Source organism: Tauraco erythrolophus, chromosome 13, assembly GCF_009769465.1.
Source record: "Tauraco erythrolophus isolate bTauEry1 chromosome 13, bTauEry1.pri, whole genome shotgun sequence".
In the NCBI taxonomy this organism is placed as follows: domain Eukaryota; kingdom Metazoa; phylum Chordata; class Aves; order Musophagiformes; family Musophagidae; genus Tauraco; species Tauraco erythrolophus.
In genome coordinates this window covers 11501931-11567187 of record NC_141477.1, presented here as the reverse complement: position 1 = coordinate 11567187, position 65257 = coordinate 11501931, and the positions used below count along the sequence as shown (strand labels likewise).

At 54.8% G+C, this 65257-nt stretch overlaps 8 protein-coding genes across 11 annotated transcripts; 5 read left to right on the top strand and 3 right to left on the bottom strand.

Annotated features, from left to right (window-relative positions):
• The first annotated feature begins 940 nt into the window (after nt 1-940).
• On the top strand, nt 941-7155 carry GLA (galactosidase alpha). 2 transcript variants are annotated; one of them, XR_015222503.1, is made up of 8 exons: nt 941-1107; nt 1468-1642; nt 1866-2043; nt 3695-3786; nt 4689-4850; nt 5452-5649; nt 5870-6706; nt 6806-7155. XR_015222503.1 is itself a non-coding variant. In XM_086619503.1 (7 exons), the coding sequence occupies exons 1-7, from the start codon at nt 941-943 to the stop codon at nt 6131-6133; spliced, it is 1236 nt and encodes a 411-aa protein (XP_086475629.1). In that variant the 3' UTR covers nt 6134-7155. The 2 variants fall into 2 exon arrangements, 1 of the variants encoding a protein (XP_086475629.1); XM_086619503.1 differs by having other exon boundaries at nt 5870-7155.
• Nucleotides 7156-9022: 1867 nt separating this feature from the next.
• On the bottom strand, nt 9023-11673 carry RPL36A (ribosomal protein L36a). Its single transcript, XM_086619567.1, has 5 exons — nt 11570-11673; nt 11238-11343; nt 10965-11032; nt 9174-9296; nt 9023-9089 (listed from the first exon to the last, which is right to left on the bottom strand). The coding sequence occupies exons 1-5, from the start codon at nt 11570-11572 to the stop codon at nt 9069-9071; spliced, it is 321 nt and encodes a 106-aa protein (XP_086475693.1). The 5' UTR covers nt 11573-11673; the 3' UTR covers nt 9023-9068.
• A 3577-nt stretch (nt 11674-15250) lies between these two features.
• On the top strand, nt 15251-24308 carry BTK (Bruton tyrosine kinase). Its single transcript, XM_086619891.1, has 18 exons — nt 15251-15726; nt 15890-15988; nt 16230-16298; nt 16861-16942; nt 18948-19076; nt 19183-19250; nt 19769-19950; nt 20255-20317; nt 20581-20635; nt 20962-21044; nt 21159-21286; nt 21440-21514; nt 21872-22043; nt 22315-22531; nt 23179-23243; nt 23699-23817; nt 23950-24107; nt 24237-24308. The coding sequence occupies exons 1-18, from the start codon at nt 15586-15588 to the stop codon at nt 24306-24308; spliced, it is 1977 nt and encodes a 658-aa protein (XP_086476017.1). The 5' UTR covers nt 15251-15585.
• Nucleotides 24309-24734: 426 nt separating this feature from the next.
• TIMM8A (translocase of inner mitochondrial membrane 8A) lies at nt 24735-25983 on the top strand. Its single transcript, XM_086619893.1, has 2 exons — nt 24735-24857; nt 25281-25983. The coding sequence occupies exons 1-2, from the start codon at nt 24735-24737 to the stop codon at nt 25440-25442; spliced, it is 285 nt and encodes a 94-aa protein (XP_086476019.1). The 3' UTR covers nt 25443-25983.
• Nucleotides 25984-27034: 1051 nt separating this feature from the next.
• LOC104370886 (magnesium transporter NIPA2) lies at nt 27035-31486 on the bottom strand. The gene is made up of 5 exons (XM_086619892.1): nt 31348-31486; nt 30793-30849; nt 29992-30082; nt 29689-29849; nt 27035-28376 (listed from the first exon to the last, which is right to left on the bottom strand). Exons 1-5 carry the CDS (start codon nt 31484-31486, stop codon nt 27751-27753), a joined length of 1074 nt encoding a protein of 357 aa, XP_086476018.1. The 3' UTR covers nt 27035-27750.
• Nucleotides 31487-31760: 274 nt separating this feature from the next.
• Nucleotides 31761-37345, top strand: TAF7L (TATA-box binding protein associated factor 7 like). The gene is made up of 11 exons (XM_086619658.1): nt 31761-31924; nt 32623-32701; nt 32869-33002; nt 33400-33526; nt 33730-33788; nt 34804-34876; nt 35207-35323; nt 35517-35705; nt 35810-35922; nt 36235-36294; nt 36905-37345. Exons 1-11 carry the CDS (start codon nt 31859-31861, stop codon nt 36947-36949), a joined length of 1062 nt encoding a protein of 353 aa, XP_086475784.1. The 5' UTR covers nt 31761-31858; the 3' UTR covers nt 36950-37345.
• A 559-nt stretch (nt 37346-37904) lies between these two features.
• On the top strand, nt 37905-41536 carry LOC104371776 (aryl-hydrocarbon-interacting protein-like 1). Its single transcript, XM_009977294.2, has 6 exons — nt 37905-38005; nt 38735-38914; nt 39120-39308; nt 39385-39561; nt 39692-39833; nt 40344-41536. Exons 1-6 carry the CDS (start codon nt 37910-37912, stop codon nt 41534-41536), a joined length of 1977 nt encoding a protein of 658 aa, XP_009975596.2. The 5' UTR covers nt 37905-37909.
• A 3196-nt stretch (nt 41537-44732) lies between these two features.
• On the bottom strand, nt 44733-64399 carry DRP2 (dystrophin related protein 2). Of its 3 annotated transcripts, XM_086619440.1 has the most exons (23): nt 64292-64399; nt 59618-59751; nt 58657-58813; nt 57376-57496; nt 56552-56820; nt 55926-56072; nt 55325-55403; nt 54053-54113; nt 53593-53654; nt 53247-53321; nt 51011-51212; nt 50725-50810; nt 49868-50025; nt 49563-49729; nt 49138-49249; nt 48611-48747; nt 48256-48321; nt 47390-47455; nt 46949-47092; nt 46043-46280; nt 45779-45899; nt 45537-45623; nt 44733-44752 (listed from the first exon to the last, which is right to left on the bottom strand). In XM_086619440.1, exons 1-23 carry the CDS (start codon nt 64397-64399, stop codon nt 44733-44735), a joined length of 2817 nt encoding a protein of 938 aa, XP_086475566.1. The 3 variants fall into 3 exon arrangements, with proteins under 3 accessions (XP_086475566.1, XP_086475564.1, XP_009975574.2); XM_086619438.1 differs by lacking the exon at nt 44733-44752 and having other exon boundaries at nt 45487-45623; nt 46949-47116; XM_009977272.2 differs by lacking the exon at nt 44733-44752 and having other exon boundaries at nt 45487-45623.
• Between the last annotated feature and the right edge of the window lie 858 nt (nt 64400-65257).

Genomic DNA, 65257 nt, shown 5'->3' with positions numbered 1-65257 from the left:
ACCCCATGCTCTGTGTTGGCCTCTTGCCAGCGCTGGATCCAGCCCTGGCCTTCACTCTCATCTTCAGATCCCTGCAAGAAGAGAACCAGGCTCTGCAGAGACCCCGTTCCCCTTCCTTACCTCCCAAACTACAGTACCATCAAACACCCCGAGCTCACGGCAGAGGCCCTGCCAGCCCCTCTGCACAGCTGAAGCGCCCAAGAGTCCTGTGCTCCAAACACCCCCCGCAGTCACGATAAGCAGGCCACAAGGTGCTGCCTGAGGAAACGCTGTAACTCCAGACCCGTCCTCCTCCATCGGTGTTGGACAAGCTGCCACAGCCAAGGAGCAGCGGAGCTCAAGGTAAAAGGCAGAGCAAGGGAGATGAACCTGACAGTGTGTCTGAGAGGGGTGAAGGAACCCAGGCAGGTGAAGAGCAGTGGTGGCAGAGGAGGGAGAACCGGGGTAAGCAGACAGAAGGCACTGCCAGAGGGCTCATTCGGGAGCTGTGCACAGCAGGTTTGAGGCAGGGCTGAAGACCAGACACAGAACCAAGCCTCGGGCCCAGGGGAACAAATTGCCCATCCTCAGGGCCCTGTGCCCACACAGTCCACGTTGGCACCACAGAGAACACACGACCCTACCGCTGCTGTGCTCACGGCAGCCCCGGGCCCCGCCAGCCCCCACGGGCAGCGCTGGCATTCCTCAGCCTAGGTGCGGGGCTATGCTGCCGCGGGACCAGGCCCGGCGGCAGGAGCGGCACGGCACCCGGGGAAGGGCCAGGCCAGGCCCGCACGGGCACCGAGCAGACACCAACCACACCACGCGTCGCATCCGCCGCCATGTGCCCTCCCGTTTCGCTTACGTGATCACCGCCCACGTGACTTCCCCGGGAGAGGGCGGGCTGTGGCGCGCCCCTACTCAGCATGCGCGCAAGTGCGGCGCGCGCCCGGCGGCGGCCATGGCGGCGGAGCGGCGGTGGCTGAGCTGCACCCTGGCGGCCGCGGCGCTGGCGGCGGCGCTGGCGCTGGACAACGGGCTGGCCCGGACGCCGCCGATGGGCTGGCTGCACTGGGAGCGCTTCCTCTGCGCAACCGACTGCGCCGCCGACCCGCGCCGCTGCGTCAGGTACCGGCGGCGGCAGTGGGGGTGCGCCGCAGCCCGGCCGCGGGACTGTGGTGGGGGTACCAGCGCCAGGGGAGCCCGGGTACCGGCGGTGGGGGTGTCGGGGCCGGGGACAGCCGGTCCGGGGCGATGCTCTGCGGCCCTGTGGCCTGGCACCCGGTGTGCCTTCCCCGTGCCGGGGCGGAGAGCCGGGCTCGCCCCCGTGCTGGGGCTGGGGCCTTCCCCGAGCTCTGCTGCCTTTTGCGTGCTTACGGCCGGCCCGGCCCCGTGGCGGAAGGGTGGCACCGTTCCTGTGCCGGTTCTAGAAATCGGCTGCCACACTCTCCGCTTTCTTCCCCGGCCGTGCTGCCTCCCCGTGCCCAGCGAGCAGCTCTTCATGGAGATGGCTGACGTGATGGCCGCCGAGGGCTGGAGGGACACGGGCTATGAGTTCGTCTGCATTGACGACTGCTGGATGGCCGCGACTCGAGATGAACACGGCAGGCTCCAGGCTGACCCACAGCGGTTTCCCAGCGGGATCCGCAAGCTGGCCGACTACGTGAGTGCCATCTGCTGCAGCGCAGGGCAGCGACAGCAGCCGGAGGCCTGACCTGCCGCTGTGCTGGGAGGAGAGGGAAGGTCGGGTGGAGAGCGGCAGTGTAGCTGCTGAGCGAAGGCCCTGCCTGTCACAATGGAGTTTAGCTTCCCTTGCCAGCCCAGCTCTGTTTCCTCCTGCCTCATGGCTGCCCCAACCCCGGTTCTCTTTCTGCCTGCAACTGCAGGTCCATTCAAGGGGACTGAAGCTGGGAATCTACAGTGATGTTGGGAACAAGACGTGTGCTGGCTTCCCTGGCAGTTACAACCACTACGACCTGGATGCCCAAACTTTTGCCTCCTGGGGTGTGGACCTGCTGAAGTTTGACGGCTGCAACTCTGGCACACTGGAGCTGCTGGCAGAAGGTGGGCATGGGCTCGAGGCAGCACTGCACCACGAGATGAGAGTTGTAGAACACTGGAACAGGTTGCCCAGAGAGGTGGTGGATGCTCCATCCCTGGAGACGTTCAAGGCCAGGTTGGATGAGGCCCTGAGCAACCTGATCTAGTTGGAGATATCCCTGTTCGTTGCAGGGGGGTTGGACTAGATGACCCTTGAAGGTCCCTTCCAGCCCTAACCATTCTATGATTCTATGGGAATATTCTGCAGGCAGCAGCAATTCTAGGCCCAAGGGGGGCTCCAGGGAGTTGCTTTTCCCTGAGCATACTCATTTAAGGGATTTAGTTACTAAAGCAGGTATGAGACTCTGTTCCCAAGCCCAAGGTAGTGAATGTTGCTGGTGCAGGTGTTTTTTACCTGTTCATCCTCCTGGAGCTTTCACAGCTGTGCACAGCTTAAAAAAGCAGCTTTCTCACACCAGAAACCACATCGTGCCAAGCACAGGAACATTGACTGTGTACTCTGAGGGCTCTTTGCAGACTGCTGCCTCAGCTCTTAATGCAGTTCTGCAGGGCGTTTACTGGAAAGCTCAAAGTGTTTCACACTTAATCCCTTTGGAGAGGCCATGTTGATGTGGATCAGCTTGAAGTTAGAACAGCTTGTGTCAGCTGTAAAAAGGGCAGTTATCAGGCCTATTAACAGGAAAAAAAACCAAAAGGGAATTCTTGGCATGAAAATCCTACTGGGGTTTTCATTTTAAAGCATGTCATTGTAAATCCCAGTTCTGAAGTTACTTGCACACAAGCTGGCAAGTCAGCAGCTGAAAGCTCAGTAGCTCACTGTGCCGAGGGGGTTTGGCTACAGACTCTCTGCAAGCACAAGCAAATCCCAGTGCCACAGGAGCAGATTTCTGTGAAGAATGATGCAACTCAGAAGGCGATTTTCTCTTGACTGGGCTCTCGCTGCTGGCACAGTCACACTACGGTGTTTGGCAGCAGGAATCCTGCACGCGGTCCTGGCTCTGCCTGGCAGGGAGAACCTGCCCAAGTGACAATCCCATCGAAGCCAGTTGGTTGGGCATGTGCCAGCTGCTGCAGCCAGAAGCACAGTTCAGCACTGTGACAGCTGAGCTGAAACCTCTTGTTGGATCATATGTGTAATCCAGATACAATCCAGTCGTATTAAAACAGTTCCAGGAGAGAGCGCAAACTTTTCTTTCCCTCTTTGCTGATTAAAAGAGACTTAACAGGGCTGTCTGGGGACAAGGACAGGAAAAAAATAGTGCTTTTGAATTCCTGCCCAGCCCATATGGCACAAACGCCTCATAAGAAACATATTCCTGCAACATTACCCAGCAAAGCTGTACCCAGCAGCTTGATAGGTACAAACTTGTATTTCCCAGGTAATGTTGCAGGAAGAAATGCCACACAGCAAAACCGCAGCCTCTTCCTATCGCTGTATGCACAAAGAGATCAGCAGTCTTGCAGCAGTAGGCCTGCCCATGACCTGTATCAACGCTGTGAAGAAGCTTACCTGTCCCTGTAGTGTTTCAGCTGTGATAATGTGTTCAGCTTTGACTTTGCAAAACTTGAACTGAAACTTGGACCTGGGACATTGGATTACTTCCTCTGTCTGACCAAGGAGATTGCGTAACCTCTGTCTGTCCTCTTTCTTTAGGTTACAGGCACATGTCCCTGGCCCTGAACAAGACTGGAAGGAGCATTGTGTACTCCTGTGAGTGGCCCTTCTACTTGAGGCCCGTGCAGCAGGTAAGGAGTGTTTCTCAAGACTTATCCTGGGGCTGAAAGCAGGAAGAACGAAAGAGCATTAAGACTGCAGAACAGCATCCTGAGAATGCTGCTCTCTGGGCTGACAGAGAACAAGTCTGTAAAGTGGAGGAAAACCACTTTTTCCTCTAGAGCCCTGAAGTATACTTGAGGCAAGTCATTACTCTGCTGAAAAGAATCCTGTAGGATCCAGCTGGAGCATGCCAAAGAACATTGCAGCATCCCTCTGCTTTCTGTCTCCAAGGAATCAAGCAACAAAACATTGGCAATGCAGATACACAGCTAGTGGATAGCTTGGTGTTATTCCTTGTGGATGCAGAGTGCTGCAGACTCAGCCTTACAGTCACCTCTAGGGACCAAGAGAGAGACTTTAGGACAGCCTATTTAACAGGAATTCTCCACATTGTTTACTGACAGATTTCTGCCAGCCAGGGTCCATGACTGGCAGGTTGCTCTCCACCCATAGCTGGTTTCCCCTGTGCCACCATGACAGGATGCTGCCATTCCCTCCCACCAGGAGTTAAATGCATTAGTCACCAAAGGCTGTAAACCCAGGAAATGGCAGTAATTACTGAGATGTCACCGTTTAATCTCACTGACCCCGTCACACCTTCAGTAAAATAGCGCTCAAAGGAATTTTCTAACAGAGTTAGGTTGCCACAACTGTTCTCCCAAGAGAAGCAATAGTGTTGTCTGGAGCATGGCAGCCTGGAGTTACTGGGCACAAGGCATCCTATGGAACCAACACGCACTAGATCATCCAGGTAGCTGGTGGTGGAAAGTGTTATCATAGTCTCTCCTAAATTATCCCTGATCCAGTCTAGCCGTGTGTATAGTCTTGTTCTTGTACACCCAGTCTCTTCCACAGTCTTTTGTTTTGGCAGCCCAATTACACAGAGATCAAACAGTACTGCAATCACTGGAGGAACTTTTTTGATGTCTACGATTCCTGGAGCAGCATCAAGAGTATCTTGGACTGGACAGCACTTCACCAGGACAGCATTGTGAAGATAGCTGGGCCAGGGGGCTGGAATGATCCTGACATGGCAAGTAGAGCAACACCCACCTCTTGCAGCACCAGCAAAAAAATCCTTTCCTTGGCTGTAGGCTGAGAAGGATGGTGAGGGACAGAATCAGGGCAGAAGCACTGAGGGGAAGGGCTCTGATGGGGCCCTAGGATCAGGAACTCAATGAGGGTCCCTGGCTGGAAAGGGAAAGAGAGCTACACACAACACTGAGGAAGCACTGTTTCTGAGTACTGCAGTCTCTACAAGCAGTGCCAGTTCAGAACACAGGTGTGGTAGTGGGAGGCAGTCCCAAAGTGCTGATCTCCCACCAGAGGGAAAACCCTTGCACACCAGCATCACAAGGAAGGAATAGCTGCATCCAAAAGCAGATTCTCAAAATGCTGCCTAGCCAGTGAAGGATCCTTCTTTACCTCCACCCATGGTTCATCCTAAATTGCCACACTAGTCATGCCTTGCCTTTCCCAACCAGCTGGTCCTGCTCCAAGTGCTTAGCCTGTCTAACCAGTCCAAAAACAGGGGTCCCACCCTCAGCATCCTGTCATTTACCAGTGCTCAGGTTGGTGGCCCAGTTTCTCCTTGGCTGGCAGCATTACTGAGTGTTTTTGTTTTCTTGTCACAGCTGGTGATTGGAAACTTTGGGCTGAGCTGGGACCAAGCAGTGACTCAGATGGCAATGTGGGCTATTATGGCAGCTCCCCTCTTCATGTCCAATGACCTGCGGCACATTAGTCCTGAGGCCAAGTGGCTGCTCCAGAACAAAGAGGTGATTGCCATCAACCAGGATCCACTGGGCAAGCAGGGATACCAGATCACCAAGGTACAGCAGGACTGGGCTGGGAGTGCGGTGTGGGGTACAGGCAGACAGCCTCCTCAGAAAGGGAACACTGGAGACACGTGGGGGTATAGAGGAACGCTCAGTTTGGGAACAGGAGCCAGTGAGCTCCCTTGTTCTTGAAGCCTGCTCAAACAGACAGGCATGAAGACTATCAGTTCTGCCTCCTCTAACGTAAGCCCTGGGTTTATTTTTTCCTTGGCAGAACAAGAACTTCGAGCTGTGGGAGCGGCCCCTGTCTGGCCGAGCCTATGCTGTGGCAGTGCTGAACCAGCAGGAGATTGGGGGACCCCGGAACTTCACCTTCTCCCTCACCTTCCTTGGCAATGGGCTGGCCTGCAACCCAGCATGCTCTGTCCAGCAGGTCCTGCCAGTCAGCAGGGACTGGGGGGTTTACAGCTGGGTCTCCTCCCTGAGCGTGGAGGTGAACCCAACAGGCACTGTGCTGCTGAAAGCAGTGCCACTATAGGAGGCACAAAGACAATCTTTTCATAAGCCTCAGCCTCCGCCTAAACTTGTCACAAGAAGCCCGTCTCCTTCCTCCAAGTAGGGTGCCTTTGTTCTCCCCTCAGGCATTCACTACTCAAGTGCTCCTATGTGGACTTTGAACCTTCAGCCTAATGCTGACACATACCATCATCCATCACTAAGAGATAATGGAGAAAGGGGTGCTGCTTCTCTTCTGTTTACCCTTTCTCTGGCATCTCACTTAATTTCTTCTCCAAGGAGCTATGGGGCCCCAGCAGGGCAGCAACTCCTGTTGATGCCCACTGCTGCTACCAACCAAAGAAATGCAGAGGATGCCTGCAGCATCTTTGGCTCTCCATGAGCATTTCAGGGACGACAGGGGAAACACACCCAGGCTGCCCTGCTCTTGCTTTGCCAGGCCAGGGCACGCAGCCCAAGAACAAGAAAAGCTGCTCACTGAGGAAACCCAATGCTCTCCTCAGAGCACAGACATCTACTTCTGCCTTCTGACAACTCAGGGACTGGTCTAATCACTGCACTCCTCAGCAACTGCTTTGACAGCTATCTGCTTAGTGTAAGTGTGGTTAAGTATCATGCCTTAGGACTCAGCTTTTGAGGGTTTCTCCTTACCCCAGGAGACTTTGTTTCACCAGTGGCTCTCACTTTCCTTTAGATGACAATGCCCTCTCCATCCTTCATGGGGCACTGGGATCCTCTTCCTTAGGGAGCCGCCTTCCAGAAATACCTGTGTGCTTGCATTCCACTGCTGGCAGTAGCCTTCAGGTTGAAGTCCTTCTGAGACACAAGATGGATACTTAATCACACAACCATCACGTACAAGTATGTTCTCTTCTGACTACTACACAATCAGGATGCCTTGATTTGTTCTTATTTCTGTGATTAAGCACTTTTGATTAAAGCATCCATTAAAAAGGCTAAGCTCTTTCTTAGTCCACTGCACAGCAGTACAGCATGGTATCTGAAATCAAATCCAGTTTTAGAAAACAGGCCAGCTTGTTCCGGTCACTACGTTGTGAAGTTTGTCATGATTACTACCAACAGCGCTCGGTAAGGTGACACAATGCAGCCATTCGGGCCATCTCACAGGCAGAGGCCGAAGCCACCACTGCCAACAGCTTAAGCAGCAGCAGTTTGGAAACGCCCATCACATCGGCCAGTACTGAATGAGCAAAATTATAGATTCTGTCAGTGTTTACCTGGTAAACTCACACTCCCAGTCCCTATGGAGATGTAAAGGGGCGTTTCTCCATCCACCAGGTCTATTTCTGCTACAAGAAAGTGACTTTCCAGAGAGCACTCACACATTGTGGTCCCAGCACCTGCTGGGACTTCCTACTTACAGGCAGGAAGTGCTGCCTCCAGCGGCTGATCCGTCCAAGCTCAGGGTAGGCTGTGCTGTAATGTACCGTTGTCGCTCACCAGCCTCGGCTGCGGCACCAAGGACACTGTTGCATCTTCCACAGCCAGGAGGAAATGGCCTGCCTTTTGTAGGCAGGGTCTGTACCTTGAGTTAATTAGTTATTCAGCTCAGTCCAGCTGGGTAATAATGATTGGATGCCATAATTCCCCCTTTTTGTTTTACAATTTTTTGTTTTCAAAGGTTTTTTCAAGAAGGCTTTAAGGTGAGCAGAGACCCGGTCCATTCATCCAACTCCAGCACGCTTCCCTCCCGTGAATACCACGTCAGGGCTTGCGGCTTTACCTTCTTCACCGAAGGACTCTCGCTCGGGCTCCCGGCTCCAGCTCTTGGCGAGGGAGTCGGGGCTTCTCAGGGTCTCGATGTATCACGTTGGGGTCACCAGTTGTTGCTCACCAGCCTGGGCTGCAGCACCAAGGACACTGTTGCATCTTCCACAGCCAGGAGGAAATGGCCTGCCTTTTGTAGGCAGCGTCTGTACCTTGAGTTAATTAGTTATTCAACTCAGTCCAGCTGGGTAATAATGATTGGATGCTATATACCATGTGCACCACGCTTAAGTCACTGCTCAGAAACTTCAGTGGTGTGCTTGGGCTGTTTCTTTTAAGGAAAACTCTTTAAGAGGTGCCAGCACAGTCAGACATGGGGCAGGCAGCTGAGGTGTGTCGCATTACCACTTTGTGTGACAGCATGCAGCTGAGGGAACCATGGGCATGAAGCTGCTCTCCTCTCTGAGATACCACAAGACAGCCACCATGTGTCACCACTGCCTAATGGTGCAGGTGACACCGAACCAGCTGAGGCCCCTGGTACCAAACCCACTACCTGCTCTGGGGCCTTTGCTCAGGCCTTGCCCCTTAGGGTGGTACCACTGTTTATGAAGGGGGGCTGGAACAGCAGAGGCGGTTTGGGGGAGCTCGGATTACTCCAGTCCCTACTATGTTGAAACCACTGCTGGGAGCAAAGAATCTCACCTGCCTCTCCTCTCAGGCAAGGGCTTAGAGAGAAAAAAAGGCCTTCCCCCCCTCCCCCTCCCCACTACTTCGTCGGCCAACAATTCGAAGTCACCCTAGCATTCCTGAACTTGAACTGCGGCAAAACAGACAAAGTGTTTTACATGAAACAAGCTGCAGCAGTTTAGAGAAGGCCCTTTTGAAGATGATTTTCTACCACAGAAGCTCATAAACAAGCCTGGAGAAAAGCAGCAGCACAACGCTCATGCAGAGAAGCCACTGGTGCCAAAATCCATCACAGCTCTACAGTACGTATTCTAAAACACCTCTTGGTAACACAGTAAGGACATCTCAGCTGTTGTCAGTTTTTTTTTTAAAAGCCTTCAGATTACAAACTGTTAGTTTACTAAGCAGCTTTGCAAGCAACACCTTCCTGTCGAGTTGATGTACTTGCAAGTCACACCCTATCGAGAGAAGACACACAAAAACAAGCAATGGATCACTTCCAAATACTTTAATATGGTCCGTAACAAGTAGGATGGAGCTTAGAACTGGATCACCTGACCCTGTAAGAAGGAAGGGACAGAGTGAGTTTATTCACCACTGAATGTCACCACCCTTTCTCAGCTGCTTACAGTACACAAATTTACCTTTCTCTTCTTGTCTCCTCCCAGTTCAAAGTGCTTGCACCTCTTAATTGCCAGCATCCTCTTGGACCTGCAGTTGGGCTCCACGCACTCCAGCCTCAGCACAATCTTCTTTGTGGTCTTAGCCTGGCAGGGGAGGAGCAGAGTTCGTATCAACACACAAAATGTCCACAAGCAGACACATTGCTGCTCTCAGGCAATGCTTGTTATCTGCCCTCCTAAAGATTCAGCAGCTTCTTCTCAAAGCGTAAAGAGAAAGACTACCCAGACAGTGTAGGCTCCCTCCATTAAAAACGACACTTGAAGGACCAGTACAGGAGTACAGTGGATCTGTACCTTCATGATAAAGGACACTGACAAAAGCATTCAGTGGGGCAGGGCTGGTTCCCCGCAAAGATCAGCCGCGCTGGAACAAAGTCTGTGCCAGTGAACACACCGAAGAACAGGCACTTCTGCAGTGTGAAAGAACAGACTGACACTGCTCAGGAGAAGTTTGGCAGAAAGCCAGGCAGAAGAAACACCTGAAAGCAGCATGACTAACAAGCCTTCCCCAGAAGGAACAGCAACACAGCATGCTCAGTGCAGTCTCGCAGCTACAGAGAAGTTAGGTGAAACCCAAAAGACTCCAGAGGGAAGAATTCAAAGCTGTGAGGCTCCTGCAGCAGCTGGACAGAGCTGCAACCACTAGTTATAAGCCTCAGCCAATCGTCCATGTAACACACTGGGAAAAAACAGAAATGGGGATGGCAACGTACAGCTGGAGAGCACCAAACTGGAAGAGCAGAACAGATTTGTGCAGTCTGCTTGCACAAGCATTTTCTGCAAGGTCTCCCCACTTCCTGGCAGAAAGTCAACTTGAAAAACTGCTGTCCCATTTTTTTCCTCTTGCTGGAAGACTTCCTGAATGTCTCCAGCAGAACACCAGGGCTTTCCAGCAATGAGCCAAGTAGCTCTAGAAGCTTAACTAAACAGTTCACACAAAAACTGTAACCAATCAGCCCATCAAGTTTGGCTTCCCTGCTGTAAATACCATAGATTGTGCCTCCCCCCACCAACTCCTTGGCAGGAGGCACAGAGAGAAAATATGCTGCAACATGATATTTCCAGGCACCCACAGTGATGACAACAGCAGGTTTCTGCAACTCTTCTGTAACAGAATGCACTGCTGCCCTTCACTGCTGCTTTGGAGACTCTATGGAAAGGCCTAATGCAGCAGCTCTCATTTACTGGCTTGATAATACGGATTTTCTTGGAGATAGCAGACTGCAAGAAAACCATGTTGTGTTCTGCATACCCCCAGGACTTGCAAATGCTTTGCTTCTATCATACCTTTGTCTGAAACGGCAGCCCCACCACACAGAGAGCCTCACAAACGCAACAAAAAGTTTCAGTGATAAACTACCAACACTTCAAGAACACAAGGAAAGCAAGCAGCAGGCTTTCCCTTCGCCGTACTCCTCCCCTTCGGCAAGCAGTGAGGAAAACACTCATTTCGTTAAAAGTATCACTTCCAGTAAGACTCTGCTCTGCTACAGCACCACGGCTCCCTGCAGAACCTGCTCTGCAAACATATGCAATGTCACTCCTGCAAAAAAAGGAGCACTTGCATGAGACGGGAGCAGCAGGGAAGATGAGCAGACGTGGATGGGGCACTGACGCTCCCCAAACAGCACTACCAGCACAGAGCTGCTGCAACATGGCTTGAGCACAGGACCACCACAAGGCTGCAGGAGGCTGAAGTGTTCCTCTTCAGCCAGGAATGCGGACTACCAGGTTTCCAGGAGCAGCACTCACCTTCTTACGGAAGATGGGCTTTGTCTGGCCCCCATAGCCACTTTGCTTCCTGTCATAGCGTCTTTTTCCTACGGGAGGAAACGGCTCAGTTTAGGCAACAGCTCAAAACACGCTCCAAACGCAGCAGGCACTGTTACCGAACTCCAGCAGAGCCCAACCTGCAGCTGCAGCTGATCAAAAGCAAGGCCGCCTTCTCAGCCCGCAGCCACCAGGCTGGCGCGGGGCACAACCACCCGAGCCCCGCGCCAGAGCCCAGAGAGCGCCCGTCCCTACCCTGGGCATAGAGAGAGTCCTTTCCCTTCTTGTACTGCGTGACCTTGTGCGGCTGGTGCTTCCCGCACTTCTTGCAGTAGGTCCGACGGGTTTTCGGCACGTTCACCTGAGAACGCAGGAAGAAGCCAGTCGGCGCCGCCCGACCGGCCTCCCCCCTCCTCAGACAGGCCCTGCGCTGCCATCCCGGGCCTGCGGCCACCCGCGCTGTCCCGGCCCGGCCTAGCCGCCGGCCCAGCGCAGCGGCTGGCGTCTCGAGCGGGCGGAGCGAGGCGCCGCCGGCGCGGATGGCAGCGGATGGAGTCGGGCCGAGGGCCCGCTGCGCCAGCACTCACCATCTTGCCAGCGGCGGCCCAAGAGAGAGAGCGCCCCGGAAGCGGAAGCAGAGAGGGGAACAATAAAGAGGAGGTGCGCAGGGAGGGCTGGGCGCCCGTCAGGCACTGGGCATGCAGCGCCCCCTGCTGGTGGGAGGAGAGCGGGGCGCCGGCAGCGGGCGGGGCCGAGGGGAGCGCGGGGCGCTGGGGTGGGAGGTCTGCGGGGTGCGCGGCATGAGAAGCAGTGCAGGCAGCCAGCGGAAGCCCAGTGCTGCCCCTTGTCCGCCCCACAGCCCGGCCCGGCCCTGCACCCCCGGCGCCATGTCCGAGCGCCCCGTCCCTCCGGGTAGGGCAGGCGCTGAGTCCCGGCAGCCCCACGGAGGCGGCCCGGCCATCTCCAGGAGGAAACACAGCCGCTGCTTTTGAGTCAGAAAGCACGAAAAGGGGAACCGAAAGGGGGGGTTGGCCGGCCCTGTCCTTCCTCCCTGCGCAGCCGACCCCGCCGTGCCTCTGCCTCCCCGTCAGCGCAGCCACCTTGGCCGGCCAGGCTGGGCCGCTCGGCGGGCACGGGGCAGCGGGCGCGGCAGGACCGCGGCCGGAGCAGCGGTAGGAGGGCTCGGTGAGTGCGCCGGGGCGCGGGGCCCAGGGGAGCCACGTCCCAGCACCGCATGGCATGGGCAGAGGCGCGGTGGGGAGCGCGAGGGCAGTGGTGTCCTGGGTGATAGCATAGCCCCATTAACGTTGCTGAGGGGCAGCCATGGCGGCGGGAGGCTCCATGTGGTACCTGCTCGTGGCCTCGCAGCTCTGCTCACCTCCTGGGCAGGGCCAGAGGCCATGGCACCTGCTGGGCGTGCAAAAGCCATCCCAGCACAGGCCACATACGGCCAAGCTGCAGGTGAGCCGAGCTGGGAAGGCTGAGCCTTGTCCTGCAGCCCAGCCAGCTCTGAGCAGTCGGCGTCCAGCTGGGGTGGGACAGCTGCCATGGGGCCACAGTGCCAGGGGTAGTGGGGATGCAGCAGAGTGGGGCGGTGGGATGCGGTGTGGGAGCCAGGGGCTGTGGATGTGCACTGGAGCAGGGAGTCAGAGTGGTCTGTAGGTGCCAGGGACCCTAGGGCTGCACAGGAGCTGGAGGGTGGGGTGGGGGGTGGGTGCCGTAGGCTCTGGGGCTGCAGCAGAGCACAGGATCAGGGTGGCGTGTAGGTGCTAGGGACCTCAGGGGTGCTCCAGAGCAGGGGGTTGAGGTGCTGACAGGGCCTTTGACCACTCCTTTACTCACGCCTTTTGCAGTGGGAGCTGCTGGGGTGCAGCTCTAGGTTTGTTCCCAAGTCTCTCCTATGCGGGAGATTCTCTCCTCTGTCCCTCCCACCCTGCAGGTCCTTCCAGGCCGCACCTGAAACATCAGAGTTGTGGAGTTTGTCATTCTCAGACACCTCGTCACCCTTCCCATCTGCCCCAAGCATGCCAGCTCCCCACCAGCCTCCCATCAAACAGCAGTGGCAGGCAGGCTTGGCTCCTTAGCAGGACACAGACAGAGGCCAGAGAGCCTGCCTGCAGGGGAGTGGCCCCAGGACCACCGTGGGGCACAGTGTCTGGTGGCACAGGGCCAGTGGTCTGTGCTGGGTGCCAGTGGTGATGTTAGAGCATGCTTGGCTGAGGTGTGACAGTGGCAGGAAGTCACATTAGCTGTGGGGGGGACACACAGGACATGCTTCCACCCACCCACTCACCACCTCTGCTGCCACAGCACGGCAGTGATGGCTGGCTGCGAGGTTGAGTACCACGGGGCATCCACCACCCCAAAGAACAGGCAGGGACAGAGCAAGGCCAGTGGCAGTGCTGGTGAGAGGGAGGCTGTGCCATGCTGAGGGCAAGGAGACAGTGCTGGGGACTGGGTGGCTGTGCCATGCTGGGGCAGAACAGCCCTCTGAGATACTCATCCATCTTTTTCTCTCTGGTGGCGCTGTCCCAGAGGACACAGCGAGGTCGTGTCCCATCTGCCCGACACTGCTGGTGGTGACCCAGCTGTTGCAACTCCAGGTAAAGCTTCGGGGACCCAGCACTGCAGTCGGGATGGGCTGAAGCCCAGGGCCGCTCTGCTAAGCCCCTGTGTCTGTGCCAGGGGGGAATGGGAGTCCACCTGCTCTTGGGACACAGGACCAGCAGCCACATTTTGTAGCCAGGGACACTGAGGCATGGGGCTACAGGGGGATGCTGGGGTTGCTCTGGGCTCACCCACCTCCTTGCCAGCAGTCTGGGGTCAGTGGCCACCCCAGCCACCTGCCGTATCCCCAGTAGCAAGGACTCCAGTTCCTTCCTTCCCAGACCTGGATTAGCCAGCGGAGGCTGCTGCTTTTTCTAAAAGACTCCAATGACTTATTTTTTAAGGTGTTTTTTGTTTGTCTGTTTGTTCGTTTAAACTAGCCAAACAAGCTGCAAAGGCCTGGTCCATGAGGGCCACAAGGGGAGGGAAGGGGGGACCCTAGGAGGGGGAAACCCTGCTTGTCCCCAGTCCCTGGCTATAGTTCCTGCAGTGGGGCAGGGTCAGGATTGCAGCAGCAGAATCTGTGCTGGGAGGGTCTGGGCGTCTGGATGGGGCATGCCCCTGCTCCTGTCCCCAGGAGCACAGCCGGTGGGACCAGCTCCTGGCATCTTTGGTCCCCACCTGGCCCCTGTCATGAGTGAGCCAATGCCTGTCTCCTGTGCGGGGGGAGTGGATGGTCTGCCCAGCCAGGTAGCAGGGGGCTCAACCCCTCACTCTAGCCCATCTCCGAGCCTCCCCTGGAGGAGATGGGCTGCACACAGCAGGGGAGAGGAACAGCTTCTCCCAGGTTGCCCTCCAAAGCTGTGTTCATAAGAGAAAAAGGGAACAAGGTGGAGGTGAATGGGGAGCAGGGCTTGTAGGCGGTTGGCGCAGGAGACATGGAGGAGGGCTCCAGGGGATTACAGTTCAGCAGCGGCTCCACATAGCTCATCAGCTCCCTGATAGGTCCAGGCTGGAGTCAGGTGTTGGTTACAGCCCTGAGAGGAGAAGCCTACAACTCCGGTCGCATGGCTCAATGGGGAAGTTGCATCCCCATGGAACCATCTGGATGTTGCAGTGCCTGGGTGCAGCATGGAGGGGCACAGGGCGAGATGGATGGGCTGCTCTAACAGATGGGCTAGGGCAGGTTTCCAGCCCCCCCAAGGCAGGGCAGCAGTGAGACATGGTGCTCTCATCTGAGCCCTTTCCTGCCTGGACCTTCCCTGGAGAGGCTCAGGAAGAGAGCTTTGCTGAAAAGTGCTGGGGAGGATTTAACCTCTCTGGTTGCTGGCTGGAGGCAGCCCTTTGAGCCTGGCCACAGGAGAGGAAAGGGGGTTGAGCATCGTCCCTGCACTCCTACAGGCTCCATGGACGCAGAGAGAGTGGCCTTAGGGCTACTCCATGCTCTCAGCACCATGGCTCTATGGCTATTCCGAGCTAAGACCTACCCACAACTTTTTAGGGACTGGCCTCCCACAGCCGTCCCTTGCACACTGCCAAGTCAGCACGTCCCTGGCATGAAGTCCTTGCTGTGCAGCAGGAAGAAACGGCCCCACAAACATATGTAGGACGTTGGAGGGGAGGAGGAAGCCGACTGGGTGTCGCTGCTTAGGCTCTGCGCTCCTCCCCGGAGCTACGCTTCTTGCAGCCTCCCCAGCTCCCTCCCTCTCCAGCTGTTTGGGTCTGTCCATCGGCACACCCAGGAGGCCCCTCCAGCATCCGGCAGGAGCTGAAGCCAGCTGGTTGGTGGCTTGGTCTGCAGCCTGGCATCAGAGAGGGGATGAGAGAGGGAGACATGACATCGCAAATTCCCTGCACAGACCTGCTTGCACACCTTGGCAGCTGATTCCTTCCGTGGGGGACCCAGCACCCCTGGCTGCCCCTCGGGCAGGGGAGAGACTGCACCTGACCGAGGTCCAGCAGAGGACAGGTTTTTGACTGAGCAAGTGCCGTGTTGGTGTTGTCCTGCCCACAGCAACCCATCGAGCGCAGCGCAGAGGAGGCTGGTGGGGGTGACATGGCCAGCATCATCCTGGAGAGCATCTTCTTGAAGCGCTCGCAGCAGAAGAAGAAAACGTCTCCCCTCAACTTCAAGAAGCGCCTGTTCCTGTTGACAGAGAGCAAGCTGTCCTACTATGAGTACGACTTTGAGCGCGGGGTGAGTCGGCAGCCCCAGGGTCACAGGAGCTGTGCCATGGCAGTGCCCATGGATCACCAGTTGTCTCTCACCAGCACCCAGCCCAAGGGGTCGTTGGCCAGGGATGGTGGTTGGCTTGAGGCTCCCCCTTGCAGATTGTTTGAACCAACCCTGTCTCTTGCAGCGTCGGGGCAGTAAGAAGGGCTCAGTGGACATTGAGAAGATCACCTGTGTGGAGACAGTGGTGCCTGAAAACAACCCTCCCCCTGAGCGGCAGGTCCCGGTGAGGAAGGTTCTAGGGTCCCCGCTTGTGTTCCCATCCCCTTGCTGGGGAAGTAGGGAGAGTTACCCTGCCCTGCTGTGTGGCAACAGGGAACAGCCCTGCTTGGCACAGGAGGCTCTGCACTCACAGCCCATACCATACCAGGGGTCTGGCTTGATGCAGGGCAGGGGGAGCAGGGGGATGCTAAAGGCTGTGGGTCCCAGGGGTGATGCCAGCGTCCATCTCTGCCTCTCTCTTCCAGAGGAAAGGAGAGGATTACAACAACATGGAGCAGATCTCAATCATCGAACGGTTCCCCTACCCCTTCCAGGTGAGTCCTCACTGCACTCCCTTTGCCAGTCTGCTCTACCTGGCTGCAAGGTGCTCAGGGGAGGACCCCAGAGGGACCTGGGGCCAAACATGGCATTGCTGCCCCAGTGCCAGGTGTCACTCAGCTGTTTGGGGATGCCCTGCTGCTATCCACGCTGTGTAGGGCCGGCAGGTGAGCCTCTGCAAGCCCTGAGGAATTGGGCAGCTCTGTTTAAAGGGGCTGCTTAGATGGAAGCCTGCTTCTGAGCTCTGTCCTGCTCCTTTTGGTCACTTGGCTGATGCTGGAGGGATGATGTCTGCTGGCTGCCCACTCAGCCTCCAACCCAGCTGCCTGCCCCTGCTGGCACCCAACACCAAAAGTCAGAGAAGGAAGTGGAAAGTCTCAGGGGGAGGGGGCTTATTTATAACCTCTCTGTCACGGTCCTACAAGCACTGTGTGAGGCCAGCAGACACTGGCACGGCTCATGCTCTGCAGTGACTGCTTAGGGTGGCCACAAGCCTCAACTCCCCCTGTGTACCCTGAGAGACCCCTGGCCAGGGCGCTGAGGTATGTGGTCCTGCAGGTGGTATACGACGAAGGGCCCCTCTACGTCTTCTCTCCGACCGAGGAGCTGCGCAAACGCTGGATCCATCAGCTGAAGAGTGGTGAGTCTGGGGGCTCTGTGGCTCCTTCAGAAAGCAAACACAAGCATTTGGCAGTGTGCGTGGCATGACCCAGAGTGCTGGGTTTCTGGGGGCTTGCTATCTTGTGGTTATGTTATCCCACGTCTACGGAAGAGCGAGCGCTGATAAGAAACTCATCCCATGACAAGCACAGTCATGTGTGGCTGTGCCCCCACATGCACGCTCCCCAACATCCCTGAGCTGACACCAGCCGCTCCTGACCAGGGAAATTGAACACTAACCTCTGTCACTCTCTGACTTCTGCAGCACTGCAGCCACCTCGGTTGAAGCTTTTTGCCCTTTCACAAGCCTACTCCAAATTAGCTCAAGCAGGCTTAGAAGTTATTGAGGGCAAGAGGAAATAGCAGATGAGGCTATGCAGCTGTACTGACATGCAAGGCAAGGGTAGAGCCTCCAGTGCTTTGGGAAACAAACAAAAAGCCTGCTGGAAGCCAGGTGCTCTGGCTCTTTCAACCCACCCTGAGCCTTGCCTGGTGCTGCTGAGCTCATGCTCAGCTGTGTGGGTGCTACCTCCTTGAGCTGAGAGCGTCTTGCAGCAGCACTGCGCAGAGGAGCTTGCGTGCTTGCAGTCAGCTGACATCTGCTGGAGCTGCCCATGTGTGTCTCTTGCTATGTGTGTATCTTTCTGTGGCTTTGTGCTGGTGGGGCGAGATTAGCTGCTTGAATTGACACAGGGAAGTTTGCCTGACCGAGGCGGAAGCAGAGCAGGCTGATAACAGGGAAGTCAGTTATTTCATGAGACCCCTGATGTTCTGCCCTGGCAGGTGGCCAGCTCTCTCCCCACTTCCCTGCTTTGGGAGCAGGGTTGCTGTGGCAGCTGAACTGAGCGTGAAATCCACAGGGAAAAGGGGAGAGAAAATGCTGGCCTTTTGCTGCTGGAACACCCTTGTCCTGTTCCACCAGAGCAGGGGCTCTCTGCACCTTGCGGAGCTGCTGTGGGCCAACACAGTGCTGCAGTGGTGTTCAGGCACATCCAGTTGTCCCTCTAGCCTGGGGAGAAGTATGAAGAAGCCAGCTGGCATCTGCCTGGCAAGGGACTGGTCTCCCAGCATCCCCCAGGGGATGGTGGAAGTGCCCTGCTCTCCCCATGGACAAGCCAGGCACAGCATTGGCCACCCTCCTTACTTCTGAAAAAAAGGGTTCAAAAGAGCTGTGAACTGTGGGCCTCAGCACTCTGGGGGATGCTAGATGTTTTGGCTAGCAGGAGGGCCGGTCACAGCGGGACCTGGCCCTCCAAGCATGCTCAAGTCCCTTTGCAGAGCTGCTGAAGAGCTTTGGTCAAATCTGAGAGGAAAGGCCTGGCCCTCCCTGAGCTAGGAGTTCCATGGCACAGGGTTTGCATAGCCACAGCACTGAAGCATGAACTGAGGGAAATCTGAGCAACAGGGGCATGTGTGACTGTGGATCAGTAGCGCAGCAGAGGGTCAAATGATTTAATGGAGCTGATCATCTGCATTCAGGGAGCAGAGAGCTTTCTGCAGTGGGCTGGGAGACAGCCCCCAGTCGCACACATAGAATCATGGAATGGTTTGAGTTGGAAGGGACCTTAAAGATCATCTAGGTCCAACCTCTCTGTCATGGGCAGGGACATCTTCCACTAGATCAGGTTGCTCAAAGCCTCATGCAACCTGGCCTTGAACATTTCTAGGGATGGGGCAGCCACAACTTCCCTGGGCAACCTCTTCCAGTGCTTCACCTCAGAGTGAAGAATTTCTTTCTTATATCTAATCTAAATCTGCCCTCTTTCAATTCAAAGCCATTGCTCCTTGTCCTATCGCTACATGCCCTTGCAAAAAGTCCCCCATGAGGACCAGGTCTTGTGAACATGAGGCTGCTCTTGTCTGTTTATAGAGGGCCTCACCCGCTGAGTCTTCCTGGTCAGGTGGCCTGTAGCAGACCCCCACTATAATGTCACCTGTCCCTGCCCTCCCTTTAATCCTGACCTCTCTCTCCTCCTCTGCCACAGTGATCCGGTACAACAGCGACCTGGTACAGAAGTATCACCCCTGCTTCTGGATTGACGGCCAGTACCTGTGCTGCTCCCAGACAGCCAAGAACGCCATGGGCTGCCAGATCCTGGAGAATAGGAATGGCAGTAAGACACTAGGCGCCCTCCTCTTGCCCCGTCCCCAGCCCCTGGCGATCACTGCAGCACACCACCAGGGATCTCTTCTCACCGTAGTCCCTTTTATGTTCTGAAGGTTTAAAAGTTGGGCGGTCGCATCGCAAGACAAAGAAGCCTCTTCCCCCAACTCCTGAAGAGGACCAGGTAGGGGCCACCATCAGCATGCGGGTTTGCTCCAAGGTCCACCTGGGAAAAGCTAACACGTTCAATGGCTGACAGGATATTGATCAGAGATGTACAGGCCAGGGCTCTGCTCTGGAGAGGGACGTCAAGATGGTGCCCTAAGGGAGAAAGAGTTTGAACCAGGGGATGAAGCCCGAAGGCCTGGAGGAAAGTCAAATGATCTCACCCCTGAGGTCCCCCAGGGGAAACTGGGAGGATAGAGAAGCCCTGATATAGGATGGAAGAGTCACAGGTTAAGCCAAAAGGTAGAGAGAAAAGAGTTATCTTTTGTGAAGACAGGTCTCCAAGGAGGAAATGTTGCAATAAAAAGTGCTGGGGGGGATTGGTCTCCTGGTGGACATATATGTGGGAGCTGAGACGAATGCTGTGCTGACCTGGCCTGAGCCCACTTCCCTGCCAGGCTTGGGGAGGGTCTTGCCTGTGAAACAGTGTGCCTGCCAACCTCACCGTGTTCCATACTCTCCCTCACTTTGGGGAAGATGGTGATGAAGCCACTGCCCCCTGAGCCAGCCCCTAGCACAGCAGGCGAGATGAAGAAGGTGGTGGCCCTCTACAACTACCTGCCGATGAACGCACAGGACCTGCAACTGCAGAAGGGCGAGGAGTACTTCATCCTGGAGGAAAGCCACCTGCCCTGGTGGAAAGCCTGCGACAAGAATGGGTAAGAGCTTCCACTGCCTGCAGCACTCACCCCGCAATGGTGCCCTCTCCCAATGCCAAGGCACTGGTGGGCAAACACCAGCATCATGGGGTTAAGGACACGCTGCCTGCCTGCCTGTGAGCTCCTGCATGGGATGGCACATGATGAGGCTGAGGGAGACTGAAGCAAGCTGTGGTATCAGCCCTCCCCAAGCATGAACCCAAAATGGGGTTTTGAGCCCGTTTGTACTCAGCCTTCTGGGTCAGGAACCTGCTTTCCCCTTGGCCTCCCCATCAGTGTGTAACCAGCCCCTTTTCTCCTTCAGGAGGGAAGGATACATCCCCAGCAACTATGTCACTGAAACCAGCAATTCCCTGGAAATCTTTGAGTGAGTAAGAGAAGGCACAGGGACACGGCAAGTTGCACTTGGTCGGAGACTTTTTACGTTCAGTTCTGTTAACCTATGCAGCCTGCGAGCCCAGCCTGTCTGGGTCACTCTCCCTCCTGCACACCATTCGAGAGCCTCTGGCCCTGTGACAGCCATCCCTGCCCTGCTCCCTGCATCACCTGTCCTGGCTGGGCCAGGGTCAGACTAAGCTGGGGACAGCGGTGGCTGCGGTGATCTCTCTGACAGCTGTGTCCCTGTTCCAGGTGGTACTCAAAGAATATCACTCGGAGCCAAGCGGAGCAGCTGCTGAAACAGGAGGTAAGTGTTGACTCTTGAGGCTGAGTGCTTTCTACACACCAACCCTCTGTGGGCTGCTGTCACGTTATGTCCAGCATGGGACCAACCGTGGCTTGTGCTGGGAGGGGAGTGTCACACCAACAACCCCAGGAACCATCTCTACCCCAACGTGACCTCCTCCTGGTAGGCACTTCAGGAGGTGGCCCCCAGGCAGGGACTGGAAGTAGGACTCATCTGACTTAGCACACTCTCTTCAGCCATATTGTAAACTTCACTCACTTTAAGTCTGGCCTGTTACAGTCATGCCTCCCCACAAGTACTCCATCCCTCTCCCCTTTCTGTTTTAGGGTAAGGAAGGGGGCTTCATTGTCCGAGACTCCACCAGCAAGACAGGGAAATACACTGTCTCCGTCTATGCCAAGTCCTCTGTGTAAGTGGATCTAAGAACAGGTTGTTCCTACCTCAGAGGGTCCCTCCAGGCATCCCTCTCCCTCTGCCTGTCCTCTCCATGCCCGTGTACTGACCCCATGTACTGTCTCTCCAGAGACCCCCAAGGCATGATCCGCCATTACGTTGTATGCTGCACCCCCCAGAATCAGTATTACCTGGCAGAAAAGCACTTGTTCGATACCATCCCAGAGCTCATCACGTACCATCAGCACAATTCTGCCGGTCAGTGTTCGGGGGACAGAGTGAGGCCAGCAGTGTTTTTACTGACAAGGCAGTATCCTCACCCTCCTGAGGTGCTGAAGGCAGGAGGCTTGTGTTCCCTGCTGCAACGTGACAGGTAAGCATGGTGCAGCAATCTACCTTGTTGTGTTTCAGGACTCATATCCAGACTGAAGTACCCCGTGTCTCAACACCAGAAAAGTGCTCCTTCCACAGCTGGCCTTGGCTATGGTAAGCTGGCCTGGGCTTCTTCACGATTCCCTGATTGCAGGGCCCGTCTCTACCAGCAGTAACTTTCCAAGGCTGGGACCCTGGCTGTCCCAATGCAGCTGGGCTCATAGCCTTCCCAGGAATCACCTCCCAGCACTCACTGGCTCTCTGCTGACAGTACTGACCAAGAGATGCCACAAGATACTTTGCTCCCCATCTCCTGGAATAACAGGTCTCAGATTTCATGGTTTTTTTGGAATGTTTTTTTCAGGCAGCACATGCTCATGAGCTCTTCTTGGGCTTGCTACATCAAATGACTGGGAGCACCCTGCACAGAGGTCACCTGCACCCACATAACACTCACACTCTCTGTCCTAGGGTCGTGGGAGATTGACCCAAAGGATCTGACCTTCCTGAAGGAACTGGGGACAGGGCAGTTTGGCGTGGTGAAGTACGGGAAATGGAGAGGCCAGTACAACGTTGCTATCAAGATGATCAGGGAGGGCTCCATGTCAGAGGATGAGTTTATTGATGAAGCCAAAGTCATGATGTAAGTGACGAGCAGCCTGCAGGTAGTGCTGGATATGCCTTGCCAGAATGGCTGCACTCCTGGGTGGTGTGGAGGGACAGACTCAGGCAGCCTCACACTCTGCAAAATGCATCCAAGAACCTACTGGCTTTGTGCTGGTTCCCCAGTGAGCTTTTCCGCTGTCAGCTGGGCCAGAAACACCTTTTCTTCCCAAACTTTCTTTATTCACAGGTGTTTCTTTTGCTGCTTCGCCTTCCAGATGCTCAGAATTGCCCTTTTGTGCCCAACACAGGAACCTGTCTCATGAGAAGCTGGTGCAGCTCTATGGGGTCTGCACCAAGCAGCGTCCCATCTTCATCATCACCGAGTACATGGCCAATGGCTGCCTTCTGAACTTCCTGAGGGAAACTCGGCGGCGGTTCCAGCCTGCCGAGCTGCTGGAGATGTGCAAGGATGTCTGTGAAGCTATGGAGTACCTGGAATCCAAGCAGTTCCTGCACCGAGACCTGGTAGGGCTGTGGCTGAAGGACACATCTCCAGCTCAGCGACAGCCACAGCATGTCCTAGACAGGGTCCAGCTAGTTCATCAACATGAGGAGAGGCAGCTCTGCAGCCCTCTCTGCAGAACATCCCTCTAAGCTTCCCTGCACACCTGAGCACAGGCAGGATACTCTGAAGTCACTGCTCTGCAATGAGTTGGCAGAGATTACAGAAAGGGCAGGACTAGGTAGTTTTCCAGGGGACAGGAAACGCATTTATGGCTAGGGCAGGATTTGCATTAGGCAGCACAGGCAGCATCGCTGGCTCAGGCATGAAAAGGGACCTCTCGACCTCCATAAAAAGCTGAGCCTGTAGTTTGTCAGGTCTTGGGCTGGCATTGCCAGCTTGCAGTCCTGCTAGGTGCCGCACCTGATCTCCTGGTGCTGCTTTGTTCAGGCAAAATCCCACCAGGGAAGTCGTTCCTCTGTACATGAACAGGATGCCTGGAGGCCTCTCTTGCTATCTTTGCTGAGGACTTAGTAGCTTGCCCCAGTCCAGGTGAACCTGCAGGACAAAGTGAGGCAAAGTGTTAACTGGGTGGGGGTTCCAGATAGTACAGGGGGATGAGAGAGGCAGGAGCAGGAAGGAGTGACTGCCTCCATCTTTCCATCCACAGGCTGCTCGCAACTGTTTGGTGAACGACCAAGGAATTGTGAAAGTATCAGATTTTGGCCTTTCCAGGTCTGGTAGATACGTCTGTGTCACCCTTCCTGTCTCAGTCCCCCATCTGAAGGGATCCTTCAGTCTCTTCTGCACTTTAATCTTTCTCACCATAATCCTCCAGCTCTGCTTTTCTTCTGCTTTCTCCTGTGTTTCCGCTTCATCTATCTGGCTTAACCTTCTGCCTCTCCACTTTCCACCATCCCTTTCTTACTTCCCCTGTCCCTTTTCCCCCTCTTTGCTTCTTCTTTCCCCCACCTCTAGTCCCATGGATGCAGCTTTCTCTCCACATCCCCTTTTTGCTATGCTTGTGTGTCACTCAATCCCTTCCCCAATCTTGATTAACATACGCTTGTTTCTGCCGGGTGAAACCCATGCAGAGTGCAGCTCCTGCTCACTCTGAGAGCTGTCGATTCCTTTCGGGCTTGGTCAGTTGCATGGAGCAGTGGAATGTGAAATCCGTTTATCTGCGGCAGGTACGTTCTAGATGACGAGTATACAAGCTCCATGGGGTCAAAGTTTCCAGTGCGGTGGTCTCCCCCTGAGGTGCTTCTGTACAACAAGTTCAGCAGCAAGTCTGATGTCTGGGCTTTTGGTAAGAGCACGGCATGAGTGACTTGGAGGTCAGGAAGAGAGGGTGTCCCAACAACAGTGAGCTCCTCTGCAAACCAGCTTCAGGCAGAGACGCTCCTGTGCCACGAACTGTCGCTGCCATTTCTTGTAACAGGTGTTCTGATGTGGGAAGTTTACTCTCTGGGAAAAATGCCTTACGAGCGGTTTAACAACAGTGAGACAACAGAGCATGTCATCCAAGGCCTGCGCCTCTACCGGCCACAGCAGGCCTCGGAGCAGGTCTACGCCATTATGTACAGCTGCTGGCACGAGGTAAGTTGCTCTCACCCTAGGTGATCAGCCCGCTGCCCAGGAGGGCTGGCACAGCTCTGCAGCTTCCCCGGCGTGCAGGGAGCAGCAGCAGCTGGCCAGCTCCAGCGGGTTGCCCTTCTCCCCCGGCAGAAGGCCGAGGAGCGCCCCACCTTCGCTGCGCTGCTGGGCAGCATCCTGGACATGACGGACGAAGAGCCCTGACCCGGCCCGGGCCCGGCCCGCTGAGCCCTGCCCGCTGCCGGTGGATGGTGTTTCTGGGCCGGGACGGACCTGCGCAGCGCACCGCGCGGCACCTCGGCACTGCTGTCACGGACACGGCGCCGCTCGCCTCCCGCGCGCGCCGGGGCCCTCACGGCCGCCCCGCAGCCGCTGTCACCGGCCGCGCACTGCGCAGCCCAGGACGGCAGCGGCGCGGGCCGCCCCGCGCGGGCCGCGCACAATAAACGGTTGCCAACGCGGAGGCGTCCCTGCTGCCGGCCCGCGCGTTCCGCCCCGCCGGCAGAGGGCGGGAGCATGCGCCGCGCGCGCGGAAGAGGCGGGTGCGGCGCATGCGCGGCGGCCGCGCGGCGCGGCACGTGAAGGTCGCGGCGCGGCGGTCCCGGTAGCGGTGGTGGTACCGGCGGTGGGATGGACGCGCCGTCCGCCGGCGGGCTGGGCGGCGCCGACCCCCAGCTTCAGCGCTTCATCGAGGTGGAGACGCAGAAGCAGCGCTTCCAGCAGCTGGTGCACCAGATGACCGAGCTGTGCTGGGTACGGGCGGCCCGCGAGCGGCGGGCGCGGTCGCCGGCTTCGGGGACCGGGGCGGCAGGAGGGAGGGCGGGCGGGCGCGCGGGTCGCGGCGGTGAAACAGGCGGCAAGGCGGGCTGGGCCGCCGCGCTGACCCTTGCCCCCGGCGGGAGGAGGGGGAGGAGGACAAAATGGAGCCTTCGTCGGAGCAGTCCGTGAGCCTGGGGAAGTGCGGTCGGGGAACGGGGAGCCCGAGGGGACGGGAGGGGGAGAACCCTGGGCGGGGAGTGTGGGGGGGGGCCTCGCTGTGCCCGAGAGGATGAGGTTCCCGGGGAGGGGGGATGATGCCGCTGTGCCCGGGGGCTGAAGAAGCGCAGGAGGCTCGGCCCCGGGCAGGGCGGTCGGACCGCGGTGCCCCGGGACCAACGGGTCCGTCGCTGTGCGCAGGAGAAGTGCATGGACAAGCCAGGCCCGAAGCTGGACAGCCGGGCGGAGACGTGCTTTGTGAACTGCGTGGAGCGCTTCATCGACACCAGCCAGTTCATCCTGAACCGACTGGAGCAGACGCAGAAGTCGAAGTCGGCCTTCTCGGAGAGCCTGTCTGATTGAGTGGGACCCGCGCCCTGGGGGACGCTGGCCAGACCAGACCCTCCCCCCGAGGCCAGGCCCTCCGCCACGCCAGCTCCTGGTCGCTCTGTCACCTCAGTAAGCCAGGATCAGCTCTGGGGTTTAGGATTTAATTAAATGCCAGTCTCGGGGAAGTTGCAGCCAGATGAGAGCCCACGACAGAGGCACGGTCACTCCTTGGGGTGACATGCTGCTCCCAGCGCCGCAGGCCAGCAGCTGTCTGTGTGCTGGGACTCCAGGGCTACTGATGCTGTGCAGGGAGTGTTCGAAACGCCCCCACTCAGCTGAATGGAGGGATGGTGATGCTCATGTCAGAGGGTGCTCCCAGCACCGATGCGAACCTCAGCTCTGGGCAAGGCCGGCCTGCAACCACTGCCTTAAATGGTGCTGCACAAAACGAACCCTCCTGGGTAGATGCTAACAAGCCCTGCAGGCGCTGTCACTGGGCAGTCCAGTACAGGTACCCTTAGCGAGGAGAGCTTGTTGGGCACTCTCATCACCCCAGGCAGTGTCACTACTGGAAAATACTCCCATAGGTAAATCAGTCATGTGGCCAAGTGACAAATTTTCAAATTGCAGCGCAACTCTGTCAGTACTGACTTGCTCCATTAACTGCTTTCCCCTGGTCAATATAATAAATATCAACTGGGTCAAATTTTAACCTGAGATTCTCCTTTGTTCAGGTAAATGACCACTGAGAATTGAAAATCTGGCCTTCTTGCCACTCCTCCTCCTTCCCAGTGATCCTGTTTATTGCAAAATTAGTAGGGAGGGGGTGTAATTGTCTTCTGGCTAGAAGGTCTGTTCTGAATGCTGATTTGTTGCTCAATTAACTTGGTCCCTTGAATCAAACTTAGTTCTGGGAGAGGCTGTGGCCTTTCCTCCCCTTCCCCAAAGGGTTAAGAGCTCCTGCTGATGTGCAAAGTAGTTTCTTCAGAGAAACTGAATGCAGGAAATAAGTAACCAGCTACTTTATAACCTTAGGCACCTTTACCTGTGGAGATACTGGAGGGAAGAAGGCCTATGGCTGTGTCTTCTGTACCTCTGCCCCCAGGACACAGAGAAGAGCTTCTAACTGGAAAAATAACAAACTACTGGTCTGCCTTCTGGAAAGGCAGCATAGCATTTCAATAGTGTTTATGTACAGCATGGCTCTGGGAAGTGTGGAGTGACCCACTGACAGGGGCTTGAAGCTCTACACAGGAACCTCATAAAACAGTTCTGTGCACATCCATTTGCTGTAGATGCTGGACAGGGTATGTGAGAGTTCCAAATGTGGGTGGCTTGTAGCCAGCAGCCTTCCTGGGAACAAATTCAGGATGCGTTAAACAAAGCTGTGCAGATACAAACCGACGTAAGCAAGGAAACAGCTGTCTAGTTATCTTTCAGAAAGTTACCTGCATATTTAAGGACTCTTAGATCACTCTTGTTCCCACATTAAGTGATTCCCTCTCCTATCCCTATCTTGAGCTTCTCTCAAATATCCATATGGTTCTTCCTGCCCCTGTAATCTTTCACACTTTTCAGCACTGGCCCAGCTCTTGTTACAAATGTATCACTAGGCACTCAGAAACTGAACAAATAGGTTTTTAATAGAATACAGTAAGCAGGTGCTTCATCAGCCTGCACAGCAGATGTTGCGTGAAGAGGCTGATCCCTCCATAAGAGCGACAGCAGCACGTGGCAGCACCACTGAAGTTTTCCAGTTTTGGCTGTATTCTGTTTTGGATGTGAATCTGTAAATAAATTCTAGCAGAGCAAGCAAAACAAGTACTTGATGGGAATTTCTGAATTAATGTTCCAAGTATGTCCTCTTTAAAGCCAGACATCGATCTTCTCTCCATGTAATCTTAGCACCATGTTAGATTATTTTGTAACTGTTAATCTTCTAAGTATATTTTAAAAAAAAAACCTCGTGAGACCTCCCCAGATGCATGGTCTTCGCATTCAGTAAGGGTTAGCACTCTGTTAGTGCTGCAGGTCTCTGCACAGCTGAAGCCTGTGCCCTGATGAGGGCAGATCAATTTTTCACATAAAAGAACAGTGAAGAGGCATCAGATCCCAGGAACTGGGTGGTTGCCAGGACTCCTACCTGTAGCCACAGGAGACTGCTGTCCCCGTCAGCCTCCTGGCAGTGGCAGGTCACCCGTATTGTGCCTGGGGCACGTAGATGGTAACTGCCAACTCCTGCTAGTGCAGCAGTACCTAGCAGCAGCTGAGGCAGCATGTTCAACCTTGCAGTGGAGCTGCTCAGCAGTGGGAGCAGAAAGCTAGCAGTTCAGAGGCTTCCTCACACGCTTTCACCTTCTTCCTCCTCTGTGCTCTGGGAGCCTTTGTCCTCTGAGGGCAGAAGAGGCTGGTGCTGACATGACTGGTGTCTGTCTGCACTCCTCCATGAGGTATGCAGGTCTGCCCTGCCTTGCTGTAGGAAGAGGGGCAGGAGGTCAGGGGTGAAGGGCATGTCCTTGAAGACGTGCAGGAGGAAGATGCCGGACACGATGGTGAGGAAGCCACTGATGGTGCCGATGATGTTGTCTAGCACCATGTGTTGCCACTCCTTGAAGAGGATGGCAGAGCACATCATGACTGCTGTGGTGAACAGCACATAGTAAATGGGTGTGACCACAGATGTGTTGAAGATGTCCAAGGCTTTGTTCAGATAGTTGATCTGGATGCTGATGCAGATCACCAGGCACACCAGGAGCACCCAGCCCAGTGGTTCTTTCAGGACGGGCTTCCCAGAAAACAGTTCTTTCAGGGCAATCCCCAGGCCTTTGACACAGGACACAGAAAGTGAGCCGATGGCAGAGCAGACCAAAACATAAACTAGGACGTTGCTCTGCCCATAACGAGGTCCAGCCACGAAGATAAGCAGAAGGGAGCTCACCAGGACACACGCAGCAAATACAATGAATCCTTGGGGAAAGAAGAATTAAAAGACCTCTATCAGAGCACAGTAGCACCACTGACAGATGTAACTGAACAGCAAGTAGAAATGGAGGACAGGTGGAAAACTGCCCCATCAGTCTGTCTTTTTAGCCTCCACCTGTAGGAACCAGGGTTGGGAAACAGTTGGTCTCCAGCCTAAGCAAAGTTGCAGAGAAAACAGCAGCTCTTTGCAGATCACAGCACCACCCCACAGGTCAGCCTGTCAGGGGATACAGCCACCTGTGCTGGAAGGAGTAGGAGCACAGCCACGGTCTATGGCACTAGTGGAGGTGGGGGGTTTGTAGTCCACAAGGACGAGGGGGCATAGCTCTGCAGGAGGCCCAGGAGGGTGGCAGAAGGCTTGGGAAGGCCTAGCTGAACTCTGCAGGCTGTGGTGGGATAAAGAGGAAAGCGCCACATCACAGGAGCGTGAGGCCCTGCCAGAGCACTCCTCCTAATGAGCTGCAGCATCTACCTGTTACTCTGCTTTGCTCTTCTACGTGTGTGCTTCCTTCCTCCATCTCCTGTGGCTTATTTTGCCATTCATGCTATTGCCCAAATCATATCCTTGCAACCTGATTCATCCTCTAACATCAGTACTACTTGATCTTGGGTGTGACTTGTTAAATCACTTGTTCATCTTTGCCTGAGGTTCCTCCTCTGTCTTCCCTCAGCTGCACTACTGCCACCCTTGTGTACAAGAATTCCCTCTCCTATCCCAGCACTGCCACAGTCCAACCCTTCTGCTGACAGCTGCAGCTAATTCCCATGCTCTTCATTTTTTGCATCTATACCTCATAGACAGTACAAAAAAAAGCACGATTGGTAACTGTTAATGATCCAAGTTCTCATCCTTGCTTTGGCACAGACCCAGTGACTTGGGAGCATGACCCAGACTTCCTCTCTGTGATGTGGGTTTCCCGTCTGCTTCTTTCACCCAGGGTCAAGAGGATTCAATGATCCTAAAAAGCCATTCTGAAGCTGACAGGTCCTCCTATGTTTTCCCCTGTGTTTTGAGCTAGTTAAAAAGGTGTAAATCCTCTGAGCACACTCAATAAATGTTGTTTCACTGTCAGCAATCTCTCATATTTAGACCATGGAGACCCCAGCCTTTCCCCACCATAGAAGGCAACCCACAAGCCATCCTGGACACAGGGGAATCTCTCCTCCACTGGTGCGCAGAACAAGAAACAGCTCAATTACCCTTTAGTTCAGTCCTTCCCAATCTAGCCAAGTTGTATCCTACCTTCTACTGTCATTTCCAAGCCTGAAGCTGACAGGACCTCTTTTATTCAAGTACCTGGATCTTTCAGTTTCTCTGCCATTGACTCCAGGCTGGAAACCTCTTCTTCCTGCGGAGCATGGATCACCATCACCGTGGAGCCCAATATACTCAGGATGCAGCCAATCTTCCCATGAACATTCAGCTGCTCATTCAGGAAGGTGGAAGACAGAACTGCACTGAAAGACAATAAAAAACCCCAAAATAATTAATTAGGTCAAGGGATGGAGTACCAGAGGGAAGACAGAGAGGAAAGCAGAGCAACTGCTTTTACCACTAAGGGGTGGTAGGTGAGGTAAGGGTGTTTCTGAGGCTGCTTACCTAACAAGGACACTTAGAGCACCCAGTGGAGTTACCAGCGTTGCAGGGGCAAAGGCATAGGCAGCAAAATTTGCTGCTTCTCCAACTCCCACTGCAATAGAAACTTTGCCAGGTGAGCGTCAAAGTGGGAGCAATTCTGTGTAATACAAGTTTGAGTGCAGTCAGAAGAGAGCCTCAGTTTCCACCTGAGGATCCTGCATTTCTCTGAGATATGTTGTGCAACCAGGAAGGAACAGCATCAGCAAGAACAAGCAGAAACACAATATAAGTTCTCTTAGGAAGAGAAGGCTCATGGTTACACAAGGTGATCCTTAGTCACACGTGGCTATGCAGTTGAGCAGTAACCACAGAAAAATATTTCCATAAAGCTGAAAGGAGTTTTGACCTGTTTCACATTTCTAAGTCATGTTCTTCTCCTGGAACAGCTTTTTAAAGGGTAAATCAACTCCAATTGGTTATTAACATTGAAAAGTGTAAACCAGAACTGCTGAAATTGCTGTAGCACTAAACCCACAGTGCTGGATGTGTCGTTATAACTACATTGTCTGGGCAGGCCATTTCAGAAGCACTTAACACAACCCAGTTAGACCAGCTCCTCAATTCCCATTTAGCAGAGAAACCTGGTAATGCATGAGACTTTAGAACACTTTAGATTTCTAATTAGATCAACATCATCCTCAGACACTCAGATAAAAATCAACTAGCGAAACAACAATCGTAATAATAAAACATGAAAGCAACCAGAAACAAAGACAAGCACACTTTTAAGTATGTCTTGCTACAGTTTCAGTGGGTACTTACTGCACAGCAGCCCTGCCCACCAAAGCCATTCTCGCAGGTACGCGTGACCGCCTTGCCCTAAGGAGAGAAGGAAGGAAAAGAAACAGAAACCTCAGATGGAACCGCACAGAAGACTCGTCATCCTGCCAGAACCGCCTCGGAGAAGCGGCGTGATCTCCCCGCAGTGCCCGGCCGCCTTGGGTCTGCCGGCCTTGTCACACACCGGCCGGTCCCAGACATGGGCCACACTCATTCTTTCAGCCTGAAGCCAAAGATAAAAATCCCCTGGTTCTCCCGGATTTGAAAAGAAGCAGTTTCGACAACACGTGAGCGGTTCTAGAACCGTGTCTGTGTTGGTCACGGGCGATGGCCGGCCGTCCCAGCGGAAAAAGCCCACTTTTCCACCAAAAAAACCCACAGCATGGAGAGGTGCGGCCGAGGGCAGGCCGAGGCGGCCGCAGTGTCCGGGGAACGAGCGGCCGCAGCGGCAGCCCGGGGGCTGCCCGCCCGCGAGCCTCGGCGGAGGTGCCGCGGCGCTCGGCGCTCCCCGCCCCACCGCCCCTCGGCCCGCGGTACCTGCCCGGGCGCGGCCGCGGCGGCACAGCCGCAGCAGCCCCTTCTTCTTGAGGATGAAGCTGCCGCCGATGAAGGCGCTGGAGGCCAGGGCCAGGCCGAGCCCCACGGAGAAGCCGGCCCGCCCGCCCACGCCCCCCATGGCAGTCCCACCTCTGGCGGCCGCCGCGTCCGGTACGCCGCCAACATCCTTCCCCCGGCGCCGGAACGGAACGGGCACTGCAGGACCGGGGGAGCCTATGACGGCGCACCGGGCCTGGCTTCCGCCCGGGGCAGCGGCCGGGCGCGGCTGAGCGCGGCTGGGGCGGGGTCTCGGGGTGCCCGTGAGCGCCGGCCAGGCCTTGCCGGGAGCGGCATCCCGACAGCGCGGTCCCGGGCCGCAGCTCCCCCCGCTCGGGTGCGGCACGCCCGTGGGCGAGAGCCGGGCCCCGGGGGTGCTGGGCTGGGATTATCCGGTAGGACCCTTCTTGGTGCCCAAGGGGTCGTGTCTTGTTTTCCGATCTGAAGGAGAAGGATGAGTAAGAGCAAGGATGATGCTCCGCATGAGCTGGAGAGTCAGTTCGTGCTGCGGCTGCCGCCGGTAAGGGACCGTTCAGTCCGGCACGGTGCGGCGGCGGCCTTCGGGTCTTACACGCGGCTCAGGCCGCTTTGCTCGGCGAGCACCGAGCGTGGGAGGGGGGTTAGCGGGGTGGAGGAAGCCACGGAGAAATCTGCAGACCGGGCAAGGGACGTGAAAGCAATCCAGATGCTTTTGGCCTTGGGTAGCCCATTCCCACTCATTTGAGCAGGTTTTCCACGACCTCGTCTTGAGAGGTGCTCCTGTGACGTAGAGCAGGAGGCTCGGAAGACAATTTAGGGGATGAGGGAGGAAATTTCTGTAACGTAGAGCTTCAGCAAGCGCTGAGTCTTCTGTTGCTATGGCTGTCAGTTCACTTGTGGCTCTTAGATGCTTAAAGCTGAGACTGTCCTGCTGAGATCACAAGAGCTTGGTGAGGGGAGCTGTAGCTTCCCCCGGAGCTGTGGTCCTCTGGCAGGGGCCTCACACCACGGTCACAGCCATATCACATCAGGGTGTGTGAAGGGTGCTGGGAGCAGCAGAGTCACAGAGGTAACCTGTGATATTGGGGGGAGGGTGCAATTTTTACTGTGGCTCTTGCAGTTGGTTTTCTGTGTTGGGATGGCAGGGGTGTTTAAAGCTGAGTAGGCTGTACAGAAACCTTCAATGATTCTTGAAGGAAGCACACCCAGCCCTGACGTAAATCTGTCCAAACTTCCCAGGAATATGCCTCCACTGTGCGGCGAGCGGTACAGTCCGGGAATGTCAACTTGAAGGACAGGCTCACTATTGAGCTACATGGTGAGTGCACAGGATCAGGGCATCTTAAAACTCCTCTGACTGTCCACAAGTGAAGCTGTGCAACTTGCATGTGTTTTCCCATGAAATTTCTGCTGCCCAGGAATGTATTGTATTGCTCAGTTTAGTTGTTTAGCGAGAGCACTGACCTGTCCCATGGCTTTCTGCAGCAGATGGACGCCATGGGATTGTCCGTGTAGACCGAGTGCCGCTGGCAGCCAAGCTGGTGGATCTGCCCTGCATCATCGAGAGCTTAAAAACCATTGACAAGAAGACCTTCTATAAGACAGCAGATATTTGCCAGGTATGGGCTGTCCTTCTTGCCTGCCGAACAGCTTAATTCCTTGCTCCTCTCTCCAGGAAAACCCTTATACACTTTAGCAGCTGAACACCCAGTATAACATAGCCAATTTCTGTATTCTCACAATATTAGCAGTTTAAAATTCCCTACTCCGCTTGGTGTTTAGAAATCCCATTTCTGAAGCATGAAATGTGTTTTTCCTTGTAACAGCTTAACTGCTGCTGTGTTTAGATGTGAACTGAGCCGGGTGTGAATCTGTGTTTCTCATAGCCCATGTCCATGAATCCCTTTGGCTCACAACATGCAGTGGGCAGTCACTGTTAATTTTCCAGAAAAGTTTTCACATCCTTTGGTCTTTGTGTTACAATAAGCACCCTTTGTGTTTATGTGGGGATTCCAGATGCTTGTTTGCACTGTGGATGGTGATCTCTATCCACCTTTGGAAGAGCAAACTGTGAGCACTGACCCCAAGGCAAACAAGAAGAAGGACAAGGACAGAGAGAAGAAATTCATCTGGAACCATGGCAGTGAGTAGAGGCCATGCCAAACCCCTCCATCCCACCACCCAGTGTCCCCACAGCTGTGCAGGACACTCACCACTGCCATGTCCCAGCCATGCTGCTGCTCCATTTTCAGTACTCTCTGTTCCTGAAGGGATCTTCTCCCTTTGGCATGCAGCTCACCCATTAGCCCATCTGCCTGACACATGCGTATGTTTCCTCTGTCACAGTCACTCTTCCCCTGAAAAATGTACGGAAGAGACGATTCCGGAAGACAGCTAAGAAGAAGGTGAGTTGCTTCTTACACAGGTGCAGGTGCAATAGCCAAGGGATAGGAAGGCAGAGACTTTAGAGCTGTAACTGTCTATTAATCCAGAAAACATGTAATTTCTTACCATTGCTTCACGTTTCCTTGCCTGAAGTGAGGGTGGAGGGAGGGTAGTAGATTTAAACACTTCTTTGGCTGGTTCTTCCATGGTTTCCAAGATGCTCCTGAGGGGAAAATCCTCTTTGCAGAGAACAGCTGGACTGCATTCCTGCAGCTGCCTTGCCATAGCACGTTTCTTCCTGCTCACAGAGAAAAAAGGAAGACTTGCGTGGAAATGAGGCTTCACTCATTCCTGCTTTCTCGGCTGAAATCTTCTCTCTATGCATGGCCCGTTCACTTTCCCAACAAGCAGCCCTACAAATAGAATAACTGTCATTTCAGCTGGGGGAGTGACAACAGATGGAGCTCAGGCTGCCTCTGTGCATATGCACAAGCCAGGCAAGGTGTTAGGGCGAGGCACCACTGTGAGGCTGGGAAGATTTGTTCTCTGCTTTGCAGTTTCCGAGAACAGCATGGATTGCTATTCTACATGACATTTGGGAAACAAATTACTTGAGACATTCTTACAGCCTACGGGAGAGATTTGATGTCACTGCATTAAGATTCCTGTCTAATTTAAAAGTGAAAAATGAAATCTTTTTGATGAGATGGGAAGGAGTTGAGGTGACCATCCATCAGGAAACAGCACCTCAAGGACTTCCTGCATACACACAGAAAGTGTTATTTCATAAGTAGTATAAATAGGAAAATGAGAGCATACAACCCACCAAGGAGCTCTGTACAAAAAAGAGGGATTGCTTCTGGAGGTGCATAAATTACTTTTAGGATGAGCATAAGCAAAGGGTGAGCAGAAGGCATAAAAGAGAGGTGTGAAATAAGGCTCTGTCCAGAGGTGGAGAGTTGCAGCTGACCAGCACCAGCAGCGTGCAGGAGGCATTTAACAGTGTCTCTGTTCTTTTTCTCTTCTCTGACCCAGTATATTGAGTCTCCTGATGTGGAAAAAGAGGTGAAGCGTCTCCTGAGCACAGATGCAGAAGCTGTCAGTGTCCGTATCCTTTTAGGAGAAAAAAGGCTCAAGTTGGGGACAGGACACTACGTGTGAGCTGGGGATTGCGGAGAGACAAGCTCAGCTTCATCTGAAGCTTCATCTTTGCCTTGTTCAAAGCTCATTATTTCTTTGTGGTGACCTTCATTGTGGACTGTACTATTGTGCTGAGACGAAACTTGAGGGGACTGGGGTGGTTCGTCCTGGATATCCATAGCTGCAGGGCCAGACTTGTCGGAGGGGCAGTGATCTCCTGCAGCTTTTAGCATTATTTCATGGTATTGCATCTTTCATGTTCTACTTTTTCCTTTGACTCATCTGTTCATGCTGTCAGGCTGGGAAGTCATTGCTGAAGATGAAACAAAAGAAGTAGACAACCATGGTTCACTCACAAGCCTGGACCTCTCTTCCCCAGGGATGTCGGGACATAAGCAAGGACATGGCTCCTCAGGTGCGGTGGAGAAGGCTGTTGTTTTCTTTCTAGCCACTAAGTAATCAGCTGAGCCCATTCTCTCTAGGGTAAGCCCTAACCAGGGCGAAGGAGAGAGGACGTTGAGACAGGCACTCTGTACTGACATGGTCCCTGGCAGGCAAGGCATGCTGGGAGGTCATCAGCTGTGTTTTTCTCTGTTGCATCCCTCTAGAACATGATGAACTGCGGGAGATATTTAATGACATCAGCAGCAGCAGTGAAGATGAAGATGAGAGGGATCATCATGATGATGAAGACCTTAACATTATGGACACTGAGGAGGACTTGGAGAGGCAGCTGCAGGACAAGCTGAATGAGTCCGATGGGCAGCAACAGGAGAATGAGGGTTCCAACCAGATAGGTGAGTGGGTGGCAAAGCGCAGCAGAATCACTGGGGTGCTAGGCAGGCTGTGCTGCCCAGGTGTGCTGCTGCTACTCTGGATCCGAGCTCACTCTCTCTTCCAGTCATGGGGATTCAGAAACAGATTGACAACCTGAAAAGTAAACTCCAGGAGACCCAGGACAGGAGGAAGCGCCAGGAAGATCTCATCATGAAAGTGGAGAACCTAGCCCTCAAGGTGAGAGCTCTCCTAGGGTCTCTTCAGGTCTTCTGCTCAGCACTGGCTTGCCATTATATCCAGCAGACTGATTGAGCTGCTGCCATGGAAAAGCCAGGGGCCTTTGCCTGCTAGGTTAAAAATAATCATGGTGTGACCTTACATACTCCAGCATTTCCCTGTGGAGGCAAAGCAGTTCATGAAACTGCAGGCAATAAGGGGGCTGGTTGTCAGTGCAGCCTGGGGCTTGCTGCAGCATTTAGCATGTTGTGCCAGCACCCTTTCAGTTGAGAATGCATTGGTAACTGTGGTCTGATGTGTTTATCTCTGCAGACCCGTCTCCAGGCTGTGCTGGATGAGTTCAAGCAGCAGGAAGAGAGAGAGAAGCAGCAGGTGAGGAAACTTGCACAGTGGAGTGGGAAGGACTGGGGCATGACACAGTTCTAGGCTTGGCTTCTGACAAAGTTTCCTGAATCTTGTACCACACCAGCTGCTTTGAACTCCAGTGTTACGGGTCAGATGTGGTTGTACCTCATCTGTAGTTGCATGGAGCTTCCTAAGGCACAAGGAGGTATAGGAAGTGGGATTGATTGCAGCCTTCCTTCTAGATGAGCAGTGAGCTAAACCATGTCTAGTCAGCAGTCCAAGGCTGCTGGGATTGCTGCCTGGGGTAAAGCATGACACAGAAACCCACTAGCGCCCATGTAGAAGAAAGGCAGTAGCTGTAGATTCTTGGCAGATTTCCTGCCCGTGCGGCTCTGCTGAGTTTCAACCAGGTACCAAAGCAGGAGGTTCTCACTCTGGGGTTCCTGTTGTGCAGCTTCACCTTGTGGGCAGTGCTGAGTTCTGCCCCAGAGGTGCCCAGGCACGGCTCTCTGCAGTACAGAGGCAAAGCAGCCACTGGTGTAGGTGGAAGATCCGCAGACACACAGAAGTGCTTGGGCTGGAGCTGCCTGGAGTCCCAGCCATGCCTTAACTGTAATGCCTCACTCTCTCTTCCCAGATGACGTCCCTGCAGGAGCAGCTGGAGTCCCTCATGGAGAAGTGAGGAGCAGGCCTGGGTCTTTGTACCCGTGAGCAGAGATGGAAGTGGCGTTCACCTGCCGTGCTGAAGTTTTTGCTTTAGTTGTGCACCTCTGCTCCCAGGTGTGCTGCTGGGTAGTGCTAGAGGCTCCGTGTCTAGAGCTGCTCTCGCACACATTGTGCTGGGCTTGACTGGTAGAGCTAAAGAATTGGACTATGCCTGTGAGAGAAAGCAAAACACTGAAATTAATGTAAATATTCAGCACCATTCTCTCAGAAGGGTTTAGTTCTCCCTGGGGCAGTGCGATGCAGCTTTCTGCATTTTATTGAGTCTTGGACTTGATGGACTGTAGCCTGGTAGGAGCTTGTTCTTGTGTTTAAGGAATGCTTGTGTCTGCAAACCAGACTCAGTAAAGTACCATGTCCAACCCTGGTCTGTTCTTCCGTGGTCTCCAGAGCACAGACTAGCACTACCTCTTGCCATCTCGTACCTGACCACATGCAGCCCCTGGCTGCTGCTCACATCAGCACTGCTGGCTCCTTCGCCGAAATGCTCCTTTCACGGCTCAAAGTGAGACTGTGTGCGAAGGGGACCCCAGAGCTGTCACTGCAGGAGGAACGAGATCAGGGAGTTTCTTTTATTCCTCGCAGACTAGGCAGGCAAATCCCAGATTAACCTGGCAGGGTGGGAAGAGGATTAGAAAGGCAGTTCCAGAACACAACAGAGGGCACTGCCAGCTTCAGCAAGGGTGTGCTGCGGCAGGACGCCACTCTCACAACCCAAAGGGCAGGGGAAGGGGAGGTTTCCAAGCTCTGCCCGCAGCACAGAAAGCAAAAGGCCAGTGGCAGCCTGGGTGATGATATATGTGTCCAGATAGTCAAGAAATGGAGATACTCTGAAGAAGACATAGGGCTCGGGGAAGGGCTGGAGCACGCCTGTGAACATGTGCCTGTGACCAGCTCTTGGGGACCAGCAGGAGTAGCCATGGAGGAAACCTACCTGCTGAATGTGGAAGGGGTCAAAAAGAAGATTCTGCATGGAGGCCAAGGGGAGCTGCCAAAGTTGCAGGATGGGAGCAAGGTAAGTTGTTTTGCTTGTTAGCCCAGAGCCCTAGGAGAGGGGAGAGGGTCCAGCACTGCCATCCCTGCCCATGGCAGATTCCCTGCTCACAAGCCACGCTCCAGGTCTGTGGGATGGGGAAGTGCTGTCTCCAGGAGATCCCTTGCAAGTGGGATGCAGGCAGGGCTGTTTTGGGCACAGGCAGCCACATTGCTCTCACAGTGATGGCTGACATTGGCTACTGCCTTCACCTTGCACTGGTGCTGTTACCTACCTCCTTCTGTCCTGGGGCCATTGGAGCTCAGCGGCCACAAGGGGTTGCTGGAAATTTGCCTTTCCTGGTGTGTGTCAAGCAGAAGTGAGGGGTGCCAACAGGGAGGTCTTGGGGGTTTCCGAGACTTCTCAGCCCGTGGATGTGGGCAGACCAGTGTGCATTCTGCCAGGTCCTGGTGAATGCTGTGGGAGCACTCTCTGCACTGTGTTATAAAGGGGGATCCAAAGAGAACAGCAAGATACGGCACCGGTGGGCGTTAAGACACTCCACCATCTGCTTGTTGTCTAAGACAAGTGGGTAGGAGGCATAATCTCCTACTGCAGTTGGAGAGCAGCCAATCAAACCAGCACCTTACTGGGACCAGGCTTGGGCCCACATCCTGGCCCTGTGGCAGAGGGATTCGGGGCTGACAAGGGGATGGAGGGTCCTCATTGCAGTGTCTAGCCTGGCTCAACACGAAGTTTTCTCTGGGGCAGATCACGTTCCACTTCCAGACACTGAAGGATGACTTTGAGCGGACAGTGATCGACGACAGCCGGAAAGCTGGCATCCCCATGGAGATCATCGTGGGCAAGATGTTCAAGCTGGAGATCTGGGAGACGCTGCTCAGCTCCATGAGAGCTGGGGAGGTGGCAGAGTTCTGGTGTGATGCCATCGTGAGTGAGGGGCCCGCAGGAGCCCACTCTCCTTTCTACAGAGCCAGGGCCCAGCATCATGCACCCCAAAGATGCTCTGGGCCTGCCTGGTGCAAGCACAGGGGACACAGGTGTCACTTAGTCATGGCACTGGGGGACTTCCCCAGAGGAAGGGGGTTCAGGCTGGCCCCACGCAGCTGAGTGGGAGCATTCCCTCTCCTTGCAGCACACGGGCATGTACGCCCTGGTCTCTAGGGGCATGCGGAGGATTGCGGAGGGCCGGGACCCCCTGGAAGGGCAGAAGCACCGCTGTGGCATGGGCAACATGTTTGACTACCACAGCACGGGCTATGACGACCTGGATGAGTTGCAGCGGACACCACAGCCCCTCATCTTCATCATGGAGTTGTTCCGGGTAAGGGGGATGGTGGGGATGGCTGCCAGCATGGGAACGGTCAGGGCAGGCAACTCAGTTCACGCCACCCATGCAGGTGGAGGAGCCCTCGGCATACAAGCGTGACACCTGGGCCATGAGCAAGGAGGAGAAGCTGGCAGCAGTGCCTGTGCTGCACAGCGAGGGCAACCGCCTCGTCCTCCGCAAGGAGTTTGGCCAGGCGGCAGAAAAGTACCAGGAGGCTGTCATCTGCCTGAGGAACCTCCAGGCCAAGGTGAGCAGGACCCAGCCACCTCCTGTCATCCCTGCCTGGGTTTCCTCGGCAAAGCACTGCCCTGTGGGCCCTGGGTGCTGGGGAGGGGATAGCGACAGCTGTGAACCACCCGCTGTGGCTCCTTGGGCAGGAGAAACCGTGGGAGGATGGCTGGCTGAAGCTGGAGAGCCTGGTCACACCACTGGTGCTCAACTACTGCCAGTGCCAGCTGGAGCTGGGCGAGTACTACGAGGTGCTGGAGCACACGACAGAGCTCCTCCAGAAACACAACGGTACCTGTGCCCTGCATCCCACCCTTGCTGCTGCTGTTCCCGCGGCTCCCGGGGCCTCTGTCCTCTGGATCCCCCGTCCATGACAATGTTTATGTCACATCCCTCTGCCCGTGATGGTACCTATGTCATCTGGATCCCCATGTCCACTGCAGAACCTGTGCCCCAGGTCCCCCTGCCCTTGACAGTGCCCATGTCCCTGGTTTCCCTTGCCCACGATGGTACCTGCACCCTGCATCCTCTAGGTCCCTCTGCCCACGATGTTGTCCCACGTCATCCAGACTCCCTGCCCACCATGGTTCTCCTTGCCCATGATGGTCCCTGCACCCCATGTCCCATGGTGGTACGTGCATGGCCCAGGTGCCCCTGCCCATGATGGTACCCCTACCTACAAGTGTGTCCACCTATGATGGTACCTGTACTTCATGTCCCCTGCGTTCCCAGGGTCTCCAGCTCCTGTGGCTGGTGCCCTGAGCTGCAGGACCCCAGCTGGGGGCTCTCCTGTCCCAGCAGACAACGCCAAGGCCTATTTCAAACGGGCAAAGGCTCATGCTGCTGTCTGGAATGAGCGGGAGGCACGAGAGGACTTCCTGCGGGTGGCTCACCTTGACCCCTCCATGGCAGCTGCCGTCAAGAAGGAGCTGAAGCAGCTTGGGGAGAGGATGAGGAAGAAGCACATGGAGGATCGGAAGCGATACCAGGGGCTATTCCAGCCTCCTCAGGGGCTGCCGGCCAGCAAGGGGCAGGGGAGCGGGGAGGTGGGGGACGGGGTGATGCTGCAGGAAGAGGCACCTCAGGGTGAGATTGCGGTCCTGGAGACCCCTGGGCAGGGGGAGTGGAGTGCAGAGACTGAAGAAGCAGAACAACCAGGGGCTGACCAAGCAGAACAAGGGACTCCCAGGACTGGGTGTAAAGGGGCAGCACCAGGAGGAGCAGCAGCCCAGGGTCAGCCTGCGGGGGCAAAGGTGGAAGCGAGGAATGGGACAGGACTGGGGGAAGAAGCAGACCTGGGCACCTGTGGGGCAGAGCCAGAGAGCTGGGGAGCAGGGAGGGGGGCAGAGGAGGAAGATCAGAAGGAGGAGGAGGAGGAAGAAAAAGAAGAGGGGAAGAGTGAGGAGGGAGAGAAGGTAGAGGAGGAGAAAGTGGAGGAGGATGACGAGGAAGAGAGCCCAGCAGCAGAGATGAAAAAGCTGGCTGTAGGGCAATGTGGGGCAGCAGCAGGAACAGAGGCAGCAGAGCTCCGGCAGGGGCTGGAGCAGGGAGCCAGCGGGACAAAGGGAAGTGGAACAAGGAGTGTGGCCAGTGCTGAGCCAGGCAGAGCCCCAGAGCCAGGGTCCCTCACCAAAGGGCTGGGGCCAGCTGGGGGGCACTCAGAGCTCGGGGATGAACCATCTGGAGAGGTGCTGAGAGAGGGGAGCTGCAGGGAGCAGCAAGTAGGCAGCAGCCAAGGAAATTCTGGGGAAGGCACCGTCCTCCCAGACAGCACCCCTGGGACAGTGCTCCAGGCTGGGCACTCGGGGGCAGACGAGGAGCTGGGCAGAGGGGCAGAAGTACCCGCCTCCCCCGTACCAGCCAGGGAAGGAGGGGGGTGCAGCCACAGGGCAGTGCAGCGAGAGCAGAGAGCTCGAGGTGACAGCTCTGGGGCACAGCCAGCCCTGAGCAGGGCCGGCTCCCCCTGGCTGGGGGAAAGGCTGCTGGACCACTGATGAGGGGGCACAGCAGAGGCAGCAGGGCTGCTGTACCCCAAGAGGGAGGCCCAAGGGCTGGGGACGGGCCCTGCAGTGACACAAGAACAATGCTGTCCTCACCCTGCCCACTATGCAGTAGTGTCTGCTGCCTCCTTGCCCTGACTCATCGGCTCCAGTGCCTTTAGCTGGGCCCCACTGAACTTTGCTGGCTGAGAAATAAAAGCTCTTCCCTGGCACCATGTGCTGGATGTGTTTCTGGTCGTGATTGGTTTCCCTGATCGCAGCCCATGCCTCCTGCCTTGCCCTGGAGCCTGAGGCAGAGGGATGGGGCTGGGGCATTCTGCTCTACCGTTGAGAGGGGGAGTTAAAGAGGCTGCATTTCACCCCCATTTAAGCTCCTTAATCTCTCGTGTGAGAGCTGTCCCCGTGTTTCCCTGCAGCAGCACCGTGTTAAGCCTTTGCCCAACACTGCCAGCGCTTCCAGGCAGGGTCCTACAAGTCTCAGTCCTGGGCAGGCTTCACCATCAGCCAAGGCTGGGCTGCACCCTATGTAATGGGGAGGGCCTGAGAGCCCCCAGGCTTGCCCTGGGCTAGTCTTCAGCTGAACCCCTCGCTGTGCCATAGAGACATGAGGCACATGGGCAGCACTTGGGGCAGAGGAACCTAGACACCTCTGGGCAATTGAGACCTAATGGGGCTCCAGGGAGAAGGCACAGAGGGAGAGGATTGCTTGCTCAGCATCCCTCTGCTGCCTACATCCTTCCTGGAGCTGAAGGGTTTCCTACAGCAGAAGTTCCTGGGTGAGGAAGAGGGACTGTTCTCATACAGCCTCTATCTCAGCCCGCTGCGTGGCCCTGAGCAGACCTTGCTGGAAGAGGGTGAAGAAGATGGTCATGGGGAGTTGCACTCGTGTCTTGACTGCCCGAGGCCCCTGCTCACACCTTCTGCTCTGCCTCGAATGGTGTGGACAGTCAGGGTGACACGGGAGATGGGGACATCCATGTCCCAGAAGCCTTACAGGAGCAGTGCCAGGATGGCACGGTGCCAGAAGCTGCCCTAGCTCAGCTGAGATGCACAGATAGAAGAGCCAGAGCACTGATCAGGGTCTCAGTATAAATACAAATTTATTCTCTTTCCAGAGCAGAGATGGTGTGAAGCGTCAAGGACAGCAGCACCACAGTACATGGTTACCAAAGCATTAGCCAGCCTGCTCCCCTCCCTGCCACATCCTGGCTCCCCAATGCAGCCTGAGCACACAGCCTGGCTGCCACTGCTCCCTGCACCTGGCACCAGGGCCTACAGCTGTGCCCTTTTCCTGTCTTTTCCTTCCTCCAGCTACCCCCAGGCTGGATAACTCCCAGCCTCATCCACAGGCCTAAACCTCGCTCCTCCCCATGCTCCCCCCATCCTGTCACTGGGATAACAGAGGGGGCAAATGGGTCTTGGAGGATGGCATGTGGTCCCTCACCACAGTCAAACAAGTAGCCTGCCACACAGCATGCTTACAGCCAGCCTAACACCAATGCCACTGCTACTGCACTCCTGCCACTTGCCTGGGTGCTAGAGGGGCTGGCAAGGACAGCACCCTGCATCGCTGCCAGCGGACGCTGCAGCACCAGACCCCGAACACCAGGCTGTAAGGCTCATGCCACCAAATCCCTGATGTGGGCACGGCTTCACACCTCTGCCCACACACCAAAGCTGAGCACACAGCCCTGTGCTGCTTTGGTCCGAATCTCCCTGAACAGCTCACCACCGCGTCCTATCCCAGCCAGCAACAACAGCTCCATCCCTGTCCTTGCAGTAAGCCCTGTTTCGGGCAGGATGCTTCACACCAGCCTACAACCCTGCTCGTGCCCTTGCCCTGCTCCAAGGGCTCAGGCATCTCGTCCCTCTGCAGCCTGTGGCCCCAGAGCACCAGGGCCATCGCAGCCTCCACAGCGTCTGACTCTACCTCTTTCTCGACATAACACAGCATGAGCCAGCCTGAGGGAGCCTTCAGGACCATGAGCCACCATCACCAAGCCACCCTGCCAGCTTGCAGAACAGCCTCCTCCACTGCCCACCTGGACTCGTCTGCTTCCAACAAGTGTCTCCAGCCCCTCAGCCCACCTCAAATCGAGGGGACAGCAGTAGGGCAGCTGCTCCTTGTGGGGGCACCAATACGCTCCTGCATCATAGTTCAACATCCTGGTGGCCTCAGGGCTGGAACTATGGCTGGAGAAACCCTTCCCTGCAGCACTGTGGGGATGGGCGGCTGCAGGAGCTGAGGCTTCCCTGGGATGGAGCTGGGTGCTGGCAGGGCAGGCTCTCTGTGCCACAGCAAAGGCAGAGCTCCCCACAAAACCAGGCAGGACAGATTATCGGCTGCTGGTCTGGCCCTCTGCTGAGCTCTCCTCACAGCAGCCCTGCTCCAAGGCAGCACCAGCAACAGGGAAGGTGCTGGTCCCCATGGGAGCAGATGTTGGGCTGGACTGAAAGTGAAGGACAGCTGCACTTACAGTATTAGAATTTAATGGAGTCCATGAGAGTATTTAAGTACAGAATATATATATATAATATAAATAGAAATATAAGCAAATTAAAAGATAAGGCTCTGTTATAAAGACCCTCTCAAGATAAGGCTATGAGCTGGGCTGATGCTCTAACATGGACTCATCCCTATTCCATAAACCTTGCAGACTCTCCTGACTAGATGGTATGTGCCTGGCTGGCTGCGGAGCCCTGGGTGGCAGAGAGAGTTCAATTCATAAGGCTGGTAGCTGGATGCTGTTAGAAAGAGTTCTTTTAAAAACCGGGTGGCTCCAGGAGTGTTTTGGTGCCCGTAAACCTGGAGGCCCTGGGCACAGCTGAAGAGGAGCAGGATGCTGTGCTCTGCATCCCCCGAGGGCTGCCGTCAAAGGCAGCAGCAGCCTGCAAGCACTGGGGGAGCCAGGCAGCTTTCACAGCTTCAGTTATTTCTTCTGCACCTTTCCAACCAAGCTTGGACAAGGTGGTCGAGTGACCAAGCCAGCCTCCTGGGGAGCCCACAGTCCTGCTCCTGCACGATCTATGTTCCCCTGAGATCTTCTGGAGTTGGCAAGCATCCTGCACAACTGGCTTGGAAGGAGTCTGTGCGAGGTCTGCCACAGCAAAGGGAGCATGGCAGGGAGAGAAGAGGGGAAAAAAGCAGCCAGGTAGCTGGTTAGGAAAAGCCTCTGGCTGACAGGAGGTGTTACATAAGGGAGGTCATACCTGAAAGAGAAATAGAGACGTCAGGAAAATAGGACCTGGAGCCACCTGGTTAGAACGGGGCAGCTGCAGAGCCAGGAGGATCCAGCTCAGGGATGGCAGAAAGTGGGCAAGGGTCTGTGTGGGCAGAGAAGTAAGCTCTCCTCCACCTCGTGTTAGTGCTGGCACCAAGCAATATCTCCCCCAGCATGCACGTGGGCAGCATGGGCAAGGGACTGAGTGCTGCTGCTGGGCTGGAGCACAGAGGGGCCGCAGAAAGACCAACACCAAAACCCACTGGGCGAGTGGAGCACCATCCACACACACACCCCCAAGTTCCGATCCCTGCCGGAAAAAGCCGTCCACAAGCAGTGAGGAGAGCTCGCACCATTCCTTCCATCTCTCCTGGAGAGAGGTCTGGACAGGGATGAAGCAAAAAGGTGGCTCAAGGTGATCGCTGCAAACTCGATGTTGGCAGGTCTGTCCATCTTCGCAGTGAGGAGCCCCGGAGTGTGGGGTCCCGAGCCGGGCAGGAGGCTGCCTTGCAGCTCGTCTTGGGAAATCTAGTTGGTCCGTACTCTTGGCAGCTCTGATCTCCTCTCCTTGCAGGTGTGAAACCTCTGCCCCATCCTCTCTGTGCCCAGGCCACGCACCAGTCCCAGCAGCACTGTGGCAGCATAGCTCTTGGCTGTAGGCACTGGGGGGGATTGGCCGTTGCAGGGAAGCTGGGATCAGGGCAGGGCTCTGTGGGGAAAACCTCATCTCAGGGAGCAGTAAGAGGCCAAAGAGGGGGATTTCACTCGAGTACCTCGAGAGTTGGGGAAGGCGCTCCGCAGCTTCCCCATGATGTCTTCCAGGCACATGCTGACTTCCTGGGTTTTGGCGTCCACCTCATCTGCAGTGGGAAAGAGGGCAGGGAGAGGTGAGCAGTCTCTCTGGACATCTCCCTCACTGGCCAGCATCTCTGCAGGACGACAGGGCACAGGCAGCTTCCTGCAGCAATGAACCAAGGGAGCAGAGCCGAGACCTCAGCTCAACTCCAATCCTCACCTGCAGCTTCAGTGTCAGGGGTGTTGTGCTCTTTCTCCTTTGCCTGGCTGCCTTCAGACTGATGTGGAGATGAAGCCAAGGAAGAGGCTGCTGAACCATTGCCATCTGACTCTGTCGGAGGCTGGAGAGAGAAGAGGGGTTGTCACAGCCCTCTGTCCTTGTCCTCCCCCCATTCTGACTGTCCCTTTCTGCTACTGCCCCATCTCTGTTATGGCAAAGCCCACCCCAAGGATGAGCTTCCCCAGATCCTTACTCTGCAAGTACCTGTAGTAGTAGCTCCCTCAGCCGGTGCAACTGAGACTCCAGCTGCTTGTTATGATCCTCCAGGATCTGCATGCGGGTCTCCAGGCGACTCTTGTGCTGCCGGAGGATTCGTGCTTCTGCCAGGAGCTCATCGTTACGTGGGTCTTGCACTGATTCAGGGGAGCCTGTAGCCAAGGTTGGAGACTCCACTGCCTCATCATGCTGCCATTTCAAACGTTTCAGCTCTCCCTGGAGGATCCTGCAAGATAGCCTAGGTCAGCATCACTGCTCTCCTTTCTAGAGACTGCTGGAAACACTCAATAGCTGTGCACTGGGGATGGCCCATGACTCAGAGGCAAAGCACCCTTGGAGGCTTTGCCACATGTGAAGCTTGAGGACCAGCATGCTCCTGGACTTCGTCCCTGCAGGGGTGGCCTGCCTGCAGCTCTACCCTACTGGGGCAGTTTACAAAAAGACATGTAACTGCTTCCCAAGAGGCTGAGAACAAGGGGAGGGAAAGCATCACCTCTTCCTGAGCTGATCTGCCCTGCCTAGAGCCTCACCTCATGTGGTCCAGAGCAACACCACCACTGTTTGCAAGGGGCTCAGGGCCAAGAGAGACAGCAGTGCCCTGGGCTCACTTCAATCAGTTTGGCGTTCAGGAGGGGAACACGTTCTGGAGATGAGGGCAGGAACACTTTGAGTAACAGAGTTTTCTCCCTTCCATGGAGAACACATCCTCACTGAGTGCTTCCATGAAGGTTTTAGGGCTCAGCCTAGACACCCTCCAAACCAGCCTACTCAGTTCCTCTGAACCCCACCTCCAGCCCCAACAGCTATACCCTATCACTCTGACCTTTGCCAGGTTTCTCCAGCCCCTTCCCCTGAGGCTATAAGCCCCACTTTCAGAATTGCCCATTCTCCTACCTGTTTTCATCTTCTAAGTGGGCCAGGATTTGCTCCAGCTCTCCCCTGTCATCCATGTTGAGGATTCCCGGAACCTGCTGGCTGCCCCCAGGCTCTCTGTCAGTGATGGGGCTGGAATGGCGCAGCAGATACTGGTCCTCATCCCTGTTGCAGCAGGTGGAGAAACACCTTAGCGAGGAACATCAGTCTGGTGGGATTTGTGTGCCCTTGGGGAAGGACAGCCTGGAGGGAGGTGGTTTTGTATGGGAGCTTGTTTTGGCTGCTCCGGGTCTAGAGCTCAGAAGTGGCTCAGCAGCTCTGGGTAGCTGGGGGTGCCCAAGAGTCTCAGACTCAAAGGAGCTGGGAAGGAGAGTGTTTCTATGCCCTGGCTAGGCAGGGATGGAGACACAGGAGCCCTGACTTAGCAGGAGGTGAGGAGGAGGGAAAGGAGGCAGAACTCACAGGCTATCATCAGGGGACAGGCTGTCATTGAAGAAGGAACAGTTCTGGCTTTCCATCTGTGCAAGCCTGGAGGAAGGAGAAACAGGTTGAGATATGGTCAGAGACACCCTGAATGTCTGCTCAATGCACCCTACTTACGGCAGTCCCTGCAAGTTCCCTCTCTGGCAGGGTCTCCCTGCACCAGTCTGCCTCTCTTTACAGGCTCTAGAGAGTTTTGCCTTTTTAGAAAGCAGAAGACACTGCTGCTCTGGGGTGACAGTCCCTAGAATGGAGGGCTGCTGCCATGCAGCTGGCTCAGCCCTCCTCTCACATAAGCAAAAGAGGTGAAAGCGTACCAGCTCCACCTTAGGGCCTGAGCTACTGACTCCCTGTGCTCCTCCAGTTCCCACTCTGCCTGGACCCATGGTGAGGGTAGAGACATTACAAACCACAAGGCAGCAGCAATGGGAAGCATGCAAGCAGCACTGGTGAGTGCACTGGCAGAGAGCAAGACATTGAGGGATCTGCCTGCTGAGAATCCAACCAGCAGCTCATATTGGGATGAGCAGGAGGGTACATGGAGGCTGCTTCTTCACTAAGACATCTGCTGTCAAATGTATGGTGTTTGCTGCCAATTTGTGTGGCATCAGTCACCTCCCAGGCAGGAGCAAAGTGATGCAGGCAGGTTTGCCTGGCCCCACAGCTGCCTCTTTCAAATTGCACTGCACCCTGAGCCACTGCAGCCAGCCTCTGCCTGCCAGGCAGCATCCTGGATGGCATGGAGGGGGCTGCAGGCAGCAGGAGCTCACCATGAGTCTGCCCCGAAACCCCTTCACACCCACTGGAGTCATGCTCCGTGCCCTGGTGTGACAGCAGTGCTCAGATACCTGCTGGCAAAGTGCTCGATCCGGGAGTGGGTGTCGGCGTGTGGTAACATCGGGGAGGAGGCTGGTCTGGAAGAGATGCACACTGGTCAGCAAGGCTTGGCAGTCCTCACTCAAAGCTAGGGCTTAGAGAGGCTGCCCTGGTCTCAACTGGGCTGGGAAGAGCCAGGGACAGGTGGGAGAGGGAGACTGAAATCTCTGCTCCTCCCAGAACTAGGTACCATATCACCCCCAGAGCAAGTGCCCATTCCAGCCCTCCCACAGGATCCCTGTCTTGAAGCTGAGATGCTGCTGCCATCTGTGGAGCCCACATATCAGGCAGGGTTGAAAGGCACAGCCCAGGGCCCAGCCAACTCACGTCTCGGAGAAGTCAGCCTCGAGTACGGACTGGACAGGCAGGTAACCTCTCTGCGGGTGCTTGCTGAAGTACTGCTTGGTCCGAAACTTGTTCTTCAGCGTTGTGGCAAAGTCTCTCATGTTCTCACTGGATGTGGTCTGCAGAGACACAAACATTACCAAGGTGCTGCTTAATGAAAAATGCGGGGCCACAGGTCAGCAGCCACAGCAGAGAAGACCCTTCAAGGCTGGGCACAAGCTCCATGTGGGAAGAGGCAGACACAACTGAGAAAGTGAGGAGGGCACACAGCAGATCTGCCAGCCTGTCATGGGGCCTAACATGGCTGGGCATCAGTGCATGCCATGCACCCTGCTCACCACGAGCCCCAGAATAGCAGTGACACAGGCAACCTCCAGCGTGTGGAGAGGAACAAAAACACACAAGACATTAACTTCTGGGGCTGTATCAGCCTAAGAATCACAAGGCTGCTGCCATCAATGAGGATGTGTTCTCAGCCAAGACCCTCCCAGCCCAGCCCAGTTCTGTACCGGAGTATAGTACTCCATGATGGGGTAGTGCAGCTTGCTGCCCTTGCTGGCTCGTCCGGTGAGGAAGCAAGTCTGGCAGATATCCACATTGAACTGCTTCAGGCTCCGATACCTGGGAAGATCACGAGGCCATATGGAGGCAGTGAGAGTCAGCAAAAGTGCATCATTTTGAAGCCCAAGGAGAGCTCAGCAGGAGATAGAAGTGGTCTGTGTTTCTCTTGCACCCCACTGAACCCACAGTGCTGATGGCTGAACGCCTCAGAAAAGCATCCTGCTCCTTCCCCTCTGCTGGCACCTTGTCTGATCTGCCTGAAACACTGCTGCTGCAGAGCTCTAGGTTTCCCCAACAGCATAGAGCAAATTCAGCTCCCTCCTGCAGGACACCCCCACCCTTGGGGGCCAAGGTCCCGTATCATAACCCCTACCTGAAGCCTTTGATGGGGCACTGCCGGCAAACGGAGCACTTGGTTTGGTGCTTCACCTGCTCAGCCATGGTCACCCGGTGCAGCACTGCCAGCCACACCATGGACTGTGGCTCCAGGTTGGCCCACTCCAGGAACTGGGACGCCTCAATGGCAGGCTTCCCATTGCTCTGGGGAGGGGAGAAGAAAGGGCTGCTCAGAGCTGGGACCTGGCTGTGATGGGGTGAAACGTCCTTGCCACCTCCAGAAGCCTCTCCCTGGCACAGCTGCTGCCAAGGGCACAGCACAGGCCACAGCCCCCGACTCACAAAGCGGAAGCAGCTGCGGATGCTGGGCTCCACATTGCTGCCCCCGAACGCCGCCACCTCCCCCAGCTGGCGCGGAACCTGGATGGCCTCATGGAGCAGAATGCCAAGGTGCCGCGGGTCACAGAGTCCCCCAGCGTTTGCCACTTGGCTGAACAGATCTGCCAGAAGGAAGGACACACAGCCCAGTTAGAGACACAGCTGACACACTAGGAAGAATGCAGGCACAGGGGAGCACTGTGCAGATCAGACCAGAGGCCCCATTGCCTGTCTTCATCAGGGAGCTCAAATAAGAGGGAAAAACTGAGCTGTGATTAAACAACCTTTACCAGTATCCTTACAGCTCCCAATAACCAGGAGTTGAGTCTTCTTGAGACAGAGGTTACATATATCACTTTAAGAGCCACAGCTGGCCTGTCCACTATGCATCTGCCCAATCAATCCCTTTATTTAACCCTTTGGTGCTCCCTATGCTAACCCCTCCACAGTATCCCATGGCAGAAAGTACCATGGTTAAATCACAGCGAGAAAAGGGGCTTCCTTTAATTTGTCTGAAACCTACTTCCCAGCCATGCACCCCAAGTTTTTTTCCTTCTAGGAAGCACTGAATAACTGCTGCCTGTTTGCCTTCTCGGCGCTGTTTCTTAAAGCGCCATACAAGCAAGATCACCACAGCACCAGTCTGAAAAAACGCCTCCTAGTTTAGGCAACGTAGGCTTGGGGAGGGAGAGGTGACAATGCAAGCAGATTAGCCTCTGCTCTTTCTGGGCAAAGAAATGCTACGCCAGGAAATAAAAGCACTCCCACTTTCCCCAGGTTACTCCACACCAGGCAGGGAGGGAGGTAGATGTGAGACTCACACTGGAACTTCTCCTTGACCTCTGTCCCACACAGACATGCAATGCCAGTCTTGAAGGAGAGAGCCCTCATCTTCCCGCTGCGGCCACTGCAAGGCGATATATTGCACAAGTTTGCAAATGTTTGGAAGATTTTTTATGCGGGGGGTCAGCAAGGCAAGCCCGTGCCAGGCAGCCCCCTCGCTAGCAGCCAGGGCCTTTTTGCAGCACTGCCGACTGGAAGAGCAGCATGGTTTACTTCCAAGCATGGCAGCCTCTCAGCTCAGAGGGACACTGAAGGGGCCGGTACCTGTCAAAGACATTCAGCAGCCAGTTGAGGCTCATGTCCACACAGAGTGGCACATTCACCAGGATGCCCCGCTCCTCCTCCAGCCTCTCGTAGAGGGCAGTCAGGCAGTGTATGACCTCCACCACATCCATTGCCCGGTCGCTGGGCTGCAGATCATGCTCATTGAAGATTTCCAAGGCCGTGGTCAGGGTCACCATGTCCACTGAGCAGAAAGCACAGGTGGAAGGATCAGAGGCAAAGAGGAAAATGGGAGAGGTGAGAACCAAGAGGAAGGAGACGCAGCCCTGCCCTGGGGCAGTCTCAGCTGCACTGTGGTGGGGAAGATGCTGGCAGGATGGGCAACAACTCCTAGAATTGCTCTCTCGCCCGTAAGCCCATTCCAAAATACCCACGTCTCTACCTATAGTTAACTTGAGCCATCATTCTGTGTGACCTTCCTTCCCTGTTGCTGTGGCCAGCCATGGCCACAAAAACACTAGCCATGAAAGGCTCTGCGTGGAGCTGCAGGTGCCCAGAGCCAGTCTCTGCACATGCTGGGTCCCTGTGGGGCTGGTGTGGGGAGGTAAGGGGGCACAGAGCCACACAGACCCTACAAACAGCTGCCGAGAGGTGGAGCAGTCCCGTCTCCAGCTCTGACCAGCAGTGAGTGTCGAGGCACAGACCCAAACCAGGGCTAAGACAGTGTGAGCTACCCTGGCTACCCTGCTTTCAGATTTCTATGGCTGCAGGTTTTATGTGTTACTGTGTTTATCAGCCAGTAATCTTCCTTTCCTGAAAGTCTTTTCATTTCTGAGACCATTTATGTTCTCAGTGCCTGGAGGCTCGTATGCCATTTCCACACTGTACCTTCACTCTGTGGAAAAGTCCCCCCTTCTCCTGTCAAAGCTGCTGACAGCTGCACCAACTCACATGCCCTGTCGTCGTGAGGACTGTCACTTGCCCTCACGTCCACACCACCCATAACTGCATATGACTCTGACATGTCCCACACTGCCTCTTTTCTACATGGCCACTCACTCCACCAAACCTCTCATCGTAGGGAAGCTGCCTTGGCAGCCCCCTTGCCCTCCTCAAGGAGGTCTTGAATAAGAAGTACTTATTCATGTTCTTCCATGTCATTTTTGGGCTGGGAAGAAGGAGCCAGTGCAGCACATGAGATGCAAGAGCCGGGCAACCAAAGATGCACAAGCAGCACACGGAAGGGTTCTGCTTTGCTCTCTGCCCTTTTCCTCATCATGCCTGGTGTTTCTGTGGCTGCTGCTGCATGGACATCTTTGCAGGGCGGTGAAAGCTAGCTGCTGCTCTGCCTCATTTGCACTACATCAGCCCTGAATGTCCCTGGGTATGGGACAGCCTGGTCACTGCAGTGTCACGAAACTACTCTGCAGCCAGGGTTCAACCCCGCTGAGTACCAAATCTCCTCTCAACCTCACTCATTGCCTTCTTCCAGGCCTTTCACAAGACTGCAAGGAGCACAGGTCTGCCATGGATCCCACTGCCACCTGGCTGTATCTCCTCCCCATCATCAATGATTAATTCAGGAGGAGGTTTTCCCTCATCGTGCCGCTGTTTAATTTTGACAGGGCCTTAGGCAAGAGGACTTGCCAAAAGCTCTCCAGCAGCCAAGAATGCTGCATATATCAGATTCTCATCTGCCTGCTCACTGACTCCCCCAACTCCTCGGCAGTTTCCAAGAAGCAGCTGCCTTATGGAGAGCCATGCATCATGTTGAACTCCTATCTCATCATATTCGCCTGGCTGTTAATCCTTGGTTTAACTGGAGTTAGTTTTACCAACAGTGTAGAAGTCAGGCTTATTTGCTCCCTTCCTTCTTTTTATGTAGTGGAGACCCCTCTTCCCCTGCCAGCGAGGCTGGTTTCTGCTCTCAGTTACATCCACGGCTTCTCCAGGCTCTCTTGGAGCTCCTGGATGAGTCCCTGCCTGATCCCACAGCTTTGTAACTCTGAGCTGGACCACTTTGTTCTCAAATACCTTTGACTAACACCTGCCCTTGAGGCATTTCCACTCTTAAGCCTGCAAAGAAAGGTGCTGACACAGACATTTGACTGGTGGGTTTCCTCAGCTTTCCAGCCACAGGCTCATTTTCCTAGTGCTTCTCGCCTCAGCTACCAGTTTCTGGTGGGCTCCTGCCTTTGATGTGCTGATAAAAGCTTGTGCTAGTTTAATGCCTTTATCGATGGAAAACCAGCAGGAGGGAAATACTTCCCATACTCACATCTCAAGGCTTTTTGCACCCGTCGTAGTTTCATAGCTGTCCGATATGCTGAGAACTTGATGTTGTTCAAATCCGCTGCAATAACACAGGAAAAGAATAGAACCACAGCTCAACATCCTTATCTCCAGGGCAGGAAGCAGCAGTGGCAGTTCTGACACCAGCCCGACCAGCAGAATAAGAGTGTGTGCAGGAGGAGGAGGGGCAGAACCTGGCAGGGGGTCGCACCCCATTGCTTTGGGGGGCCCTGTGCCACACAGGAGAGCAGGTGGGGTGGGGGATCTGACATAGTACCTCACGCTGCGAAAAGGCGGATGCTACTCAAATGATTTTGTGGCAGCCTCCTTACCCAGCGTCTGGTACAACTCTGTCATCTTCGGGTGGTCCCAGCATGTCGTCTGGGCCTGGTGGCTGGAAGGAAAATAGAAGGAAACCAAGAGTCAAGACGGGAATTAAGCAGCTGCCATCAGAGACTAAAAAAAGGACCTGGTCAGCCCTGGGAGTGAGTCCCCCAGTCAGTGCCTGCAAATGCTGGGGGTGCTGCACTCCAGCAAGCACATTCCCCAGCCACAGCAGCATGGAGATGCCCCCACACACCTTCCAGCCAGCCATGAGGCTTTTCCCTGCCCTCATTTTGGGCATCTCAGCGGGCAGGGAAAGCCTGACTTTGCCAGGTTGGGCATAACACACTTCGCTGGAGGTCAGTGCTCAGACCAGTCCTCTCACTGCCCCCCACTCCTAATTGGCCCCCAATTCCTGTTCCCCCTGGTCCAAAGAAGATAACAGGCTGCAGTTGGGAGCACACTCACTTGATGTAGTATGGCACTTTGTTGGGGGAAATGGCTCTCTCCCAGGGGACCTGGACAGAGGCTGAAAGGAGAAAGACACAGATGTCAGATCAAGACCAAATGCTCCTTTAGGTTGATGCTGTTTCTGGTGGGACTGTGCCAGCAGGTCGGTGCCTCTGAAGAGGCTGTGCCTTCCCAAATCCGCAGCTGGGCCTGTTGGAGCAGGCAAGTGGATGCTGCCTGTAAGAGAGGAACAAGACTACTGGTCTTGTCAGAGGCATCTTGCCTCTCTTGAGACAGGGGCTCTGAACCCAGCTGAGCTCAGAACTCAGGAAGAGACACTTTCTGATGCTTTTGATGATGCCCAAGGCAACACTATGGTCACCAGTGGGCAGAGCTCATAGCAGCTGGGATTTGGGCACACACACAGCACTGCGTATTATAGCCAGGCTCGGACACCTACAGCATCTGCTGTTCCCATGACTCATGTTCTCTGTGCCAGCTGCAGTATCTGGGGAAGATGAGAACGAGAACGCATCCCATACCAGTTACCTGCCACCCTGTTTGTTATCTAGAGGAAAAAAGCCCTTTTACAACCCTCAGCTATTTTCCCCTGTCACAGAGAGCTTATCAATTCCAGCAACTGGAAAAGTCACTCTTCCTTTCAGATAGGAGGACATGGTGTGCAGAGGAACACAGGCCAACAAACCCCACTGACATCTGGAGACCCTGCAGGGCTCAGCACTTCTAAGAAGGGACTCCAGACTCTGGAGGACAACATGCTGCCCATCCTTTGCAAGTCTGAGAGCCGTCAGCCAGCAGCAGCTCAGCTCTGTAGGAACAGCATCCTTCTGCCTCACCACGTGAATGAAAACCTCCTTAATGCACGCATTTTTGGCCTCTGAATGACTAACATGGGATATACAGGACTGCCTTTTTCTGCCATCTGTCATCCTGCCCACTCAGTCTCTGAGGCTGGCACAGTCCCAGTATCATCTGGGAGGTGCTGCTGTGAGTGTCACAGCTCTGCGCTCTGAAGAGGAACCACACTCATATCCCAGTCTTGGTCCCATGAGGTGAGGTGGCACAACGCTAACTTTGGGAGATGCCTCCTGCTCTGATTCCCGTGCACCAGGCACTGACCTGGGCCCTCTTCTAGCTGCGTTCATGGCTCTAGGGGCTCTGGGCTCAGCAACAGGATTGTGCACCCCTTTCTCCTGTGCCACAGCCCATGCTAAGCCACTCTGCAGAGGCAGCCTCATGGTAGGAAGCCAGAATGATCCGCTCACGTACAGGAGAGGAAGTGCTGGGATCCTGGTCCGAAGTCCCGGTGGGCATCTTGGAGCTGCTTCAGGCGTTCATTTATGGAGGCCTGGAGAATGGGACAGAAAAATTAAATGGCAGCGCATCAGGCATTTCAGATTGAAGCCCCATTCAGAAAGGCTTGTGGATGGACACAGACATGCCTCAGCACACAGGTCCTCTTCCTTCCTCACTGGCCTTGCTATTTTCATTCCCCGGTCTGCTCAACCCTCTACACCTCCTCCCACAGACTGAGGCAGCACAGGCCATATCTCCAGCTCACCTGTATCCATATTTTCACAGACATCAACAAAGCCACAACTGGTACGGATCCTGCCATCAGGTCCCGATTCTCCTCAGACAGCATCCTTTGTTCCCTTCCATTGTCTTTTCCTGCCTAAGACCTCTACAGATTTACCAGCCACTTTCCTCACACTGAACTGATGCTCCCCTCCTCCAGGAATACCAGCTATACTATCCCTGCTATGCCAAGCCTTACTTTATTGTCCCTGAAGCTCAGCAGTGACAGCCCTTCCCCAGTGTCCTCCCACCTGTAGTTTATTTGCAGTGCTTAGTCCTGACTTCTTCCCACCTGCAGCTGCTTCCAGCGCATGTTGATCTGCTCCAGGGTACGGGAGTTCTCCATGGACAGGTGGACATCAGAGATGGCAAGCTGGTGTGCAAGATCATTGACTACTTTCACCCCATCCTTCATGGGGGAGAGCTCCTCTTTGAACAGCTGGAGTCCCGTGCCGGGGGAACAGGCACAGGCAGGAGAAGAAGGAAAAGAAGTACATGAGTGGTCAGGATTTGGATCTGATTCCTTCCCTAGAAGCTAGGGTGGGCTAACGGCTGGCAAGACACTGCTGACTAACCTTCCCACAGGGTACCTTAGAGGTGAAAAAAAAGAACAAAACAAACCAGCCAGGCTGGAGATTACTCAAATCTCCTGAGAAGTGGGACATGGACAACGGCTCATCTATGCTGAGCCATGACAAGGTGTAAAGTCTGCGCCATGACAAGGTGCTCAGGACACCGTGGGCCAAATCCACTTTTACAAAACTAGGAGACTGTTGGAGAGAGGACTTGGCCCCTGAGACCTCAAGTAACAAGGCTGCATTGGACTGAGCAGTCAAGAGAAGTAGCACTGCCCTCCTGGGAAGCAGCATCTGATCACCTCTGGGGTCAAGGCTGGAGCCTTCTCAGACCCAGAAGTACCTTGGTTGACTGGATGTGCTCTGGCAAGGAGTCAATGAAGAGGTCCCCAATGGGTTCCCAGGTTTCGCGCACACTTTCAGCCTGGTCCAGTGTCATGCTGAGCTCTTCCATGGCCCCTTTAATCTCTAGCAGCTGTTCCAGTGTCCGTTCAATGTGACGGTGCTGGTCCACACACCGGGCTGTGAGCTTCTCCCACAGCTCACTGGCCACGTTTGCCTGCTTCCAGACAAATCGGCTGATGTTTTGGATCCGGTGCCGTGGAGAGACATCTGTGAAGGCAAAGCAGAAGGGGAACAGAAAGTAAAAATGAGAGTTCAGCCCAGAAGAGAGTGGGCGAGAGATGGAGGGAGGGCAGAGAAAAAGGAAATAAAATAAATCTAGGGAAAATTGGAAAAAAGGAGGGAAACCAAGTGATAATGGTGCAGATGATCTCTGCACCAGCTCTGCTAGGTATCCAGCCTGCCCACAGACCTCTGTCTGCTCTCTGTCTGTTTCTTCTCACAGGCAGAAGCCCTGCTGTCCTTTAAAAACCTACCCCAGAGGACATCTGATGCTATCTCATGAGGAGCAACTTGTCATGGGCTGCACCAGCAGCCTCTGCCTTTACCCAGGACAGAAGCATCGCCCTACTCCAGTCTGACCTTTGTCCAAAGGACTGGAAACAGCCTGGTGCATGATGGCACAAGGCAGAGCACTGACGTGTTGCTTTGTGCCACACCGACCACCTCCAACCATCCCCTCCGGTCAACTCCATCCTCTCCGGTCCAGCCCTGGAAGAGCTGTGCTGTGCTATGTGGGAAAAAGGAAAGGGGAGCTCCACAGACCTTTGCTTTCTGAAGTTGGTTCTTCTAATTCCTCAAATGGATGCTGGGAAAGGAAAGCCTGTGCTGACTCCAGTACAGAGTAAATGTATGGTCCCCGAGACTTCACCTCTTCCATGAAAGCCTGGAGAGGAGAGCACAGAGATGAAACTGCAGGCTGAGCTGAAGAATCATGCACCTGCTGCCCCCTCGCCAAGGGCTGCAGTGATTTACTCATTCCAGGGCCCAAATCTCACTGGAGACATAGAGAGAAGTTAACAGAGAAATATTTTTGCAGTTCGGGGAAGGAATGACCACCTGCAAGAAGATGGCTCCTGCAAAGGTCTGGACTGCAGCTTTGCTGGTGGGGGGAGGTGGAACGGCAAGCCCAGAAGAGTGTGTTGAGCCACGGCTGTGCAAAAGAAACTGGTTTGTTGATGATGCTTTCACAGGCACTGCTTGGTGACACTCCTCACTCATGCAGTGAGAGCATGGTCATGCAAACAGTCTTTCCAGCAGCTGTTAGGCAACAGGTCCAGCTGCTGAAGGAGCAACGAAGGGAACAGCAGGATGCCCCAAAGCAGCACATCTGCCAGGTCAGACTTCAGAGGCAGGATGGTTTAGGATGACCTCTCCTCCCCTCCAACTGCAGCCCCCCACTGGTGCTATCTGCTGAATCGGCTATTTCTGCACCAGGGAAGTGGCTAGCTTCAGCAAGGATGAGCAACAGTGACAGTAAGCAACAGTTTTGCTTTCAAAGTGAAAACAACTAAAGCCCAACAGCCACTGGCAATGAGAAGGAAAAGCTTTGATCAGGGAAGCGAGAAACTCTGATCTGTCTGGGTTTAACTCAGCTTCAGATATGGGGATAATGTGCTACTGCAGGAATCATGTCCCTACCACTGAGTTGCCTTTAGACCAACCCACCTCCTCAGGCCCTGGGTTCCCAAAAGCAGAGGCCAGCGAGAGACAATTCCCTCTGTTGCAGAGGCAGGACGTAAGGAGGAAACTAGGAGAGAAGTGATGGGGCCCACTACCAGCTGCAGTACCTGCAGGTGACTTGAGACTATAATGCAGATTTATTGTCTAAAACCAGATGGGCTTCACCTGTCATGTGCCATGGGTAGTTGCTACAGGATTGGGGCTCTGCCCTTCCACGAGAAGCAGAGATGGAGACGGGCAAGGACTGGTGCATTCAGGCTGTGGGCATGGGCAGTGACACAAGGCAGGGGTTCCAGGCAGGGCTGCCCACCTGCAGCTCATCTTAGCAGTGAACGGCAGCCGGGGAGGTGTGAGGGAACGTACCGCATGCGTCTCCTTTTCCTGCTGCACCAGGAGGACATCACCCCGTAGAGGCAACTGTGCTGAGAGCTCCTCATCCTTCTGTCCAAGCCAGTCTATGATTTCCTGGAGAGGCACCTGCAGCTTCCCACTGTGGTCAGAAAAAGCCTCTAGCCGAGCCCTGGCAGGAGAGCAAGGACAGCAGGATGGTGGTCAGACAGAAGAGGAGCAGGTTGCCCAGGGAGGGGAGGCACAGCACTGAGGCTGGGGTGGTGAGCGCTGGGCACCCACAGGACCCACCAGTGACTGGCAGCACACCTCAGCATGCACTGTGCATGATGTTCCATCAGCACAGACACCGTGGAGGTGTGGGGAAGCACAGAGGCATTGGGGAAAGGAAACTCTGAGGCTATTCATCACCCTGGAGCCCAGAGCAGAGACACTCCGCATTTGCCTGTGGGTTGGGGCTGTGCTTTGGCTAGCACAGGGGCTTGGCTTAAGATTTACATGACTGGGCAGCTTTCAGGAGCCTTGCAGTAGGGCAGGAAACAATTAACATGCCCCAGTTATCATCATGTCATGCTGGCTGTGGAGCTGCAGCCTCTGACAGTCTGGAAGGTGTGTTCCTCCCGCGCAGTGGAGAAGGCTCCCAGTGAAGGGACAAGTGCAGACGCAGTGGTGGAAAGGCCATGGGGCAGAAAGATACAAGCTGCAGAGACAGCAGCAACAGAGGATGGACAAAGCAGCAGAAAGCAAGCAGGAGTGAAGAAGGGCAGGGAGAGGAGGATGGGATGGGTGGAAATGGAGGGAATGCTTTTCAGCACAGGGAGAAAGAGTCAGAGGTCTGTGGACAATAGGGGAAAATGAGCCAGTGTCACCATGAATTCATGTGGCTCATGAAGCAAACAAGTTAAAAAACCTCCTGACAAGGCACGGCTAGAAATCCAGGCCAGCCCCAGAGCTTGCTCCAGGCAGGGACTCTTACCGAAGGCTGTGGGATTTCTTTTTGATCTCGTTCCAGCAAAGATTCATCTCCAGAGGGGCCTGGGTCCTGGCGGCACTGCTCGGAGCCTGGGGGGTTACACACGAAGGTCCTGCACCATCCTGCAAGACTTCAACCTGGGCAGAAACAGAACCATGCTGCATCCAGAGATCGCTGCCCAGTGCTTATGGCACTTGCTTGGAGATACCTACATCCCTCTGTCCTGACCCTGCCTAGCTTTTCAACTTTCAAGGGACTGCCTTTCTCCCGGAGAGGTCTGTTAGCAGCTCCAGGGAAGCTCGTGGTCATGCCTGGAGGAAGGATGCAGTGCCAGCTCCAGTGAGCAAATGTTGAAGGAAAGGCTTACTGCACACCTCCTCTTCTGCAGGTTCTCTGTGCTCCTCAGTTATCCAGCAACGAACTTATTTCACTGCTAGGTATTAAAATCAGAGCTGGCCCTTGTGTGTTACAGTCCCTGCAGGGCTAATGGTCATTTCTTTCCATGCCATACAGGGCTGCTGTGCTTCAAGAAGAGGTGAGCACCATGGGTCCTGTTGTTCCTAGGGGCCATGGGGACCTGCAAACCTCCTTTATGCCATCCCCAGTACTGGGAGTTGCCACCTGCTCCTCTACAGAAGCACAAGGATATTCCCTGACTGCACAGCAAATCTGAGATGCTCCTTCTTCTCCACAGATACTGCTTCTCCTCTGCACCTCTCCACAATGAGCTGTGGTAGGAAGGATGCTCTGAGAAGCCATGGAGCAGATGACAGCAAATCCTAACCCAGCCACGTGAAGGAAGCACACTTTACACTGCGCTACTCAGTCTGGAAAATAGGATACTGATCCCCCGGACAACAAATCCTCCATGAATGAGGGAAGGCATCCTCTCATAAGCCTTTAAGCACTCTATCCTGCTCCTGCTCATGATGGCAGCAAAGACATCATCGCACTTGCTGGTGACAGTAACACACACCAGTAGGACTGGTAGCTCTCACATAGGACTCAGTGAGTGAGATTTCCTCTCTGAAAAACAGTTTGTTGTGCAAAACACAAGGATACATTGCATTTCCACACGTGAGACATTGATGCACTTTGTTGGGGAAATGGCAGTATTTTGATCTAATGCTACTCTAGTATCAAACTTCATTTGTGATAATTATCACCAGGTGATTAATCATCCATAATTAACTGCATTAGCACTTTCTAAACAGCACATAACAACAGCCACTCCTTTGCCAGAGAAGGGCAGCTGCCTCTGGGGTAAAGCAGCAGCTCTTCCAAGGGAAACGTGCAGATACTTGTCACTTGTCCTATCCAAGGGCTCCCAGAGGTATCCAGCGGACAGATCCAGCCAAGCCAAGGAGAACAGGCAGAAGGAAGCCACCAGACAAGGAATTTCACCACACAGCTAAAACAACACTCCACCCCCACCAGCTCTCACAAAGAAATCAAATGATCGCTGAGACTGGTGCTAAGTTTGCTTCCTATATAAACAAGTAACACCAGGTTGTTCTCTGCCTCCCCACCCCCCCACTCCAGGAGCATCAAGAAAACAGAGAAAACCATCACAGGGTTCACAGGAATCTTGAGGCCAAGAATAATAAAATACTTAAGATAAAACTGCTGCTTACCTGTAGAAAAATCAATACTCTGCATATGCACATCCTCATGACACTGAAGTAGGTTAGCCCCGCAGTACTGCCAGGGAAAAATCCAGCCCTCCCCTCTATCCCAGGGGATACCAAAGGAGGGGATCAGCTCTACCTGGGTGAAAGTGTAACTGCAGCACAGCTCTGCAGACAACACAGTCCTCCCAGCTCTGCAGACAACACAGCCCTCCCAGCTCTGCAGACAACACAGCCCACCAAGCCTGCAACACACAGACCGTGTCCAGTAGATGAGCCTGTAGCAGTGGCCACGCAGGGGCCAGGTGTTGAACATCTGCTCCCCTAGGACAAAACCCCTGCAAGCCAGCAGAGGGAAAAAGCAGTGCTTTCCCTCTGAGCATTCCCTAAACATCCCTTCCTCAGAGGCCCAGCAGCAGCAGCCTGGATCCGAATTCCCCCTCCACCCTTGAACAGCTTTATTTTCACGCGCAGAACACTCACACAGGCTCTGGCGAGCGCATCTACCTATGCTTAGCCACAGATCTGCCGCGGGGCCGCTCAGCTTCGCTGGAGGAGCAGGCATTGCCTCCCATCTCTCCGGGTGCTGCCAGGCAGCACCCGTCAAGGAAGCAGGCAAGTGCTGTGTGCTTAGCAGAGCAGGGCTGCTCTGAGACCTGACCCCGAAGGAATCTGGAGGGGGGCGGCAGTGCCTCCCAGCCAGCCTCAATCCCAGCTTTGTCCGCTGGCATTCCAGTGGCCTCCAACCTGCCTTAACCCCAGTGGTGCCATTGTGACTGCCCGCAAAGCACAAAGAGGGGCAGAGATTTGCACACTGCAGGGCACCCCAGTGTGGGAAGTCACCTTGTGAGAAGTTGACCATGTGCAGAGGGATTGCTCCAGGCACTGGGGAAGATCTATCTCTGCAAGGGCATGGCAAAGGTGATGGTGGGCTGGGATGGGGTGACCAGCAGAGATCATGCCCTCAGATGCTGGAGCACATGCAAGGCAGACAGGGGTGTTTGAGAGGGAAGAGATTTACCCAGGGAATGGTCCCAGCAAGTTTTGGTTACTTGGAAGGTAAATAGTCAGGTCCTTGAGACCTAACCCCCAAGAAGTCAAAGGTGCCCTCCTTGCCCTCAGCGTGGCCCAGCCCAGCACTGGGTGCCAGCACAGATGTTCCTGTCTGCTTGGCCTGGGTGCAAATAATTTGTTTTTGCCAAAAAGCTCTGAGCTGGCTCCTTGTGTCCCCTCCCGCCTCCTGCCACCCAGCATTGTTTCCATGCTCTCCTCCACCTACAGGGAAGGAATGAAAAGCTCCCTGTGTCTCTCTCTCTTCCCCTCCTTCCCTGTCTGAACATTTGACTGCTGCTCTCTCTCTCTCTGGGACCAGCACAGCCAGTCTCCTCTCCCCACCACCTCCCACACCCGACAGACGCAGGACCAGCTCCCAGACTGCAGACGGGGCTTCAGCAAGGCCAGGGCACAACTAAGGATAGGTTGTCTGCAGTCTGCCAGGAGCTTTCAGGACAAGAGAGGAAGGCTGTTTCCTTGGAGGCAACACCTACACCTGTGAGAAGGAGGGCACAGCAGACCCTTTGAACAAGGTGGTCTGTCATTAGCATTGCAGGAGCCAGGAGCCAGCTGGTTCATGGCACCCAACACACTGATGTCCACACAGCAGAAAGCCAGGCTCAGACAGGGACTGGGGAAAACCTGTGGTGGATATGACTTGAGCTGAGGATGTATGCATCCTCCCCGTGAGTCTTGCAGATACAATGTTGGTGCATCCCACAGGGCGTCCTGCTCCAACTCCCTTTCCTTCTCCCAGCAAATCCCACAGGGCTCTGACACCTCGAAGAGGCTTGGACTGCTCAGGCAGCTCAGAAGGGCATTTGCCTGCTCATCCTTTTCTATCCCTCTCCCTCCTTGCTTCATCTGCTGGGCCATTCTTTAACCACCCATGCACTGGCCTGGTAGTAGCTACCTAACAGCCACTGCAGGGCCAATAAGCCCTGACTCAGCTATCAAGAGCCTGCCCCAGCTGCAAGCCTCATCCTTGCATGCTGGAGCCATTCCAGAAAGAGCTCTGCCATCCTCCTGCAGACTACAGCTCTCTGGGACAGGATGGGTCCAGGCTGATGGCTTGCCATGGCATGCAGGAGCCCAAGGCTCAGCCTTTGCTCTTCATGTTTGAAGCAGGATGAAAAAGAAAAAAGGCAGATGCAGGGACCTCATTCGTCCTGGGAATAACACTGCCAGTGCCCAAGGAATACTTTGGCACCGTCCATCAGTCTTCGCCAGGTGAAAAGTACTCTGGGGCCAACAGCTACAGGCAGCAAAGGGGAAGTCATGCTCTAGCAGAGCCGAGGCACCATTTCCCCAGCTTTGCTGTCGTGGGAGACTCAGGACCAGGTGCTAAACTAGCTTGTGACAGCTCAGTGCAGAGCACAGGCAGCTTTGCAGTTGCCAGCACACCTTTCTGTTCTTCTCCACTCTGCCCTGCCATTTACTTGGGGATCTCAGAGACCTTCACCTCTCTGTTCAGATTTGGTGAGACGCCTGGCCTGCCAACTCAGAGAGCCTGGTGGAAGGAGGAGGGAGACCAGCAGTGTGAGCACCCACTCTCTGTTTCTCAAGACAATCAGATTAGAAAGAGGTTAGACTCCTCCTCTGCCTTACGGTATTCACCAGGGGCTTATTTCCAAGCTCTTCTCTGCAACCAGGAAGGTTAGAAATCTACATTTTCAGCAAAAGCTGATGTTCTTCCAAGTTTCCAGGAAAAAAGTAAACTCAGCCAAATACACAAGAGCTGTTAACTGGGGCTTCTCTTTATTTTGAAAGAAGCTTGAAATCCAGCTCCGCAGGTTGCCTATTGCTCTGCTTTGGGAAACACTTTGCAGCCAAAATGCTCAAGGAGAGATAACATTGTCATTAAGTGCAAGCTGATGAGGAGCTGGAGCTAACAGCTTTCCCTGCTGCCAGGAACAGTGGTCCCAGTTTGCTCCACAGACATTTGCAACCACTGCAAAACACTGCCATGAGAAAGGCTCCCAGACCCAGCTCTTACCTGAGACAGTGGGTGGGCAGCGTTGCTGTGCTGTGCCTGGTCTGTTATGTGCCACTCAGGACATCGTGGGAGGACACAGGGCCATTCCTGCATCACCAGGGGCTGCATCAGAAACTGATGTTCATGGGGACGGAGACAACTCTGGGCACGAGCACCTGAAAGCAGTGTAAGAGTCCCTGGGTCAGCTTGCACCTCCTCAAGGAGCTGACCTGCTTCCCAGCTGCCTGACATGCTGTGTTTGTGAAGGCTGAAGACTAAAAGGATGCAGTTTTCTTTTTTATATATTTGTACTAATGTTGCAATCTTTTTCCATCTAAACGTCCTACTCTTTTTTGCATTTAGTTATACAATTTGCTGTAATGATGTCCTGTGTGAGTCCCACAGATTATGTTGCATTTTTTAAAAGGGTTGGGTGTCTTCAAGTACAGGAGATGCCCAAGATTTAAAGGAAGAGGGGAGAGAGGATCTCACTGTCATGACTACTTATGTTTAGAGATAATAGACATATCCCCATAACAGACAATATTTTCAAACATGTTATTTTTTCCTTTAATGTTCAGAAAAAATTGCCTAGAGCCTCAGTCCCCCATACACACATCTCACACTGTCTGCTACCTTTTTATGAGTTTTTACTCACTGAGTCATAAAATCATAGAATCATAGAATCATAGAATCGTTAGGGCTGGAAGGGACCTTCAAAGGTCATCTAGTCCAACCCCCCTGCAAGGAACAGGGATATCTCCAACTAGATCAGGTTGCTCAGGGCTTCATCCAACCAGGCCTTGAACGTCTCCAGGGATGGAGCATCCACCACCTCTCTGGGCAACCTGTTTAAAAAATTCCCTTTTTTATTCTGTTTTTAAAACCGTATGACCTGTAAAGCCAGTTAGCAGTGGCCTCTTGTCTATTCTATAGATCTGAAATGCAACCTCTGGTCACAACTCTGCTTTTTTCATGGTTTGGACT

Coding starts and splice junctions, on each gene's coding strand:
- GLA (XM_086619503.1), top strand. CDS start 941: ATGGCGGCGGAGCGGCGGTGGCTGAGCTGCACCCTGGCGGCCGCGGCG. Junction 3,787..4,688: donor ACTTGAGGCCCGTGCAGCAG/GTAAGGAGTGTT, acceptor TTGTTTTGGCAG/CCCAATTACACAGAGATCAA. Junction 5,650..5,869: donor AGGGATACCAGATCACCAAG/GTACAGCAGGAC, acceptor TTTCCTTGGCAG/AACAAGAACTTCGAGCTGTG.
- RPL36A (XM_086619567.1), bottom strand. Junction 11,033..11,237: donor GGACTCTCTCTATGCCCAGG/GTAGGGACGGGC, acceptor TTCCTCCCGTAG/GAAAAAGACGCTATGACAGG. Junction 9,297..10,964: donor AGCCCATCTTCCGTAAGAAG/GTGAGTGCTGCT, acceptor CTCCCCTGCCAG/GCTAAGACCACAAAGAAGAT.
- BTK (XM_086619891.1), top strand. CDS start 15,586: ATGGCCAGCATCATCCTGGAGAGCATCTTCTTGAAGCGCTCGCAGCAG. Junction 16,299..16,860: donor GGTTCCCCTACCCCTTCCAG/GTGAGTCCTCAC, acceptor GTGGTCCTGCAG/GTGGTATACGACGAAGGGCC. Junction 21,287..21,439: donor CCATCAGCACAATTCTGCCG/GTCAGTGTTCGG, acceptor GTTGTGTTTCAG/GACTCATATCCAGACTGAAG.
- TIMM8A (XM_086619893.1), top strand. CDS start 24,735: ATGGACGCGCCGTCCGCCGGCGGGCTGGGCGGCGCCGACCCCCAGCTT. Junction 24,858..25,280: donor AGATGACCGAGCTGTGCTGG/GTACGGGCGGCC, acceptor CGCTGTGCGCAG/GAGAAGTGCATGGACAAGCC.
- LOC104370886 (XM_086619892.1), bottom strand. CDS start 31,486: ATGGGGGGCGTGGGCGGGCGGGCCGGCTTCTCCGTGGGGCTCGGCCTG. Junction 30,083..30,792: donor GTGGGCAGGGCTGCTGTGCA/GTAAGTACCCAC, acceptor TTTCTATTGCAG/TGGGAGTTGGAGAAGCAGCA. Junction 28,377..29,688: donor AGAGAAACTGAAAGATCCAG/GTACTTGAATAA, acceptor TCTTTCCCCAAG/GATTCATTGTATTTGCTGCG.
- TAF7L (XM_086619658.1), top strand. CDS start 31,859: ATGAGTAAGAGCAAGGATGATGCTCCGCATGAGCTGGAGAGTCAGTTC. Junction 33,527..33,729: donor ATTCATCTGGAACCATGGCA/GTGAGTAGAGGC, acceptor CCTCTGTCACAG/TCACTCTTCCCCTGAAAAAT. Junction 36,295..36,904: donor AAGAGAGAGAGAAGCAGCAG/GTGAGGAAACTT, acceptor CTCTCTTCCCAG/ATGACGTCCCTGCAGGAGCA.
- LOC104371776 (XM_009977294.2), top strand. CDS start 37,910: ATGGAGGAAACCTACCTGCTGAATGTGGAAGGGGTCAAAAAGAAGATT. Junction 38,915..39,119: donor AGTTCTGGTGTGATGCCATC/GTGAGTGAGGGG, acceptor CTCTCCTTGCAG/CACACGGGCATGTACGCCCT. Junction 39,309..39,384: donor TCATCATGGAGTTGTTCCGG/GTAAGGGGGATG, acceptor CCACCCATGCAG/GTGGAGGAGCCCTCGGCATA.
- DRP2 (XM_086619438.1), bottom strand. CDS start 64,399: ATGCAGCCCCTGGTGATGCAGGAATGGCCCTGTGTCCTCCCACGATGT. Junction 57,497..58,656: donor AGGAAAAGGAGACGCATGCG/GTACGTTCCCTC, acceptor TCTCCTCTCCAG/GCTTTCATGGAAGAGGTGAA. Junction 50,026..50,724: donor GGTCAAGGAGAAGTTCCAGT/GTGAGTCTCACA, acceptor TCCTTCTGGCAG/ATCTGTTCAGCCAAGTGGCA.